This window comes from Oreochromis aureus, linkage group 3, assembly GCF_013358895.1.
Source record: "Oreochromis aureus strain Israel breed Guangdong linkage group 3, ZZ_aureus, whole genome shotgun sequence".
NCBI lineage: Eukaryota > Metazoa > Chordata > Actinopteri > Cichliformes > Cichlidae > Oreochromis > Oreochromis aureus.
Window position 1 is genome coordinate 52,992,597 of NC_052944.1, and position 55,591 is coordinate 53,048,187.

The 55,591-nt window shown below is 39.1% G+C and overlaps 2 protein-coding genes across 5 annotated transcripts; one reads left to right on the forward strand and one right to left on the reverse strand.

Moving 5' to 3' along the window:
- Positions 1 to 15,241: 15,241 nt before the first annotated feature.
- On the reverse strand, positions 15,242 to 43,374 carry LOC116334467 (ribosome-binding protein 1-like). The gene is made up of 7 exons (XM_039601016.1): positions 43,329 to 43,374; positions 37,007 to 37,118; positions 35,112 to 35,456; positions 34,770 to 35,027; positions 34,532 to 34,651; positions 31,671 to 33,706; positions 15,242 to 15,325 (listed from the first exon to the last, which is right to left on the reverse strand). Exons 2-7 carry the CDS (start codon positions 37,110 to 37,112, stop codon positions 15,242 to 15,244), a joined length of 2,949 nt encoding a protein of 982 aa, XP_039456950.1. The 5' UTR covers positions 37,113 to 37,118; positions 43,329 to 43,374.
- A 591-nt stretch (positions 43,375 to 43,965) lies between these two features.
- Positions 43,966 to 52,246, forward strand: LOC120434170. Of its 4 annotated transcripts, none has more exons than XM_039601738.1 (11): positions 43,966 to 44,185; positions 44,620 to 44,670; positions 44,828 to 45,076; positions 45,172 to 45,444; positions 45,676 to 45,726; positions 47,134 to 47,271; positions 47,356 to 47,424; positions 48,302 to 48,370; positions 48,571 to 48,642; positions 49,758 to 49,859; positions 51,693 to 52,246. In XM_039601738.1, exons 1-10 carry the CDS (start codon positions 44,122 to 44,124, stop codon positions 49,856 to 49,858), a joined length of 1,137 nt encoding a protein of 378 aa, XP_039457672.1. In that variant the 5' UTR covers positions 43,966 to 44,121; the 3' UTR covers position 49,859; positions 51,693 to 52,246. The 4 variants fall into 4 exon arrangements, with proteins under 4 accessions (XP_039457672.1, XP_039457684.1, XP_039457680.1 ...); XM_039601750.1 differs by having other exon boundaries at positions 47,164 to 47,271; XM_039601746.1 differs by having other exon boundaries at positions 45,682 to 45,726.
- The last annotated feature ends 3,345 nt before the right edge of the window (positions 52,247 to 55,591 follow it).

Below are 55,591 nucleotides of genomic sequence, written 5' to 3' on the forward strand. Positions count from 1 at the left end.
GGGAAGAGGGGGGAGGGGCGGTAATTACACTCGCAGTAGCACAGGAACAGAGCAGGAGGGAAAGAGAGAGAAAGAGAGCCAGGGACAACAACATCACATTAGAAAGGTATAGTAATCATCCACAACTATTTTCAGTTGCGGATGATAAAGGATTCAGAAAGTTTATTCATGCAGGCCCATATGACAGAGAATGTGCATCTTCTTTTTGTTTTCATATTTTAATTTATATTTAATTGTGTTGTGGTTTGCAGTGTTTTGTGTTGTTTCACTTTAAATTTGTTTAAAAGGAAAAATCTGAAAATTTAAATATTTAAAAGTTGAAATGTGAATAGTTGATGTCACGGCCTTTTATGTTCCAAACACCAAAAAAGTCCAAGAAAAGGCCGTGGGTGGCAACGGGAGGTTTGTTTTAGAACGCACTTCTGACTCCATTGTTTAAAAATCATATGCCGTTTATTTCGTGGAAAATTATAAACAAAAATCAGCCAAATAACTTCTTAAAACTTAAAATTAAACGAAAGTTAACTTAATTTGCTTTAACAACCTCAAAAGTGGTCAAAAAATCATTTTCTAACCCTCCCGTCCTCCCATCTGACATTTGGCAAACAAAAAACAAAACATTTACCACACCCCTCCAGGGTGCTCTTAATCCCCTGATTAATGGGAGGGTCCATAAGCTAATAAACCAATCACTTTCCAAAAAACTTTCTCCAAGAAAATTGATTACAAATCGATTAAGAATTTACATAACAAAACTAGGTCAGTATATTCTTACAACTGCAAAGAAAAAACAAAAATGAATACAAATTGCATTTTATAAACGGTCAACATAAATGGCCACAACAGTTGGTTTTTGTATTATATGATTTATTTATTACATTTTATGTGGAGTGAATAAATAAAAGTATATTTACGGTGGTCGCTAGAGACAAAGCACGTACAAACTACAAAACACAACATAAGTGCTCCAGGATGCTAGGCGCAGTGTTGAGCTTTTGTTACCTTTTGGCTACACAAGCCAGGAAGTACCAACGACCGGATTTGGTGTGTGGTAGTAACAGGTAAATGAACATTTTTTGGAATTATTTGAATATATATGAGTGCTTGTGTATAAATACACAAACAATACACATATGCTTTCAATTGTGTAATTTAAGTGATCTAGGTAGCTCTGTTTTGGAAGTTCAGTTAACGCTAGAAATGTGTTTTGGAGTTTGTACGTGTTTTGTCTCTAGGGGCCACCATATATATTTATATATAAACATATATAAATAAAACCACATTTCTTTTTTTACATTAGTAATTCCTTTTGTGCATAATTTTATATTGTTGTTAATAATAAATTAATTAAAGCAACAAAACAACCTGAAGATCCGTTTGGGAGCCGAAAGAGCCGGCTCCTTTTAGTGAGCCGAGCCGAAAGAGCCGGTTCTCTAAAAAGAGCCGGAAATCCCATCACTAGTTGTGTAATATGCTGGTACTGATATGATCAAAAATGAACTGAGTTGTTTCCTATTCTATAAAAATTGTACATCTAGTTAATAACAAGGCTTTCTGCTGATGTTATAAATTAAAAATTTATTGTTTTATTTTTAAGCAACAACTTTTTAGCATGCAATCAGTCCATGCCGTACAGGACAGATTTGTATACTGTGCATACAAAAATAGTCTATTTTACAAAATTGTCACAACGAGAAATGTTGTGGGAACTCCTCAAAATTGAAGGCAGAACAGGAAAATACATGGAAGTAACAATTTTGTGGTTTTTGTGTCACAAGGCCTATAATATGTGTAAAAATCTGGCCAGGGACCATCACATCACACTGCTATCATATTTTTCTGTTGCTATCATGTTTCTTTTCTGAGATGTTGTTACTTTTATGACAGATGTAACGAGAAGTCTTCCAGAAAGTTAAATTTTTTATTCTAATCAAATATTTGATTCTGTAACGGATAAAGATTTTTTTTACTTTTGTTCTGCTATGATAGTTTATACAAATTTTGGCCAATTCCTATTTATTTTAATAGGCTTTAGCCCCCCAAAAGTCGCCAGTGACAGGTTTTTTCAAATCTGTCCCGTCAAACCTGAGCTCTACCAGGGGCCAAACACGCCTGGACTTTTAGAAGAAAAGAGATATCCGAAAATAAACCACAGGGTCAAATACTTGATTTTGTTCAGTGTTTTAGAGTTATTAATTCGAATTGACTAATTTAAATAATTTATTCATGTACATTTTGATCGCCTTTTTCAGTAAAAACGGCAAAATTTGAATTTCTTGTTTTTTTTCTGTTATTAATCCTTGATTACACTCATGGTATACAGTAGAGGAAACAACCTACCAGATGTGTAAAGTAGTAGTAATACTGAAAAAAGGGACAAAAGCACACACTCTCACAGCTGATTTTATGACACTTTTACAGCTAAAACAATATATAATTCCGGTTATCCTGCGTAACATTATTGGGGATAAAGGGTTAAGGAACCGCAATTATTTTTTTTAGTTTAGCTTGTGTTTACTACCATATTTTTTTATCACCACACAGTGAACATTAAGTAATATGTAAAGTGTCCATTTATCCTCCATTCCTGGTCTATTATCTTAAGCTTAGGCTGCTGCCCCCCGCAACCCAATCCTGTACTAAGTAGAGAGGCCCAGACTTCGCTCTCTCCAGGCACTTGGCCCAGCTCCTCTGGGGGAATCCCAAGGCATTCCCAGGCCAGCCGAAAAACATAGTCCCTCCAGCATGTCCTGGGTGTTCTGGGTCTCTTCCTGGTGGGACATGCCCAAAACCCCTCACCAGGGAGGCATCCTAACCAGATGCCAGTATCTAATCTGTCCTTTTTGAATGTTCCCCTCAGGTTGCCATGGTAGCAGATACAGGGGGAACAAGTGTGGACGATGCCACAAGAAGTATGATGAAATTCCTCATATCACCTGAGCTGGCTGTGGAGTATAACATGCTTGGCCGACATGGGAAAAAAAAGTTCAGAGCTTTGTGTCTTTTTAATGTTGTCTATGGTAAGTTCGTTTCACTTGAGACATTTGAACTTTAGAAAACTAAACTTTTTTAATAAAGTCTTTGAAAGTGTAACTGAGATTGGTTATCATGCAATTTGTATATATTTTTTGAGGCAGTAAAGTGAAATAAACATTGTTCTTTGCTAATTCATCACCAAATGAAGTAAGCTAAGATTAACTTTACTTTGGCTTGCCCATTTTTCTTCTTCATTTGCAGAGGCACTGAAGAAGAATTCTTTAACAGCAAAAGTCAACCTTCACGAAGCAGAGAAGGCTCTGTCCAAGTGGTTCACTGGAGCTAAAGACAGAGGAGGACTGAGGGCTGCAAGGGTACACAATAGACTTACGGCTCTGTAAAAAAACAAAAAGAGAAACCCTGCTGATTCAAGATAAGCTTTTGAGTTATCCATCTGACATTTTCCCCATGTTGCTACAGTTCCAAATATCTAAGGAATTTTGCTGTAGTTTGACATTTCTAGTTTTTTAAAAGTTTACGCACTTTGGAATACAGTTACGTAAAATCACAGTTGTTGGACAAAATAAATGTGAAAAATGTTGTTTTGTGTACCCTCGTGATTTTTGAAATGGTTTTATTTACAAACTAGTTTTTGTTTGCGGTCAGCTTTAATATATTTGGTGTCTTTCTGTCACAGAACCCGTATTGGCCATCTGATAAATTGATTTTGTGACTTTTTTACTACATGGGGCCCACCCAGTGCCAGAAATTAGCCAATTCAAACTAGAAGTAAGATGCAACTACAGAACCCACTGATAATGCCATTCCAACTTTTTAGCTCATGTTTTCCTCATGTTGTACCCACAGAAAACTTGCAAGATGGGGCCCAGATGGGTTTCTGTGTACTTTGCTCAGTTGGGGCCCATTTAGTTCCCAGATTTTACCAATATAACACCGAGATGGGCTTATAAAATGGGGCCATTATGGAACGCGTGGACAATCCCACTTAAAACCCACTTTTTAGCCTTTGTGGTACCCACATGGTACCCACAAAAAACTTGAAAGATGGGGCCCAGGTGGGTTTCTGTGTACTTTGCCCAGTTGGGGCCCATTTAGTTCCCAGATTTTACCAATATAACACCGAGATGGGCTTACAAAATGGGGCCATTATGGAACCCGCGGACAATCCCAGTTAAAACCCACTTTTTAGCCTATGTGGTGCCCACATGGTACCCACAAAAAACTTGAAAGATGGGGCCCAGGTGGGTTTCTCTGTACTTTGCCCAGTTGGGGTCCATTTAGTTCCCAAATTTTCCTAACATAACACCTATATGGGCATTACGGAACCCGCGGACAATCCTATATGGGGCCCATTTCCAAACCATATGGGCCCCACATATAAATGTTGGCTGGGGATCAGCCTGATATTATTTGTATCCCACTATAACTTTACTGTATAAAGAGCAAAATGTCAGGAGCAGTTAGTCATTACAAGAAGTGTTTGTGAACTAAAAATCAAGAATGTGGGATACTGTTTCTCCGTGATTTGGATAGCCCAGCCCGTGCTCCCGACGCAGGGAAAACTAATTCTGCAGGGGAGACCTACCTTGGCTCTTGTGCACGTGAAGCCAAAGGGAAGATATGCTTCACCATATTTTCTAGTCTTTGGCTTGGAAGGAAGTTGGTTTGGAAACATATTCGGCGATGCTTCATCTCCTGCTTTGCGTTTGTGTGGGAGCCCCGTCAAAAACCTGTCCATTATGCTAGCAGTGTCCAAGCGTTCTTTTTTTCTTTTTTCTTTTTGTGGCCGGATGGGTTGCGCGTGTCTCTCTAGCTCGCTCGCTTCACGTTCCCTCTCTCTTTCTGCTGCACTCGCTCCTTGTATCACGTGATTGAACTAATTAGGAACCCACCTGCACACTGATTACAGGGTGGTGTCTGTTTGTACAAAGGGAAGCCGGTTTTTTATTGGTTCATTCCTCCCGAGCTTCTGGCGCAACACAGCAGTAAATGCTGGCCTATTGTTTACAGACTAATTTAACGAGACAATCGGATTGTGTGACAGCTACAGGTAGGCTTTCGTTTGACCTCTGATTTCTCTTAGAAGTAGTGGAACTAGTAGTAATATTTCTGCGGCCCGTTGTAGCGCGGCCGTTTCTCTTTTTCCTTTACTCCAGCCGTGGTGGAGAGAAGTGTTTGAATTATGTCCACCGTGCAGTAAAGCGCCTCCGGTCTTGGGGTAAGCCGCTTATATTATAGCTACTAGTATTTGTAAATTAAAGGAGATTAAGGTTATATTTGCCCTTTTGATGTAGGGTTTGATTGCTGCCGCACCTTCTCAGTGACCAATCACCTGATTCTGAGTGAAGAGTTGAGACGCCGCCTAGTTGCTGTTTCAGGGCTCTTCAGCAGTGGAGCTGCTGTCTTGTGTTTTGTTTTGTTGGCTGTCTTGTTTTGCTCCTGCTGTTTTGCCTCGCCTCGTTGGGGCTTTGCATTTTATTTTGAGCCCCTTCTGGACCATTGTTCGCACTCCAACCTCCATGGCTGGCTAGGGCGATCTTCAGGTGCATATCGGGCTGGTGCTAAGAAACTGATACTGCCTCCGCTGGTTGCTCCCGGTTTGTGGGGAGCTGCCCGAGACTGAGCGAGGCTGCGGACAATCGTAACCAGCACCAGCTGTGGGTTGACTCGCGGAGTGCAAGTATTTCCAGTCTGTGCTCTTTTGTGTGTGTGGGTGTGTTTTATTAAAGATCTAAGTTTTTCTTTTATTTCTTTTTATCACATAGAGAGAGCCTGTGATTTGATGTCCCATGTTTTATTCTTTTACTGTGTATGTCTTGTGCTTTTATTTCAGTGAACTGAGGACCTACCAGCAGCCATGGGACCTCAGGTGGCGGGTTGTTTTCCACACTTCCTTTGTTGTACTTCACCGCGTCAATAGACTGTAGTGGGGTTTTTTTGTGGGGTTTTCTTTTTGGTCCACTGCTGCTGGTAAGTCCCAGTTCTATGGTTATTCTTATTGTAATTTGGGACACAGTTTTAGATGATGTTTTATCCAGTGCTCTGTCATTGTTGATGTTTGATCTTATTTTATACTAATAAATAAAATTGTATTCATATTTGAGCCGGCCTCACTGTTTATCCCTGGACCTGTGCAAACCTCGTTTAAAAAATAAAATAAAATAAAATATTTTATTACATTTTATTTCCTGGGGTGAAATTTCCCTAGGTGGCGTGGTCATTTTATTACTTTTTTATAACCCCACCAACCACTTGGTCGCATACTCATACTGTGCCCCCCCTGCAATGGGGGCGGGCCCCACACTTTGGGAACCTCTGCATTAGGATGATGAGCATTAAAGTCATCCATCAAACTCTGATTTGGAATTTCATCCTTTCTTCTGTCAGTGTTATTGTGAAATTGTTCAGGTTGTTCTTGTCTCCCAATTGAAGAGACCCAATTACCTAATTGGGTCTCTTCATTTCTGCACAGATCATTTCCAGTCTCTCTTCCTGGTTGGTTACTATTTTGTTGTGTGCCGCTTTTTGTTGTCTGGGGAAGATTTTTTTTGGGGGGGGGATATCGAACTCATTTTCCATCTTGTTTTGACACAAAGATTGAGGTTCTGTAATGACATGTGCAGTGTCTCTTACTTCTACTGTTTCTTCATCACAGATTCATTTTCTGGCTCTTCAGCAAAAAAGAAACAGATGCTAGTAGTTTACAATTTTTTATTATTTTGCATATTTTGCTACACCAAAGCTATCGAAGTGAAAATGTACTGTCAAGAAAAAGTTCTTAATAAACAAATAAATACATAATAATAACAAGTTTCTGGCCCAGCTGAAACAAACTCAATAACAGCTTCTAAGATTAACAACATAAAAGAAAGGCAGAAAAATATTTAAAATGTTCATTTTAAAACAGTAAATCAAAAATGGCTCTATAGGCATAAATCAGATGTATGTATTATGCAATAATAACATACACACAATGCATTCTAACAATAACGTGACATGGGAATAATGACATGTTATTGGTATGATGTTTGCATATGTTTAGATTTTACCTTGAATAAATCAGCAACATATGACAGCACATGTAAACATCCAACAGCTAGACTTTGACATAAACTGGTCTGGGCAAGACCAGCATTCAATGTTTTCAGCACTAGTGGTAACCCAGTGATGCATTTTGCAACAAAATTATGCTTTTCTTCAAGAAAAATAATTGCTGTGATTTTTGCCAGTTTTATCTGACAAAAGAGGAGATCAAGCACTATTTTTTAAAATATTGTCTGATTCCAGTTGCATTTGGTGCTGCTGAACTGTGGACTAGCAGTGATGCACAAAATATTGCCAGAGCCATCGATCATGTGATAATTAGAGAGACCTAATCTTAAAGTAATGGTATAACATGGTTAAAATAAATTGGAATATAACTTCCACTAAACAAACAAAACTCATTATAAGTGTCCATCAGTACATTGAGATTAGGACAACAGTATCAGTCAAGGGGTTTTGAAATGGATTACAGTCTCACCCATGTTGTTTTTTTCTGCATTTCCAAACAAGAAAAGCAACGAAAGTTTAAAAAAACAAAAACGTAATGCCAGCAATCAATACAGCAATGGTAGATGTATCTAACTCAACAGAAAAATCATCTGAAATGATGAAGCACATAAGATATGACAACTCTTAATAAGCTTACATAGGCTTTGTCAAGTTTGCTAGTTTGTAGCTTAAATATGGATCACATCATTGATAAATAACTTAACCTGAAACATGGATCTTGGCTTCTCTGTGCTGGTTGTTTTGTTGGATTCTACAGGTGATGTTGTTGCTGTGTCGTTTTTCCAGAGACAGTCTGCTGCTGAGGACATAAAGGTCATCAGGACCTCTGAGCTGTAAACCCAGCAGAAATTATCTTTCTCTTGCTCTCCAGCCAAAAAACCTCTGGCTTTGGATTTACAATGTCAATGGAAAATTGTACTTAGTAGTCAGTATAATCTTTTAATAATATAAGTTTACTTATGGTAGAATACTGCATGTAATCATTTGTGTTTAGAAGTATATAGTTGATGGCATATTGAAAGAATGTCTCATCTTAGGAGGTCTGTGTAGCTTGAAGAGGGGGGTGCGTTCACTCCTCTTCAGAGTGTTCTGGCATAGATCACACACCTCCTAGGAGAGGTCGTATCTTCTCTCTGTTATATATGGTATAGCAAACACACGTATATCTGTTTTACTCTAAGTGCCTTTTGTTTAGATGAACTGCTGGACTTCCAGACCAGCAGGTTTAGGGAAGTCTTCACGGGGTCACACTGACCCCACACACAGACACACACACACATTCACATTCCAATGTAATGAACAAACGCGCTCACTGATGTATATAATAAAGACCAGGGCAATGGGAGAGCGGACTCTTGGAGCCCTCGCTTCCGTGCGAGCGCTCTGGGAGCTCCCCTTGCTTGCAAGTAAATTCTGCAGTGTGTGTCTCCACTCTCTGACTCTCAGCTGAAGAAGTGTTATTTAGAATAAATCTCCTGACAATTGTTTTGGTCCTTCGAAAGCCGGATCAGAAATATCAGAACTGTTATCTGTGACTCTGTTCCAAGATCTAACACTGATTCCTGACGCTGTGGGGAGCCAGCACCGAAGTCTATGCACAGCCCTCTTAGACGAGGAGGAAAGCCCCGTTACGTGGATTCGAGTCCGGGCCGGTCTGGTCCACGGCGGTGGGATTCAGTCTGACGATCCGAACCACCAGTGAGACGTCCGAGGGTGAGAAACACTATTTTGGTATATAAAACCGCCGCAAAGGTTTAATGAAACGCGTAAAATAGGTTAGAAGTAGCCGCAATTACTTCGTGAAACAAATTAAAATAGGTTAGGATTCGCCGAAATGAACTGAATTAGACTTCGTAACAAATTGTAAAAGCGCACAAATGTCTATGTGTGTATGTGTCTGGAAGTAAGTTGATTTTACAGCACAATACGCTGCTGAACTACTTCCATTTTTATTTTTATTTTTTTATTTTTTTCTGCTTGAGGCTCACGTGACACAGGAGAACGGTTGAGCTTCGTTTCATAAAACTGATACCGCTTCACCTTTAGGATGAAGTCGAAGGCCGTATCAGTAAACCACTCTGAAATCAAGCGTGCCAGTGACGGCCCAGCAAAATCTTTGAAAATGGGGAATAAACAAGTAAAATTAACACCTGATGAGGAATGGTTAGAAAAACAATAAGCCGGAGCAGGTAAAATAAGTGCAAATAGGTGGAGAAATCCACGAAAAGCTAAAAACCGCAGCTGGGAAAGGAAATGCAATCCCTCAGCTGTTACCCAGCTGAGAGCTGCCCTGAAACAAGAAATTACATTAACAAAAGATCCAAAGTAAAAATTAAAACGTAAGGAAGAGTATAGACTTTTCCAAACATGGGAAAATGAAACTGAAAAGAGAGCGACGGCTCCTTAGCTGCGCGGGTTCACGCGAGCACGGTCGCACGGATTTCACGCGGACCTGAGCCGTGCGGTTAATCGCAGGCTTATAAATGGAAGAGATTCAAATGTTATAAGTTTTCAGGAAACACAGCAGCCTTGAAGAGCGTGTGGAGAAGGCCAGCCCACATCAGCAGCAGTTAAGATATGCTCTGGTGAATGGCTTCCCCCACCCCTTGCTGAAACAAAATGTTTAGATGATTCTTTAGATTGCAATCTGCATTAAGCTTAGGGTTGCTCAAATTCAGCACAATGACATATGAGATGAAGTAAAATAGGTAAATATTTAAACTAATGACGTGCAGAGAGGCACTTGACCTGTTTGAAAGACTGCCATCCTAATATGAGCCATTGTTGAGATATAGAGCACACCTATGAAGACAACTAATATGCTGAACCCTGTATGAAACGGCTGAAAACTACATGATGGAGAAGCTGAACTGATTGTGAAAGTGTAAGTCTTTGCCACTGTGGGCAAAGCACGCAACCACTGTGTGAGGTTGCGTTGCTGTCTCTTCTGAGCTGATGAGCAAACTACAATTATCAGATCAGGAGCTGGCTGAGAACTCATCAAAGAGAGAGAAACAGAACTATGATAACTCGAGTATGTAACGTATCCGTGAGCAGTTTTTCTGTATCTTGACTCGTGTGTTGGGTGTTCATAGCATCAGCATCATGTTTTGTTTATTTGTTTTGTTGGGTTGAAAAATAACTATATAAACTTGTGCTCATACTTATGGATCACCATGACACATGTCATTGGCCATATGATTTATTTATGAAGATGAAAAAAGTGAGTGTGAATGTGTCTGATGTCACAGTGTGTGTGTGCGTTGTGTAAAAGTAATTGCCTCCAATTGTGAGAGCGGTAATTCTGCAGGTCACCAGTTGCAAGTTAAAAAAAAAAAAAAAAGAGTAAAAAAGAGACAAAATTTACATTGTAGATGGAAAATAATTATAGGAAAAAGGTTTTGTGTCTATCAGCCAAGAACAACTACAATCTCATTTTCTGCTTTTAAGAAAGGAGAGTTCAAAAAACAGAGAGAGATGTGTGTTGGTTAAGCAGTGATAATAATACTGAAAATGTCTTAGTTTGTCACTTTCAGGTGAAAAGCCTGGATCAATTGTCCACATGCAGCGGTCGGAAGAAAGTTATAGTTTAACACCATTGGAAACGTTCAGGCCAATTTCTGGCTAACGTATTTACAGCACCATGTGTCCCTCAACCTCACAAGCGAGCTCTCACTCCTCCCTGAAGACAAGGAATGCAGCTCCAAAGAGCAATAACATGGCAGATAAAGAGACAGCAGCAAAGTCCTGAGAGACCCAGCAAGCAGCAGCAGTGTGGACAAACTGCATCGGAGAAGAAGAGCAAACCCATCATCCTGACTGATTGGATGAATGACACTGTGTTTCCAACAAGCTGCAACTTCACTGTGCATGTGAAAAGAACGTTTGAGGAGAACTGAGGAGACTGTTGGAAGTTGACATTTGTCACTTTTGGAGTAAAATGGCAGGAAGAGAAAGTGGAACACAGGACAAAGCTGAAGAAGAACTGCCGGCTGTTGGACTGTTGAAGTGGGAGAGGACAACAGAGTGAGTAGGTGAGAACACAGAGGAATGCTCTTGTTTACAGTTTTTTCTGAATGCTTAAACCCTAACTGTGATTCTCATAGCACAATTTCTAAAACTATTAATACTTATAGCAAAACCACTCACTGAGTTTGCAAAACTAAAAGCACAAACACTGCTTTGCACTCAGTTTGCCATTTTGTAACACACACTTTGCAAAACTGTAGGCACAATCCACTGCACAGCACTCTTTTTGCAGAACTGTAAACACAACTCACTGCTTACACTGAATTACCAAATTTCCAACACACTCCTAGCAAAATCATACACATGTATGGCTATCATTAACACTATTTTGCCAACTGTCTGGCACACTGTCACATGTGAAAACTGTCTTAGATAATTAGTCTACTTTGCAATCAGCCTAAGCACTATAAACAGGCCACAGGTAAGCTGTCTATGTGGAGTACAATGGAAGGAGCAGCAAGAGTGAGAAGAGTGAGAATCAGAGGAGGCCGAGGGAGAGGACGTGGAGGTGAAGAAGTTGGAGGAAGAGGACGTGGAGGAGCAAGAAGAGGACGAGGAGGGGAAAGAGGAAGGGTAAGAAGAGTAAGAAACAGAATAACTGATGACATCAGAGCTACAATAGTGGACCATGTCATCAACCATGGGATGACCCTGAGGGAAGCTGGCCAACGGGTTCAGCCTAAACTGAGCTGCTACACTGTGGCAGGCATCATTAGGACATTTCGAAATGAGAATCGGTAAGTACTTTGTAGCACTGCCATACTCTAATGAGAAACACAACAGTACCATACATGCAAAAATACTGAAATTGTTACTTTACAGAATTGCTAGACGTCCAGATGTTGGGGGCAGAGGCAGAATTTTCACTCCAGAGCAAGAGACCCATATAGTGAACATGGTGATTGCCAATAATGCAATAAGACTGCGCGAAATACAGCAGCGCATAATTGATAATGACACCATCTTTCAAAATATACACAGTGCAAGCATTTCTGCACTAAGTCGTACTTGCGCGCCACAGAATAAGAATGAAGCAAATTTACAGAGTTCCTTTCGAGAGAAACACAGAACGTAAAGCAACTGCGATATGACTATGTGCAGGTAAGCTAGTGTCATTGGTTCTGAATTTGGAAGTGCATACTGTAGTGCTGTGCATGGGCCTGATGTGTTGCATTTGTTTTGTCTTGTCCAGAGAGTGATGGAACTAGAAGCAGATGCAATGGGACATGAGCTACTTTTTGTGGATGAGGCCGGTTTTAACCTCAGTAAAACCAGGAGACGTGGCAGGAACATTATTGGACACCATGCCATCATCAATGTCCCAGGACAACGTGGTGGTAACATAACCATGTGTGCAGCTATAAGCCAAAATGGTGTTTTTCACCATCATGCAACCATAGGCCCATACAACACTGCACACATTATTGCATTCCTGGACATCTTGCATGACATGCTCACTGTTCAGAGACCAGAGCAGACCCGATATGTCATCATATGGGACAATGTTAGTTTCCATAGGGCTGCTTTGGTCCGCAACTGGTTTACAGACCACCCATCCTTCATGGCACTCAACCTCCCTCCATACTCCCCATTCTTAAATCCCATCGAGGAGTTCTTCTCTGCCTGGCGCTGGAAAGTGTACGACCGTCATCCTCATCAACAGGTAGCCCTTTTACAGGCAATGGAGGAGGCATGTGGAGATATTGACCAGGCATCATGTCAGGCCTGGATACGCCATTCAAGGAGATATTTTCCCTGGTGCCTTGGACTGGAGGATATCGCATGCGATGTGGACGAAATTTTGTGGCCGGACCCAGAAAGACGACATGATGTAGGCTGATTGTCTTTTTTTTCCCTTTCTTTTGTGAAATTCCTATTTTGTGTTCTGACTTTGTCTTGGTTTTGATGAGTGTGAATAAACACCAATACTTGAAGTTTGGATCCTTGTATGTTTACATGACACTATGACAAAAGTGTGACCTCAAATTGACCTCTGTACACAGAGAAAGCAAAAGCCAGATGTGTTTTGTATTCATACCATCAGTGTGCAGGTGGCGCATTGTGTGCTTAGTAGATGATGGCTTGTGTGTACTGTTTGATACGAAAACACCATTTTTACGAAGGTGTGAAGAGTTAATCTAGCTGTGTTCGCTTTTGCAAGAGAACTACAATGTTTTGATAATTGGGTGACAGGTTTTCTTATTTGTGTGTAGAGTTTTGCCAAAATAGCCACTAGTTACAAAAAATGTGCTTAAGCAATCAGAAAAAACTGTAATGTGGGAAATCAAAATTGGGTTAGCAAACCTGGGAAAAAGAAAACTGACTGCTTAAGTTGGAAAACTGTGAAGGAGTCTGAAACACTGCAAAAAGTAACATATACAAAATCACACACACAAGCAGAACATGCATTAACCCTACTAACACAAACACAAGAGAGCTCATGAAGATTAGACAACATCTTACAGTTTTTTCTGAATGCTTAAACCCTAACTGTGATTCTCATAGCACAATTTCTAAAACTATTAATACTTATAGCACAGCATCATTTGGAGACCCTGCAGGCTTAAGACGACCAACAGTCTCCTTTAGAAAGGACAGAGTCACAGGCTCAAACCTGTCAAAGACAGCAGAGCAGGAAACAGAGACTGAGGGGTCATGAGCACAAGGACAGATTTGAGCCCTTGTGGAGGAGACCTTCTCAATAAAAAAGTGTAAAAAGTTTTCACAGGCTTCTGATGAGGGCTCGATACAGTCAGTATATGGTGCACTAAGATCTAAGATGGATCCCTCCATGTTTACAGACCTATGACAAAAGTATGAGCTCAAACTGACATAGCCTACCTTGTGCACAGAGAAAGCAAAAGCCAGATGTGTTTTTTATTCATACCATCAGTGTGTAGTTGGTGCATTGTGTGCTTATTAATATGATGGCTTGTGTTAACTGTCTGATACAAAAATACCATTTTTACAAAGGTGTGGTGAGTTAAGCAAAGGTTATTCACTTTTACAAGAAAACTACAATGTTTTGCTGATTGGGTGAAGGGTTTTCTTATTTGTGTGTACAGTTTTGCAAAAATAGCCAATAGTTACAAAAAATGTGCTTAAGCCATCAGAAAAAACTGTAATAAGAAACAGAGCTAACTTCACTCAGAGATGGAGAAAGACAATGAAGACAAGACAGGAGAGGAAGAAGAGATGTTAGATTTAAAGGTAAGAAATGCTCAGTGGTGTCTGATGAACTGGAAATGTAAAGTTTACGTGTAACTCCACACATTTTTAAATCAGATATTTGATCTGCACACCTGACTTTATGTTTTTTCATATTGTAAAATGTGCTGAAAAACAAAGTGAGGTAGAATAATTGTGGTTTTTAAAAGTTGGATATTAGTGCAGGATAAACAGGTTAGTTTGCTGCACTGTGGATTTAAAGTAAAGAACAGCATGTGATTGCTGCACAGTGGCTGTGCTCATGTTAGGTTACATAAAGGGCAGCAGAGACTAATATGATTATTACCTGATGGTGCTCAGATTAATTCACTGAATTCAACCTTCATACCATCTAGAAAAAAAAAGAGAGCATGAACAGTGTTCTGTCAGTTTGGATTAAATCAGCCAGGGCAACTCATGAAAGTTTTGCTGACATCTTGTTGAATTCAGTTGTGTACATCCACAAAGAGCTGTGAACCTCAGAGCAGCAGTAGTAGCCCAGGTCAGCTGATCACAGCCTGCACACCCATAAAATCTACTGGAGCTCTCAGTGGAAACTATTTTGAGTTATGATTGTTCTTCCCACACTGACAATTCATTTTAGAGTTCCTCCATCTGATGACGTCATCAGAGAGAGACCGGGGATCAGCATCGCAGAGCACGACGTCCGAGCGGCGCTGAGGAGAGTGAGCACAAAGAAAGCGGCGGGGCCAGACGGCATCATCGGCCGTCTGCTGCGCTGCTGTGCTAACCAGCTAGCAGGTGTGTTCACTTCAATTTTCAACGAGTCCCTGGCGAAGTCTGTGGTCCCCACATGTTTCAAGAGATCCACCATCATCCCTGTCCCCAGAACAACAAGCCCTCATGCCTGAATGACTACCGGCCAATTTCACTGACCTCGGTGGTTATGAAGGTGTTCAAGAGGCTGTTGAAGAAAACCATCTCCTCCTCCATCTCAGACACCACAGATCCGCTCCAGTTCACCTACTGACCCAACAGATCCACGGAGGACGCCATCGTCCACGTCCTGCACACCACCCTTAGCCACGTGGACAAGAAACAGGGTAACTATGTGAGAATGCTGTTTTTTGATTACAGCTCAGCGTTCAACACAATAGTGCCCAGCAGACTGTTCACAAAGCTGAGGGATCTGGGACTTAACAGTCGTCTGTGTGCGTGGGTGTTGGACTTCCTCACTGGCAGAACTCAGGTGGTGAGGGTTTGGTAGATGCATCTCCAACAGCATCACCATCAACACGGGAGCTCCACAGGGGTGTGTCCGCTCTCCACTGCTCTACTCCCTCTACACTTCAGACTGTGTGGCCACCCACGGCTCCAACACCATTGTGAAGTTCGCTGACGACACAGTGGTGTTGGGCGCCATCTCCAACAACGATAAGGCGGCCTACATGGACGAAGTGAAGACTCTGGTATCGTGGTGCTGGGACAACCACCTCCAGCTGAACGTCAGCAAGACCAAGGAGCTGGTGGTGGACTTCAGAAGGAGTCAGCACAGAGACTACAAGCCCATTATCCATCATCCATAAGTGACTGAGACAGGACTCATTACCACATTCTCACATCATCCTGACCCTTCTGGCCTCACTACAGCACAAGACACTATAATGCAATGTACACAAGCTGTAAATTTCCAGATTGTTTTATTTTATTTTATTTTATTTCTATTTATATAATGTACATAACTCACCCACTTGCTGCACATAATGTCCTCTTTGTATATACTCATTCACTGTATATAAAGTTCTGTCTGTCTCTCTCTTTCTTTCTTTGCACAGTCGAGGAGCGTATCAGGTCACATTTCACTGCATGTTATACCTGTATAACCATGCACGTGACAAATAAAGAATCTTGAATCTTGAATCCTGCTTTAACTTGATCCTTACTTATTTTCCAGTTTATAGGCAAAGTCAACCTCAACAATGTGGACATAAAAAAATAAAGATATTATTTCATTTTCCTTCTTTTTCTCTATTCATGTTCTACGTAACCGATTAAAACTGAATACAATTAAAATAAAATTAGAGTAAATTTTGAATTCCCATTTATTAATTAATTTTGTTATTAAATTAATATAGCATAAGGTTCAGTTATCCTTGTCCAAAAATAGCTGGTAGAAATGTTCTCCAAAGAGCTACTTTTTACGTTCATACTTTGAGTAAATTTTTAAGGAAAATGAATCCGTACTTAAACTTTTACGGAAGTAGTTTTTACCAGTAGTATCTGCACTATTGCCACCTCTGCTGATCAGTTTTTGTTGACAGTGTCACAGACATGATAGTGCTAATTACGCAACATGTGTTAAACAGAGGTGTTAATAATACTTTGCACACACTGTGACATTGTGTGCATCCTAAGTGCACATATCAAAAGTATACTGGCTGTTTTCATCAATTATGAGGATGCATTACCTCCAGTGATGTGTGTCAGTTGAAGAATGATTACCGTGTAGAAAAACAGTGAGTCGAGAGTCCTTGTGTTGAGGCATGTTCTAGAGAAAGTGTTGGCTCACTTTGCAATCAGTACGTTACCAGTTGAACACGCTCGCCAAGTCCTTAATTCAAATAACTTGAACAGCGCCTGCTCAGATCTTATCTAACTGTCAGACTATTAAAATCTACTCTGTTCAATGTTGTGTACAGAGCTGTAAAAAGCGGTACTCCACACTTGTATTCTGGTCTAAAATGTTTTCAGGGACACACTTCTGCAGTATGTGTTGCCCCCCCCGGTGTGACAGGTGCCTGGGAGGGGTGCGATCCTAGATCCCGCAGCTGTGTATTGAAATAAAGAGGCACAGATCATGAACTGCAGGATTTATTCTGCTCATCAACAAGGAAAGAAATCATTAATCGCCTCTCATCAGAACCAGCAACTCTTTGTAAGGTGTGGCATAACAGCTGTCAATACATAGTCAAAAGTATAACCTTAGCAAGTATACATTGACCATCATAAATATATATAACATTGGCTCGCAGTGGCCAGGGTACCTCAGCCTTTGTTCAGGTTACACATACATATCACTTCCATCACTAAACACAATGTACTATAACTCACAGCCAGTGAATAGCAAAATAACCATTCATACATTAGCGGGCTATGTAAGCATTGATAACAGCCTTTGCATCTCCTCTTACCTCAACAAGACATATAGAAAACACACTACCACTGAAAACGTTCATTAGCATCGCTACGGTACTTGTAGCTCACTTTCCCTGCTTTTTTTCTCTTTAGTTTTTGTTCTTAGCTCCTTCTATAATGGATTACATATAAATAAGAGACTGTACTTTCATCATGTAACCACCACAATTATAAAATACTGCAGCCATGCACCAGTGAGCTGCTTTATTAAACTCTGGCCTCATATAAACTGAAAATGTGACAGTATTTGCAGAGGGTCATCAACACAGCCCAGAAGATCACTGGCTGCTCTCTGCCCAGCCTGGAGGTCATTGCAAACTCTCGGTACCTCAGCAGAGCTGGCAATATCATCAAGGACCATTCTCACCCCAGTAATCAACTGTTTGAACTATTACCGTCAGGCCGACGATACAGGTCACATAAAACCAGGACAAACAGATTCAGGGATAGCTTCTTTCCCAGAGCTATCACCGTTGTAAATAAGCACAAAAACAATTGAACCTGCTTAGCCATACCATACTGTCACTGTCATTATATTATGCTGCTATTCATACTGTCATACTGTCATTATATTAATGCTGCTATCCTGTAAATATCATACTTACTTTTGTTGAGTACTTACGTTTGTTTTATTGTACCTTTTATATTTTACATTTATATTTATTATTGCATTTTGCACCAAGGGAGTGGCACTCCAATTTCGTTGTACCCTGTACAATGACAATAAAGGCTATTCTATTCTATTCTATTCTATTCTATTCTATTTACTAGTCAGAAGGGGGCACCATAGGACCTGTTACTGTTAATTCTTTCCTACCTGTCAGCACATGGAGTTTTCCCACCTATAACTATATAAGTAAATACTGCAGGCACTTATTTGCATGACATTTAACAGCTTTTTGATATGTGTCCAATTCACAGTGCAAAACTTTTGAACCAGAGTATTAAAATAAATCGTAAAGGTGATATACTGTACCAAGATTAGCGCCAGATAAGAGACAGGGGACACACCCTCCTGTAGGCCCACCACCCACAGGAGGCAGTCGAGTGCAAGGTGTGCTAGGCTAGATGACCAGTAAAAAAAGGGCTTCAACCACCCACAGAAGGCCAATGACTTCAAAATCCTGGCCCAACTATTACTGTCTATGCCGAGCTGTGACTTTAATGTAGTACAGTGTCCTCTTTTAGGGAATCATTAACAGGAAGTATTTACAGAACAATGCTGTAAAAATAATCATCTTTATATTATTTTATATTTATATTTTCACAAACTTTAGGACAACTTATTTTAGTGCTTGTTGTCAGCTATTGTGCATAATTTGCATTACACTGAAACTGTCTTCACCTCTTAATAATAAAATCTACAGACAATCAGCAACACCCATCTCTGCCTGCCTGTAACACTTTCTTAGTGAATGCTATTGATGTGTTTCATCCTTTAATAAAATTATTAACAGAATTCAATTCAATTCAATTCAATTTTATTTATATAGCGCCAAATCACAACAAAAGTCGCCTCAAGGCGCTTTATATTGTACAGTAGATAGCACAATAATAAATACAGAGAAAACCCAACAATCATATGACCCCTATGAGCAAGCACTTTGGCGACAGTGGGAAGGAAAAACTCCCTTTTAACAGGAAGAAACCTCCGGCAGAACCAGGCTCAGGGAGGGGCGGGGCCATCTGCTGCGACCGGTTGGGGTGAAGAAGGAAGACAGGATAAAGACATGCTGTGGAAGAGAGACAGAGATTAATAACAGATATGATTCGATGCAGAGAGGTCTATTAACACATACTGAATGAGAAAGGTGACTGGAAAGGAAAAACTCAATGCATCATGGGAATCCCCGGCAGCTCACGCCTATTGCAGCATAACTAAGGGAGGATTCAGGGTCACCTGATCCAGCCCTAACTATATGCTTTAGCAAAAGGAAAGTTTTAAGCCTAATCTTGAAAGTAGAGATAGTGTCTGTCTCCCGAATCCAAACTGGAAGCTGGTTCCACAGAAGAGGGGCCTGAAAACTGAAGGCTCTGCCTCCCATTCTACTTTTAAATACTCTAGGAACAACAAGTAAGCCTGCAGTCTGAGAGCGAAGTGCTCTAATAGGGTGATATGGTACTACAAGGTCATTAAGATAAGATGGGGCCTGATTATTTAAGACCTTGTATGTGAGGAGAAGGATTTTGAATTCAATTCTGGATTTAACAGGAAGCCAATGAAGGGAAGCCAAAACAGGAGAAATATGCTCTCTCTTTCTAGTCCCTGTCAGGACTCTTGCTGCAGCATTTTGGATCAGCTGAAGACTTTTCAGGGAGTTTTTAGGACATCCTGATAATAAAGAATTACAGTACTCCAGCCTGGAAGTAATGAATGCATGAACTAGTTTTTCAGCATCACTCTGAGACAGGATATTTCTAACTTTAGAGATGTTGCGCAAATGGAAGAAAGCAGTCTTACATATTTGTTTAATATGTGCATTGAAGGACATGTCCTGGTCAAAAATGACTCCAAGGTTCCTCACAGCATTACTGGAGGCCAAGGTAATGCCATCCAGAGTAAGAATCTGCTTAGATACCATATTTCTAAGATTTTCAGGGCCGAGTACAATAACCTCAGTTTTATCTGAATTAAGAAGCAGAAAGTTAGCGGCCATCCAGGTCTTTATGTCTTTAAGACATTCCTGCAGTTGAAGAGTTGTCTTTTCAGATTATTGTAAAAATTTTAAAAGATTTTAAAAGTATGCAGACTATATTAATAAAACTGCTGTTGAGACATTAGCAAACTTCGTGACGTAATGTTGAACTATTTAAATTTTCCTTTAAAGTGTGTTGCATATGTTGTATTTAAATGTTCATGGTTTCCAGGATTTGCTCTAAATGAGGTTTCTCTGGATCGTGTCTTTCTGTTTGTGTATCTCAGCCACGTGCAAACTGATTTTTCCCTCTGTTCCTCTACTTTGGTTTTCCTGCCTGTCATTTTGACATTTACCTGCTAAGTATAAAGCAAAAGTTCTTCAGTGGCCATTCGAAGGTTTGCATATGTATGTCTTTTCCCTGAGAATTTGTTTCTGCTTTTCATTATTATGTTTTCCAGATCCATGTATCCCATTGGTCTTTGCACTTTGTGTTCTTATCTAGTGACTTAAGCTCACTGTCAGCATCCTCCATCTCTATCCTCTTTCTTCTGTAATTCTTCAGACTTCTTGCTTTCTGTAATGAGCTGTTCTTTCTCTTTTTTTCAGACTCATCCTTCATATGCTTCTTTCTCTCCATGTAAATGGAAAAATAGCTATTTTGGTGAAATTGTCAGAAAAAATAATGAAATACCTTAAAAATGTCTAATATGGTCTTAAGAAGGGTTATAGACATTAAAAATATACAACCTATTTCGTAACACAAACCTGACACAATTCTTTCTTTTTTTTTGTCTTTATTTTTCTTTACTGTGCCTCCAGGATCAGAGGGCTTTTTTGAACAAGTCTCAGTGTATCATGATAAGTACACTGGAAATGTTACTAATGCTTAGTTTCTGTAGTTAATGTAAATGCCTACACAAACGACTAAAGCTGCAGTATCAAAAACAGGTGTTATTGAAAAGGAGGTCCAACAGCAGGTAACTCATGCAACACAAACAAACATTTTGCTTTTTATTCAGATGGTTCTGTGATCCTAGAGAGTCCAGTTTTCCCTGTTTTTGAGGGACACAATGTGACTCTGCGTTGCATAAGCAAGACCACTCACACCAACCAAAGAGTGAATTTCTACAAAGACTGTGAAGGTTCTCAGTCATCCAGGTCATCGTAGTCAAAGGAGTTTGCAAAGAAAAGCGTCTGGACTTCTTTAAGTTGCTTGAAGACGTTTCACCTCTCATCCGAGAAGCTTCTTCAGTTCTAAGGTCAAATGGCCGAGAGTCCCAGATTTAAACCCAGTGGGAGTATCCCCCAAGGAGGGACAAAGGACCCCTGGTGATCCTCTAATCACATGCGCCAAGGTGTGAAAGCGGGTGTGGGACCCAATCAGCCAGGGTTTCGGGTGAGCTCATTGTGAAACCTGGCCCCACCCTATCATGTGAATTCCTGAGGTCAGATGGCCCAGGATGTGAGTGGGCGTTATATGCCTGGGGAGGGAACTCAAAACTGGATTATAGATGGCAGACAGTTGGTGTCGTAAACCACCGCCTCTGTTCAAAGATGGTCGCCACAGTGGACATAGATGGCCTCTTTCACTCCTCTTTCAAACCATCTGTCCTCTCTGTCCAATATGTGAACATTGCCATCCTCGAAAGAGTGACCTTTATCCTTAAGATGCAGATGGACTGCTGAGTCTTGTCCTGTGGAGGTGGCTCTTCTATGTTGTGCCATACGTTTGTGAAGTGGCTGTTTGGTCTCTCCAATATAGAGGTCCGGGCATTCCTCGCTGCACTGTACAGCATACACCACGTTGTTCAGTCTGTGTTTTGGAGTTTTGTCTTCGGGTGAACCAGTTTGTGTCTGAGTGTGTTGCTGGGTCTGAAGTACACTGGGATGTCGTGCTTGGAGAAAACTCTCCTGAGTTTCTCTGATACACCGGCTACATAGGGGATGACAATGTTGTTGCGTCTGTCTTTCTTATCCTCCCTCGCTGGTGTCTGATCTTCTTTTCTGTGCCTCTTTGCTGACTTTATGAATGCCCAGTTAGGATAACCACATGTTTTCAGTGCTTCCTTTACATGTGTGTGTTCCTTCTTTTTCCCTTCAGGCTTAGAGGGAACATGTTCTGCCCGGTGGTGTAGGGTCCTAATTACTCCAAGTTTGTGTTCCAGAGGGTGATGGGAGTCAAAGAGGAGATACTGGTCCGTGTGTGTGGGCTTCCGGTAAACTTCAAAGTTGAGGTTGCCATTCTCTTCAATGTGCACAACGCAGTCCAGGAAAGGCAAACAGTTATCCTTAGTGTCTTCCCTGGTGAACTTGATGTTTTTATCCACAGCGTTAATGTGCGCAGTGAAGGATTCCACTTCTTGTGTCTTGATTTTGACCCAGGTGTCGTCTACATATCTGTACCAGTGACTGGGTACTCTCCCTTTAAAAGAGCCAAGAGCCTTCCTTTCCACTTCCTCCATGTAAAGGTTGGCTACAATAGGTGACACAGGGGAGCCCATGGCACAGCCATGTTTTTGTCTGTAGAAGCCTTCATTGTATTTGAAGTATGTTGTGGTGAGGCAGAGGTCTAACAGTGTGCAGATCTGATCGGGTGTGAAGTTGGTCCTGTCTTCCAAGGAGCTGTCTTCTTGTAGTCGTTTTCTGACAGTCTCCACTGCTTCCGTGGTGGGTATGCAAGTGAAGAGAGAGACTACGTCAAAGGACACCATGGTTTCATCTGGATCCAGGGTAAGTTTCTGGACCTTGTGGGTGAAGTCGGTGGAGTTCTTGATGTGGTGTGGGGTGTTCCCCACGAGAGGTGCCAGGATGGTAGCAAGGTGTTTCGCAATGTTATAAGTGGCTGAGTTTATGCTACTGACTATGGGTCTGAGTGGGACCCCTTCCTTGTGGATCTTAGGAAGTCCATAAATGCAGGGTATGGCATCCCCTGGATAAAGGCGGTGATATTTGAGGCGGTCAATGATTTTGTCCTTTTCAAGGTCTTGAAGGCAAGCTATAACTTTCTTTTTGTAGCTGCTTGTGGGGTCTCGTTTAAAGCTTTGTAGGTGTTGTTGTCACTGAGGAGAGTAGTGATCTTTGTGTGGTAATCTGTTGTGTTTAGGACCACGGTGCACCTTCCTTATCCGCTGGTAATATAGTGATGTTGTGGTCTTTGCTCAGGGAAGCGACGGCCTTCTTTTCTTGTAGTGTGAGGTTAGACGGAGGGACTTTGGCACTGGAGAGGGTGGCTGAGACTTTCATCCTGATTTGCTCTGCTTCGGTCTGTGATAATTTATTAATCCGTATGGCGGTTTCTGTGGCTGTGATGAGGTCCACTATGGGCAACTGTTGCGGAGAAATGGCGAAATTGAGTCCTTTGGCTAAAACCTTCTTTTCAGGGTCAGTGAGATTCCGGTCTGAAAAGTTCTTTACCCATTTCTCCCGACTGTCTTCAGGTGTGTTTTCTTCTCTGAGTTGTGTGGTTTCAGACTGAGGAGTGTGGGTTTTGAAAGCAAGGTGTGAAATTTCCTGCGTTGTCTTTCTTTTCCTTGAGAGTGTTGGGCCCGCTGAGCCTTGTCCACAAACTTGTGAACCTCTTCTAAGACTGGAGAGGGTAGAAGGGTTTCCAATTCCTGCAGAGTCTGGCTGATCTTGATCTGGAGCGCATCTATAGTGAAATGGACCTGTCTTATCGTTTCACTTAGAAGGTGATTCTGTGCTCTCTGTAGAATCAAGTCTGCTCTGTGTCCCCTGACAGTGGATCCAAGGCGCAAGCTCTTAGGAACAACTCTGCTTTGTCTGCATCTTAGGTTGAAACGAAGGTGGTTCCTATAATCCGCCAGTTTCCTTGATTCCCTTTCATACATACATAATAACAAATATCATTTAGTCATTTAGTCTTGTTGATGCAATTTAATGCATCAACAATGTTAGATCCAAATGACACACCCTTGTACTCTGGTGGTGCCCTCTCAATATCAAGCCTATCTTCTTTTGGATTTCAAAGTAAAAGCCTGGTGAATATTCATTTTCTGGACTACTCTTTCAATTACTTTAGAATGCTCTTAAAGGGAAAATCATGTTTCCACAGACTAATTAAACAATAGGAGGGTTGTTGAATTCTTATGGAAGGGGGTGTTACGAACTTGCATTTTCATGTGTTTGTTCTGTGCAGGTAATGTATCTGTTTATGTTAATTCAGCTGCGCCAGGGCCCTGCTCCGACTGGTGCGTGGATACACCGCCCTGACGTGACTGGTTCCAGCTGGAGGACCCGCTCATTAAAAGGAGGCTGGAATGCCACGGTGGGAGAGGTCCTCGCGTTTCCCCTCACAACCCAGCAGTGTACCTGTGGCAGCCACTGGCTGCAGTGCTGTTTGAAAGTTGTGGAAGTGGAGTGGGTAGGGATGAGCTGCCGTGTCTTTTGATCACCAGTTTTCTCCTTTTTTGAATTAGTTAAGGAGGTCAGACTCTGTCTTTATTTTTGACTTTGTTTTGGTAAGGTCAGGGGTGCGGGATTTGTGTAGATTTGTTTTTGTTTATTATTTTGGCCTTGGCTCACCCTGAAGTGTTGACACTCCCGTTTTGTTGTTCCTCTTTTTTCCACTTTATAAATAAATCACATTACTGAGAACGGATTTGTTTCCTGTGGCTGTTTGGGTCTTGGGGCGGGGCGAGTACCTCACTCATGTTATTGTCTGGCCCTAGACGGGTCGTAATACATGTTTACATAAATCTTCGATCACTATCAGTGTGACTCTGAAGTGCTGTACAGTATGTTTGTCAGTTTTCTCCCCCCAAAAACCAACAATGTTGACGAAACATTTTGCACCGTCAAAGGCACCTGGGGTAGCACTCAGAGGAGGATGCTGACCATCACATAAAAAAGTCAGACTTCTAAAGGAAGGTAGAAGTTATTATCTTTTGGACCATAAGGCGCATAATAAAACGCATTATTTAACCTCCTAGGACCTGGCATCCACATATGTGGACATCACATTTTGGGTTATTTAGACCAAAATATTCAATTTTGCTCTACAAGGGCCTGATATCCACGTACAAGGACATTATACTGCTACTGTTCTATCGAAATATTAAACGAATATCCTCATATGTGGCTCTCATTTTCCTTAGAAACAAAAATCAGGTAAAAAAAAATAAATCTGGTAATTCTTTTTTACATTCATCGGGCCCCAATATGCCCAAATATCAAAGAGAAATTAAAAATGCATGCCGTGGAAGAGTTCGGGTCTTAGGAGGTTAAAACAGGGAGATAAGTCAAACTTTACTCAACTCATTCTTCTTGCTTCCTGTACTTCCGTACCATTGATTCATTAATGTTAAATTCTCTCACAGCTGGTCTATTCCCATGTTCTGGTCCTGAAAACAGGGTTCAATCTTTGGTTCCATTCTATAATACTGGACTTATTTTTCTATGAAGCTTTAAACTTTGATAGTGTTTAAACAAGAGAGAAAAGTGTGAAAATGTTCATGCCTGTCTGAGAAAAGTGTATAAAGTGTGTAGTGAGGGGTTTTACAGCCTTAAAACATCTATAATAATTGTAAAAAATAAAACTGGTTAATACTCTTTCAATGACTTCAGAATGCTCTTAAAAGGAAAATTCATCTTTCCACAGACTAACTGCAGTTTATATTGACAGTATACAAACTCACAGGGATGCTATGTCAATTTCAAGCCGCTTTGATGTTGCCTTTTAAAGTAATGGCCCTTTGCAGACCCCACCCTTCAATTAAAGTGCAACCTGACTTACCTGACTAGCAGCGCTACAGAAAGTGAGAGCATGAGAGAGCAATGGACAGTGGCCCATCTGGCCTGAACAGTTCATGTTTATTTGTGCCTTGTGGTGACTGTTGTTGTAATGTTGAATTGAACAGTGAATTAAATTGAATTAAATATTTTCTTTTAGTATTCTGCTTTTGGTGATTTGGTTTTGTCTTTTGTTATTTTTTCACAGCCTCTTCCGTATTTCCTGTGTACAGCTAAATTAGGTCTTCTCATGTCATGATATGTTATTATTTTGCCAATGTTTCTGTTTCCCCAGCTGTGTCGCTCTTATCTTGTGTGTATATTTAATCACTCAGTTTTCCTCAGTTCCCTGTTGTGTTCTCCCACATATTACATTTTTAATAAAAAGCTATATTTTTGTGTTCCATGGTTTTGGTTTTTGCATTTCTGGCTGAAGCCCAGCTTTGTTTTGCATTCTTCTGTAAATTCCAGTTATAAGGCATTCTTCTTGTGTTTGCCCTTTGTCTCTGCAGTCCTACATTTTGGGTTTAAAATCTGCCTGAAACACAGTTTATCCTGACAAAACCCACTAAAATCCATACTTGATATGTAAAGGAGATTTTAAAAAATTGCTTTCTTAAAATTGTAACATTTTAACAATTTTTATGTTTTTTTTTTTAGTAGAGTGTCTATGCACATTGTCATCCAATTTCAATTTTATTTAAATCAAAGCTCTCACATGTTATAAACGTGTAATTACATGTTGCTTATCTTTGCATGGTTCTGCTCCTATGTCTTTCTACTAAAACAAAGTTAACGCAAAATTAATTCATTACAATTAGGTCTTAAAAAGTAAACAGTAACACAACTTTCACATTTTGTCTCTGTAGCTACACTGAAAAAATGAAATTGGGTAGTTGTTACATTTTCAAAAGTCTAACTTGTAATTTGAACAAAATCATTGCATGCTTCTATGGTGAAAGTAATTAAATCATGTAGGATCTGCATGAAATTCAACAACTTAATTTGTTCTTGTTGAGATGACATGATGGGATCTAGTAAGAGTGGTAAGTTGCCTGGACTCACAAAATTCACAAGATCACATGAGATTACAAGGGGTAATGGGAAAGTGCTTGGAGTGGGGTTTGGTGTGCAAATAAAGAATATGTTTTTTTGTTTGTTTGTTTGTTATTGAAATTAAAAAAGGAAAATAAAAATTGTTGAAAAAAAACCTAATATTTGATTTATTTTCCAAAAAAGGTTTTGAAACTTGTGTAATGCTCATTTTTAGTAGATTTACTACATCACAGAAACATGTAAGAAATAATCAAAATGGGAAGTGGTGAAGTCTAGCGAACACAAAATTTGTTACACATGTAAATCCTTTGCTGCCACTTGAAGTTAAATAATGCATCATTCATTTTAATATTTAAAAAAAAAAAATAAAAATAAACAAAAACAAGAATAAACTTGGTCTGTTCATGGGAAGTGTGGTTTGTGGCTCAGCTGCGGGGGAGGAGTGCAGTAGTGTGGGCAGAGAGCTGACCTGGAGAAGAGCTGGAGCAACATATGTAGCCAAACTGAGCGATCAGCTCTTGAAGTGAAACCCAGGAATCTGTGTGTGCCAGGATCACACTAATGTTTCTCAGGTTTTATTGCTTAACTGGTATTTAGATTTTTTTGAAATGTATGCATTATTTTTGTGCTCAATACAGACGTGTGGATTCTCCATTAACCCTGAATGTCACCCCCACCCCTCACTTTCTCTGCCTTTCACCTAATTGTCACAATCTAATAAAGGCACAAACTTAAAATGAAATTCAAAAAAATCTGTCTATACTTCAGAATACCAGCAGCTAGCATCAAAATATTTCATATATTTTTATTATTAGTAGTAGTAGTAGTATGTGAAAAGACATTAGTATGAGTGTTTGAATATGAAAACAATACTAAGGGATTCAGAGGAATATTTAGATTTATTTCATAAACATGATACAATTAAAATAATGATTCTGAAAAGAATTAAAAAAAAAAAAGAACACTTTCACACACACACACAAAACATTTTGGCACACCATAGAGATGGTGGGTGGGTGTTGTTGTTGGTCCATGAGACCTATGGAGCACAACACATTTCTAACATACAAAGACCTCAGATTGTTCCACTGGATGTCCATCCTGACACAAGACCTAAGGGGTTTGTATCTCCCACTGGGATTTTTGCTTGTTAAGCAAATCTGCAAGACACTACACTATGGACCCAGTAACTGCAACCGTCCACTGAATATACAAAAAACAAAAGAAAAAACCCCAAAACACAATCATTTTTTCTCTCTTTAAATATCTGTAATTTAGCCTTTTGTCCTTCTACTGTTTTTTTACTTTCTTCTTTTGGTAGGTGATATTAAAGTCCTGTTTGTGGCACATTAGTATATGTGAGGGGGCAAACTCCTCAAGATGGGTGGTGACCATGGTGGCCATTTAGAAGTCGGCCATCTTGGATACAACTTTTGTTTTTTCAATAGGAAGAGGGTCATGTGACACATCAAACTTATTGGTAATGTCACAAGAAAAACAATGGTGTGCTTGGTTTCAGCGTAACTTTCTCAGAGAGACAGCAAATGATTTGTGCAGAAATGAAGACACCCAATAATCCCAATTATAAATTATTTTGCATATTTTGCTACACCAAAGGTATCTAAGTGAAGATTGAGTGTCAAGAATTTTCTCAGATTAAGTGAATACATAATAATAATAATAATAATAATAATAATAATAATAATAATGATAATGATAATAATAATAAGAGCCAGAAAATGAAGCTCTGATAAAGCAAGAAAATGTACAGGGTGGGCCATTTTTTCTTCATTTTCTGGCTCTTCAGCAAAAGAGAATATTTTATCCAGGCTTCTATTCTGTGATTCTTCATCTCTAGGGAACTTTTCGATCTCTCTGTGTAGAAACAGATGGTAGTAGTTACAATTATAAATTATTTAGCATATTTTGCTACACCAAAGGTATCTAAGTGAAGATTGAGTGTCAAGAATTTTGTCAGATTAAGTGAATACATAATAATAATAATAATAATAATAATAACAACAACAACAACAATACATTTCTGGCCCAGCTGAAGCAAACTCAATAACAGCTTCTAAGACTAACAACATCAAAGAAAGTAAGCAAAATATTTGAAATGTTAATTTTAAAACAGTGAATACAAAAAGCCCCTATAGCCATAAATCAGATGTATATATAGTGCAAACATACACACGACGCATTGTAACAATTATATTCCATGCGTAATCGGTGCTGTTGAACTGCCGACTAGCCATGGTGTACAAAATATTGCCAGAGCCATCAATCATGTGATTTTTAGAGTCACTTAAACTTAAATTAATGATATAACATGGTGAAATTCAAAGAAAACTCATTATCAGTATCCATCTGTACACTAAGACTAGGACAACAGCATCAGTCAAGGGGTCTTAAAACAGATTTAAAAAGTCTGACCCATGTTGTTTTTCTCCATTTTCAAACAAGAAAAGCAACAAAAGTAATAAACAAAAGCCCAGCAATCAATACAGCAATGCACTAATTGATCTAATAGAGTATTATGGTCTACAGTATTGAGCGTTGCACTGAGGTCTAGCAGAGTTAGCACAGAGATGAGTCCACTGTCAGAGGCCATAAGAAGATCATTTGTGACTTTCACTAAAGCTGTTTCTGTGCTGTGATGAGCTCTGAAACCTGACTGAAACTCTTCAAATAAGCCATTCCTCTGCAGATGATCTGTTAGCTGTTTGACAGCAGAGTTCAGAAGCCTTGGAGCTTTAATGGTAGTTTGATTGGACCATGACTATCTAATAAACACAAAAGTTTAAATTAAAAGAAAATGTATTTGTTCATAGTCTGAAATGCACCTAGAGTGTTTGAACAATAAGACAAGACTAACGAATTTACATGAATCTTTAGATTTATTTCGTAAGCAAGTATGAACCTACAGTTTATATAATGATTTGGCAAATAATTACAAAGAAAAAAGAAAGGATAACACTATTACATAGTCTTCAAAGACACACATACACACACACACACACACACACAAAGAAAAATCCTCTGGCAGTGAATGGCAGACCATAAGGATCTGGTACAACTGTGGGCTTTTGTTGTTGTCGGTCCACATCAGCCGGGGAGAAGAAAAAATTCATAACATACAAAGAGCTGAAGTGACAACAAGGGTTAAAAACAATGAAACGTGTCTACTGCAGTCTGCTGTATTTTGGTTTTTTTTTTTCAATTTTCTGTTTTTTCACAGTTATCCCACTCCCAGTGAACGCAGCACTTGACCTACACACCGCTGGGTTCTTGGAGTACTCTACAGAAGCACATTTATGTAGTTTGAAAGTCAAATATCAACACAAAAAATTACAATATCACAACCATAAATCAAGTATTATTCATGAGGGTCCAACAGCAGGTAGGTAAAGTTTATTTGTCTGATTTCTTCCACTAGATTCCTGTTCTGACACAAATCCTATGGGATTTGTGTCTCCTTCTGAGATCCAACTGGAGGTTTTTGGCTTGTTAGTCAAATTTGTAAAACACTACACTTTAGATCCACTAAATGCAACAGTATACTGGATAGCTAAAAAAAATTATTTTTGTCATCACCTCTTAATTTCCTCAGTTTTATTGGTTCCTTGTTGTCTTTCTTTAAGCACCAGAGATTTGGTCTTGTCTCTTTTCTGCTATATTTTTTTTTACTTCTATTTGGTAGGTGGACTCTGATCTGCTGTTTCCCTTATTTATTTATTTATTTATAGTTGCTCGACATTTTCCACCTGGGCAATATTTTTGACTATCTATCACCCATTAGCTGTTGTTATCCACCTCAGTCCTTTATACTGCTGTTAAATTGTGTGTAGGTTGACTTTCCTGGTCTGAACTTTTTTTTGTAAACATTTAAAGCAGACTCATTTTAGTTTCTGCCTACCCCAACTGAGAGTGAGGTTTTCTTCATGAGTCTTCATCGCCATGAAACTTTGCAATCTCTTTGTGCATATACATATAGAACATTATAAAACATTATAAAATCATTTAAGCATGTGGTAGACTTTCCCCTGCAATCCCTTCGTTTGTGGGTCCTGCCCCTCCAATCCCTTGGTTTGTGGGTCTTCCCCCTGCAATCCCTTCGTTTGTGTGTCCTGCCCCTGCAATCCCTTCGTTTGTGTGTCCTGCCCCTGCAATCCCTTCGTTTGTGTGTCCTGCCCCTCCAATCCCTTCGCTTGTGGGTCTTCCCCTGCAATCCCTTCGCTTTGTGTGTCCTGCCCTCCAATCCCTTCGTTTGTGTGTCCTGCCCCTGCAATCCCTTCGTTTGTGTGTCCTGCCCCTGCAATCCCTTCGTTTGTGTGTCCTGCCCCTCCAATCCCTTTGTTTGTGTGTCCTGCCCCTCCAATCCCTTCGTTTGTGGGTCTTCCCCCTGCAATCCCTTCGTTTGTGTGTCCTGCCCCTGCAATCCCTTGGTTTGTGGGTCTTCCCCCTGCAATCCCTTCGTTTGTGGGTCTTCCCCTGCAATCCCTTCGTTTGTGTGTCCTGCCCCTGCAATCCCTTCGCTTGTGGGTCTTCCTCTGCAATCCCTTCGCTTGTGTGTCCTGCCCTGCAATCCCTTGGTTTGTGGGTCTTCCCCTGCAATCTCGCTGCTTGTGTGTCCTGCCCCTGCAATCCCTTCGCTTTGTGGGTCTTCCCTTGCAATCTCTTCATTTGTGGGTCTTCCCCTCCAATCCCTTCGTTTGTGTGTCCTGCCCTGCAATCCCTTCGCTTTGTGTGTCCTGCCCTCCAATCCCTTCGCTTTGTGTGTCCTGCCCCTGCAATCCCTTCGCTTTGTGTGTCCTGCCCTCCAATCCCTTCGTTTGTGGGTCTTCCCCCTCCAATCCCTTCGTTTGTGTGTCCTGCCCCTGCTATCCCTTCGTTTGTGTGTCCTGCCCCTCCAATCCCTTCGTTTGTGGGTCTTCCCCTTGCAATCTCTTCATTTGTGGGTCTTCCCCCTCCAATCCCTTCGTTTGTGTGTCCTGCCCCTGCAATCCCTTCGTTTGTGTGTCCTGCCCCTGCAATCCCTTCGTTTGTGTGTCCTGCCCCTGCAATCCCTTCGTTTGTGTGTCCTGCCCCTGCAATCCCTTCGTTTGTGGGTCTTCCCCCTCCAATCCCTTCGTTTGTGTGTCCTGCCCCTGCTATCCCTTCGTTTGTGTGTCCTGCCCCTCCAATCCCTTCGTTTGTGGGTCTTCCCCCTGCAATCCCTTCATTTGTGTGTCCTGCCCCTGCAATCCCTTCGTTTGTCTGTCCTGCCCCTGCAATCCCTTCGTTTGTGGGTCTTCCCCCTGCTATCCCTTCATTTGTGTGTCCTGCCCCTCCAATCCCTTCGTTTGTGTGTCCTGCCCCTCCAATCCCTTCGTTTGTGGGTCTTCCCCCTGCAATCCCTTCATTTGTGTGTCCTGCCCCTGCAATCCCTTCGTTTGTGGGTCTTCCCCCTGCAATCTCTTCGTTTGTGTGTCCTGCCCCTGCAATCCCTTCGTTTGTGGGTCTTCCCTCTGCAATCCCTTCGTTTGTGTGTCCTGCCCCTGCAATCCCTTCGTTTGTGGGTCTTCCCCCTCCACTCCCTTTGTTTGTGGGTACTGCCCCTGCAATCCCTTTGTTTGTGTGTCCTGCCCCTGCTATCCCTTCGTTTGTGGGTACTGCCCCTGCAATCCCTTCGTTTGTGTGTCCTGCCCCTGCTATCCCTTCGTTTGTGTGTCCTGCCCCTGCAATCCCTTCGTTTGTGTGTCCTGCCCCTGCTATCCCTTCGTTTGTGGGTACTGCCCCTGCAATCCCTTCGTTTGTGAGTCCTGCCCCTCCAATCCCTTCGTTTGTGAGTCCTGCCCCTGCAATCCCTTCGTTTGTGGGTCTTCTCCCTCCACTCCCTTTGTTTGTGTGTCCTGCCCCTGCAATCCCTTCGTTTGTTGGTCTTCCCCCTGCAATCCCTTCATTTGTTGGTCTTCCCCCTGCAATCCCTTCATTTGTGGGTCTTCCCCTTGCATCCCCTTCATTTGTGTGACCCTCTTCTGCGCTATTATGTTGACCTATGGTTTTGCCAGGTAGATCTGTTGTTTCATTATTTCCGTTCCCATCCATGTTCTGAGCTTGTGGTTGGCTTATTGCTTCTCCAGCTTCCTTGATCTCTTGTTTTTGGCCTCCACTCATTACAATCTGATGTGTGGTTATAGGTTTTTCTGACTGGTTTTCCTTATTGTCATGCTGCATTGGGGATGTTTCTTCTGTGTTTGCAGAAGAAACTTCCTTCGCTCTTTTTTCGCCATCCATATCACCACCAACCTGATTTTGGTTTGCCATATTTCTTTCTGATCCTGTGGGACTGACATTTTCCTTGATATTGTCCTGTTTCTGTTTCATTGTGTCTTCTCCCTCAGAATGAGTAGTTTTTTTCCCTTCTGCTTTAATTAAACTCTGATCTGCTGTTTCATTTATAGTTTGTGTTCTGTTTTTGTTTTCTTCAGTGTTTGCTTCTTCGTGTTGTTTAGGCCGATGTCCTTGTCCACTATTATCAGTCAGATTTGGAATTTCATAATTTCTTCTTTCGCTGTTATTGTCAGATTGTTCAGGTTGTGCTTGTATTCCATCATGTGATTTGCATACATTATTTGTTGTCTCTCTACCTGGGTGGTTATTATTTTGTTGTGTGCCAGTTTTTGTTGTCTGCATGATATTTTTGTTGGAAACATGGTCATTTTTCACCTCTATTTGACACAAACTGACATGTGAAGTGTCATTGACCTTTTCTCCCCTCATCAGAGATTCCTCTTCTTGATCTTTACCAAAAACTTGCATTTTTTCTTTGCTTCCAGTCTCTGTGGGGAGATACAATTAGTAATTTTAAATGCATTACTTTCCCACACCAAAGGTTTAAAAGTGAAGAATTACTGTCATGAAAATATTATTATTATTATTGTTAAAAGTAGCAGTAGTGGTATTATTGAATAATAATAATAATATGTGTTTCTGACTCAATTGAAACAAACTTTTTTTCATGTCATATCTGGCAGTATAAGAATCACAATTGTTGTCTGAAGGACAAACAAAAAAATGCAAAATGCAAAATGAAAACAACACAGTAGAGAAACCACCGCAACAACCAACATAAGCTTAAGTAACGTAAGCTTAACCTTAATGTTTAGAGTCAGCAGCCAACCCAGACATTGTGCGTGTGTGCACCTGTGTTTGTGAGCCTGCACACGCACACTGTCTGGGTCAGCTGTGTTCATGAGGTTTCTCCATCTAAGTATTTAATAATAGGTGTGGGAAACCACAATCCTGCCCCTCTTCCTGCCCTTCTTCTATTGGAGGGGCAATAGCGTCTAATATTATTGACTTTATAAGAAAATAAGTAAAATATGAAAAACACAAATTTTAAAACCGAATGGAAAAAAGCCTCTATAGACATGACTGTGTGCATAATGACATGTTATTGTTAGAGTGTTTGTGTATGTTTGCAGTTGGCCTTAAACAACATATCAGCAACATATGAGGCATTAACAGCAGCATCTAGACTTGAATGTAAGTCTAGCTGGTCTAACCACACATTTTTTGGCAATAATTAATTGGTGCAAATTTAATCAGATTTGTCTGTCAAAGTAGGAGATTACGCAATATTTGGGCATGCATTAGAGTCTCACCCATGTTGTTTTTTCTCCATTTCCAAACAAGAAAAACAAGAAAAACAACAAAAGTAATAAACATAATGCCAACAATCAATGCCGCAATGGTAGATCTAGCTGAATCCACAGAGAAATCATCTGAAATAATAAAGCACATGAGATAAAATAATTATTAATAAGTTAACATATGTTTTGTCAAGTTTGACAGTTTGTAGCTAAAATTTGGATCACATCTTTTATTTAAAAAAAACTTAACCTGGGACATGTATCTTGGCTTCTCTATGCTGTTTGTTTTGTTGGATTCTACAGGTGATGTTGTTGCTGTGTCCTTTTTCCAGAGTCAGTCTGCTGCTGAGGGCATAGAGATCATCAGGATCTCTGAACATCTCTTTAGACCCAGCAGGGATGATCTTGCCCTCACTCTCCAGCCAAAACACATCCGGCTCTGGATACCAGCCTTTGGATTTACATTCTAACACTCCAGGGCTGACTTTGGTTATCTGAATATCAGCTTCTGTAAACACATAAAATTGCGACATAAAAGATAAACAGTAATCCAATTTCTACGTTCAGCAGCATATACATTTTGTTCACTTACCGACAACAAGTTCAACACTCAAATCTGCACTTAGTCCAGGAATGAAGCATCTGTATGTTCCTTCATCTGACAGCCTCACTTTGGTGAGTTTCAGTGATGCATCTCCTGTTTTCAGTTTCTCAATAGACACTGATGTTCTGTTCTTGTAGGATGGGTTTTGGCCAATCAGATGATCTTCACCTGACCGCCACACATGGACAAATCTGGGATTCAGGTCAGATCTTGACCACTCTACCATCTCATCCACAGCATTCATGGGAGGATCCACACTGCATGGCAAGGTGATGTCTTGAGTATGACCAATTACTGCCAGCATGCGAGGCTGACTGTTTGTCAGAGATTCACCTGGGAAAGAAAAATGTGTTTTTGATCTTTATTTAGAATTAGAAAACAGTAAATGTAAACTTTAAAAAAAAATGCTTTAGTCACAGATTTGCATAATCTATATATTGTGTTGTATGTGTTTTTGTTACAATTGTCTTTTTCTTTTCTTTTTCCGATGTCAGGATAATGAAAATAATGTGGTCTATAGGATGTTGTCAAATTAAATGCAATGTCAGATAAACTAAAACAACAAAACAAAAACCATGACATAATAAAGTCATACTAAAGCTAAACAGTGAATAAAAACAAAACTAAAATTCCCACAAATTCAAATGTGAAACTCATGCGTGTCTCATAATTTTGAACTGTCGTTCATGTGAGTGACAAAATAACTCAAACTTCTGCTACCATCCATACTTCATAACATGAACCTGTTCACTATTTAAGACTGTTAAAATTCACTTAATTTAAAGTGAATAAAATAATACATGTGTGGTATAATTAGTAATGAAGAATTATATAATAATAATCACAGCAGGATAAGAGAGAACAAAATAAACATAAATTACTTGTCTCACATTTGGGGATATAGGGAAATGTAAAGACGGAAAACTGTTTGGAGGATTTGGAAAAGTAATATATGGCCGTTATTTTAGTAGGTTAAACACATGAAAAAAATTAAACGTTAGTAATAAACTTGGAAACTTCCCTCTTATACAGGACCTTCTTAACCTTAACATGCTATAAAATATGACTAATCTCTAGGGATGCTTTCACTTTCATTCTTAGTAGTGCACTGACCTGTTTATTTGAACAATGGCACCACCAACTATTGTTAAACTGTAACCGTTGATATTATTTCAACATTTGAAAGACCTTGAGCTAAACTACATTTTGTGATGGAAACCAAATGTTCTTAGCAAATCTGGTTGCAATTTCAAATACAGTGTTGTCATTCAAAGAGAATCCAAACACCTAATTTAAACATAAATATTTAGGCAAAGCTGGGGTTTTTTCTATTGTTTACTTATTTATCACATTATTTATCAGAAAAAAAGTGATCACTTAATGGAGAAGTTATTACAAGTTAATAAAATTTCACAATTTTAAAATAGATGAGGAACAATGCAGGAAGCTGATGATGCATTGTTAAGTGTTCCCCCCCAATTGATTCCTCACTTGTTCTCTAGTTAGAGCACACCTTTAAATACATTATTGTAAACTAATATTTGTGTAATGACATTTTGCCATAAAGTATAATGCATACAATGCAATTTAGAAACACCCCTGTTGCTTCAGTAAATCATACAAAACCCTACATTTAAAACATATGTATTTTATAGTTTATAGTATTAATATATAACTACTAATTTCATATTATTTCATTTTTTACTTTTTAATGCAACCCAAGAAAATACCTTACGCCTACTGATAAGTTGAAGTGTTGAAACTTTATTTACACAGAGGTGTTAATAAAACTGTACTTTGTCCACACTATGACATTGTGCGTATCCTGAGTGTTCATATCAAAAGTATATTGGCTGCTGTCACTAATTGTGAGGATACATTACCTGCATTGATCTGTGTCATTTGAAGAATGATAACTGAGTGGAAAAACACTGTAGTCCATACACTGAGTTGAGATTTAGAGGATCGTCTGTCCTTGTGTTGAGGCATTGTGTGCTGCAGAAAATTCAAATACACACAGTTGTAAGACATTTTCTTTTAGACTGGAAATCAAATTATGGTGAGAAAAGTTGAGGATATCTTACTGTTGGCTCACTTTTCAATCAGCACGTTGAAAGTCAAGTCCTTAAATCAAATAACTTGACCTGCACCTGCTCGATCTGTCTTATCTACCTCTCAGTCTATTAAAATCTACTCTGTGCAGCAGAGCTGTAAAAACACACCACACCTATAGTCTGATAATAAAATGTTCAGGGACAGACTTTAGGCATGTCCACTGCGCTCTGAACTAGATACGTTGAGTGTCACATATGAGATAAGAATACATTACTCATTAATGATCAAGTTTACACTAAAGAGAAATCTTACTGTAGTGTTTTAAACCAAGTTAGCAGTTTAACTAAAATCATAAATACATGTGTGTGTTTTATTTCTTTATTTCTTATTTTTAGCTCCTTCTATAATGGGTTACATATAAATAAAAGGCTGTACTTTAACCTGGTTGCCAGGTAGCTGATTACCACGATTATAAAGCTCGGCACCTGTGAGGCAGTGATATGAGCTGCTTTATTGGACTCTGCCCTCATATAACCGAAAAACATGACAGTGTTTACTGGTCAGACGGGGGCACTATGGGACCTGTTATTCATGCTCACACTATCATATAATACTTAATCTTATGTGAAGTTTCACTCCTAGCCAGTAGCGTTTTTTGATACGGGCGACACGGGCAGTTGCCCGGGGCGGCATCATGGTGGGGGGCGGCATCACGGGCTTCGGCAAAAAAAAAAAAATTGCTCGTACTCAAGCTGCCCCGACATCATGTGTTTGCCCGGGGCGCCAAACAGGCTAGGACCGCCACTGCTCCTAGCTCTTTTTCCCTTTTTGTCTCTGCTTTATTATCTGTGAATAAAGCACTGAATCACTGAATCAGCATGTGTCTCTTGTGACATTTTTAGATTCCTGTAAATAACTACAGCACCAATCTTTCCTATTGTGGAAATGCTGCTGTTGTGCTAAGGAACAGCAACTGTAAAAATGTGTCAAAATTCCTAAAACACTGGAATCGAGGTGCTCTCATATGGTCTCAAAGTAGTTGTGTTGTTTAATCAGGCAATAGGTAAATGATTGAAATCTGTAAAATAATTGTGTATCGGGACAACATGTAGCAGGGAATCTTTGCTATATACTGTAAGTAAGCACAAAAGTATAAAAATATAAAGTACAAGTTAGGAATGAAGGTCCAGAAAGAGGACACTGTGTTTGAATTCATCAGCCAGCTGTTTGTTTTTTCTCACTGTCTCTGTGCGGGTTCTCACTTCCTCCAAAGTTGCAAACTTTAGTCCAATAAGGAGAGATCATCAGAAGCAATTGCTTATGGAAATTAATTGTGCTATATGGCGATTATACTCTGATAGTTCATCACAGCTGAATGAAATCAAGTGATGGGAATTAGCCTAAGAAAAATGTTACACTTTTTTTTTTTTTGCTGCCTTTTTGACCCAGTCTGTTCTATACTTATTGTTGAGAAATCCCACTTTAACCTCTTCGATGCTCATCTTCTGTTTAAAGGAAAAGTCTAACCCTCTACAATGGAGGCAACATTTACTGATATTTATTTATTATTTGTTAGCTTTGCACAAAAATAGCTGGTTACTGTGAGTAAATTTCAGAGTCTGTATTTTTTCACTTTTACTTGTGTAAAGAAATTGAATCAGTAGTCCAACTTTTACTAAGTATTTTTTTAACACTAGTGTCTGTATTTCTACAGAATGTCTATACTTTTGTCAACTCTGGTGTCGTAATTAGGATGAAGATTTGTGTCAGTGGATTGTACTCTTGAGGTTTATATTGTTAAATGGTAATTATGTGAGGGTGTATTTCAGGTTCTGTTATGTAGAAAAACAAAACTAATATAACCCATAGTGTAATGGATTACTCACTCCAGATAATAAATAATGTAACACATTACATTAAAGTATAATTTGAATTACAGCATGAGCCCACACTGGTTAAAGCCACAATCAATAAATCTGCTTATATGACATAAAACACAATGATGAGGTAAAAACACTTTTACACTTAGCCTTGTTTATCATGCTGGGGTTTAATTTTTAAAAGCAATATGTTTCTTTTATTTATGAACAAACCTATTGTCTTTGTTAGTGAAGTGTGTTGTCATCACCTAAAGGGCAGTTTCCACCCAGGAAAAGCTTGACTATATAAAATAATTTTTATCAGTGGCAATATTTTAACTAAAACAGAGATTAATGTGACATTATGGTAAAGTAGTGTGTTAATCTAATAATGGTAAAGGGAAAAAAATATTTCTGGTTCATTCCTTTAATATCAAAAGATAATTCTCTCTACTTACACTTGGTAAATACCCTTATGATGTTAAGCACATAATGTCTGTGTGGCAATGTTCAGTATTATTTCAGGTAGTTTTATTGTGAAACCTTGTTTTTTAAAGGAATTATTTAGCTTGTAGTTAAAAGCTTTAACTATTGAATAAAGGACTTAAAGGAGAATGAACATTTTTCATGTAATTGCTGGAAAAATCAAGGTAATACTGTTCTGATATCAAAAGCTAGTTTAAGCTAGAATGTTATCTTAGATTTCTTAGATTTTAAATATCTAGTTGTAACTCACTGGTGTCACCTTAAAATCAGTATAGTCTGTAATAGGAAATGATGTCATAAGTAAACAGGTAGTTAGTCAGTGAATTGAGGAGAACGATTTTCAGGTGCAGCTACACCTCATGTGTCTCCTAACAGACTCCAACATTTTCAATATGAGTCTTTATCTTTTGTTTGTGAGAGCCCTGATGGTTCTACTCAACAGAGAGGAGTCAGAACCACTGAGGAAAAGCATTTTAGTCCAGTATGTAATATTAAAAGAACTTTCTCTTCATGCACAATTTCTCAACCTTATCTAGCAGACAGTGCAGAGTACTGGTGGGATGATAAAGGGGGTCATAGAAGCAACAGTGTCAATATTACCATAAGTGGTAAGTTCATCTTTGTGAAATTAGTACATAGTTGGTTTTTTTTAAAATTATGTGATATTTCTCATCCACTTTGTCTTGTATCGTACAGAATGTATTTGTCAGTTAGCCTTTTTGTTTTATTACTATGTATATATATATATGTATTGTAAAAAGGTATTGTAAAAATATTATATTTAAGCATGCAGCATCAATTCAAGTTAATGTATCACAAGATCTTTTATTATTATTTAATATTCTATTATTATCTTTTATTGAAGGGATTGTAACATTTAGTCCTTTTCCTGAATCAGTGTTGGTATAGTTTGTATAATAAATGTGCTCATTGATAAATTAGATATTGATCTGAAACTTCTTTCACACACACGTCGATATAAATCACTCTTGGGGCTCCCTGGTGGTCACCAGTGATGGGAATAATGGCATTACAAGTAACGGCGTTACTAACAGCATTACTAACGGCGTTACTTTTTTCAGTAACGAGTAATCTAACTAATTACTATTTCTATCGTTACAATGCTGTTACTGTTACTAACAAGAAAATGCAGTGCGGTCGTGTTACTATTTTTTAACAAACAGACGGTTGAAGCTGTGTTCAGCTTACTGCATCTTATATCAGTTGCACGGAAGTAGCTGTCTATGTAAGTAATCTGGACGCTACAGCTTTAAACAGCTGCACGCGCTCCCCCGGGCGGCAATCACTTTTTGGCACAACACCTGGAGCTAGGGGGCAAAACAGTCACATGAGTGCTGCTGCTTGGCTGAGGAAGAATAAAGTAGTCGTGGTAAACCAATCACATGACCACTTAAAGATGACAAAGCAACAAGGTGATATATACCAGTTTTCAAATTGTGTCGATAGGCCACGTAAAACCGGAGTCATGATAAACAATATATACGTGGAGTTTTTTCCTCAATAGCTTCATCACGTTTACTGTCTAAGAATAGCGCTAGCAAGAACTCTCTGCTTATGAACAAGAAATTAAAATAACAAAACAAAACCCAGCCCTTTCGTGTTGGTGGAAAAATGCACCATGTCAACCAATCAAAAATGATATTGCAACATGACATTTGGTTGTTTAGGAAGAGGGGGAAGTTTTAGGAGTGACGGCGAGAGAGAAAGAGAGAAAGAAAGACAGCAGAAAAAGAGAGAGAGCGAGTTTTGAGATGTGAGAGATTTGTGACGTTTAGCGTGTTTGGAGTGTGTAGTTAATGTGTTGTCTTGTGTAGTTAGTGTGTAGTGTTGTGGATAGTTTTGTGTTGTGTGTCAGAACAATGAGGTGACTGCTGTCTCCAGGTAGAGACAGGAGTGATACACCTGCTGCTGTCAGACCTGCAGGTATCAGGTGGTGATGTTCTCCTTTATAGTGGACAGAAATGTTTGGAGTAGCACAAATAATTTGTGTGGCATCTTTTTGAATGCAGAACAGCTGATTGTTATGTAAATAGTTTGAAATGGTTATAAATAAAATGGGTAAAAGGTAAATGGCTGCAAATAACTTTGTTGTTTGCAAAACTTGTGCATATGATTTTAAAATTGACAATTAATATTTGCATTTAAAGTTATAAAATACGATTCATTAAACATGTTTGTGGTTGTTACAGTAATAAATATAACTTTTTCAAAACCGTAAAAATGTCTAAAAACACAACTTTTCTTTAAAGTGAAATGCTGACATTGCAGGATGCATGGCTTAATATGACAACGACAGAGAGATTAAAAAAATGTGGTTTCAATGGAAGTGAATTTTGTATGGAGAGGAACTACACAAAAAATAATGATGCAATCAAACCAATTTTTTTCTGTTATTTGATATGTCCAAGAATCTAATCACCCCCAATGTCCCATCCTCGTTCAAATGTTTAAACTGGCATTTAAAGGCTTAAAATCCTGAAAATGTTCAAAAGTGTTCAATTTGATTAAGCAATTTGTGAAAAAAAGCAGAAAAAAAATATTGTTGGGTTGAGGATTTTATGGCAGATTTTGTACACAAAGATGTTGAAATGGTGCAAATTTCATTAGGCAGAATATGGATGATATGTAAGAGTAAAAGAGTTCAAAAAGAGTTCAAAATTTTAACTAAAAAGAAGATTTCCTGCAAAAAATCATCTCACAAGCTATAACACAGCCAACATAAGGAGGGCATGAGGGTTTTAACAGTGTAGTAAACAGTAGTCACTCCCCTGTGGTTCACTGACAAGAGTAACATTTCTGACATTGTACTAATGCCTGACTATGACACAACTGATCAAGGGTGATATGTTATCATCAGGATAACCGGTTTTGTTTTTGTTTTTTCAGCAAGAAATGTGAGTCTCTTGGCTAGTGCTCCCTCTCCTTGAGCCGCTACTGTATTTTCCTTTGAAAGTAGAAAAGTGAGCTCTCTAGCTTTGACTGACAGAATGCAGAACAAACCTGATGACTTGATGATGAATTTAACCAAACATCTCCAAACATTCAGGATTTTTTCTGAGGAAACTGACTCTGGCCCCAAACAGCTGAAAAGTCGTATTAACTGATGATTGTCACAGTTCAACACAGACAGGTACAAACTCAGTTTAATCTACGTAAATCCAGAAAATGTGCTTCATCTTCAGTCGTTTCAGACAGCTGGGCTCCAGAGTTTGTATCAAACAGTCATTTTCAGAGGAGAAACTGAAACAATTCATTTGAGTTCACTCCACCCACTCTGTAAACAGCAGACCAATCAGCAGCAGTCTGTGGGTATGTAGCTGTCATGACAGTAAGAAAATCTGAGAAAGCTGCTGCTGCAGTCAGCTCTGTGTTTTATCTCTATTTGGCAAATTCATTAAAGAAAAGCACAAAGCCTCAGCCAAGGCTGGAGGTGACACTCACCAAGAACAGAAATCCACTTAGACTATGACCTTTTATTTTAAAATTAACCTACAGTAGCAGAGTTCTTTATAAACATAAACACAGCTTTTCTCACACTTTGCTGCTACATTTGGAGCTGTGTGGGAGCTTTTAATGACTGACAGACATTTGTCATCTTGTATGTGCTCACAGTTTGACAGAGAAACAACAGTCTGACATTATTCAGAGTTTATTCAGTAACATGTAGAAAAAATCCCTTTGTTTTTTACCACAGTTTTGGTGTTTTGGTATAAGGTTCTTGTTTGTTTGTTCTCTGACTCAAAAACAAAACAAAACAAAACAAACAAATAAAAGAGTATCTTACCACAGATAAAGACCCCAGACTCCAGTGATCCAAACTGTCGCTGTCAAACTGAAATGAGTTGCTGGAGGCCAACCAGGAAACAAAAACTGAGACAAGTATTAATGAGTCACTGCAAACTGGACACTCCGGTCGGATCAGTTTCTAACGTTCATTGCTGCACATTCATTGGTCTATTTATCAGATAAACACTGAGCATGATGAACACAGGGACGGTTGGCCTTGATTGCATACAGCATTAGATCAGTACAGATCATGTGTAAACCAAAGAGGAGCTGAAAATGATTTCTGCAGTTTCTTTCACCCACTTCCAATGACATCAGTCCATTCAATCGGCATTATTAGCAGAAATCAGTCGATAGATATGGGCCATTAGGGGCCATCTCTACCTGCCAAAGCGGGTGATTATAAAATACTACAGCCATGCTCCCGTGAGGCAGTGATATGAGCTGCTTTATTGGACTCTGATGTCATATAACCGAAAAACATGACAGTGTTTACTGGTCAGAAGGGGGCACTATCGCACCTGTTATTCATGCTCACACTATCATAAAATACTTAATCTTATGTAAAGTTTCACTCCTAGCTCTTTTTCCCCTTTTTGTCTCTGCTTTGTTGTCAGTGATGGCCTCTGCTGCCTTTTTGCCCTCAGTCTAACATATCCACTGTTCTCTATTTATTATTGTAACACACTTGCAGCAGTCTTCATAAAACTTACTCAATTAAGTCTGCTCAACACAAGAAGTAAAGTAACCTGCACAGGAAGAGGAAGACATGAGCTGCATATTTAGATTTAATGTTGCTTGATACTCTCAGTGAGAAAGACAGAATGGAAGTCATCGCACTCTGTGGTAGACTCTGTGAGTACAGTATTTGTCTCTTGCCTCATGTAATTTGCTTGCATATAGAATCTTTTTTATATTTTATGCAGTAGTCTGTTCCTGTTCTACCCCAACATGTTTTATTTTCAAGATTAATATTAGTTGTCTTATTACATTTAATCTTTTGAGTAGTTATGCAAATAATGAAAATGTAACATTTACTAACACCTCATTTGCAAATTATGTATTACTTTTTAGCACTTGTAATGTGAAATATATTTGTGCAAGTAATGAACTGTCATATGATGATATCAGTTACATTATAATGGAGATGTAAATGTCGATCTCTTGCACATCCAATAAGTCACAAAAAGATGACCAAACATACCTTCATACTGACTGTAGATAAATTCAAATTTAAATTGTAAATGTTGGTGTGAAAACAAAACTGTCCATTGGGACTGTTTCTGCAGGGATGTTGCTACTGATTGCACATGTGCAGAAAAGTTATTCTGAGATCTCTTGTAAGTAGTATTTGTCCTTTTATATTCATGTCATGTTTTCCAATCCTTCTGTCTAAAATCCTTGTTTTCAACCACTTACCCTGAATTAGCATGAACCTTACTTCTTGAATCTCTGGGAACTCAGTCGTTGTTTTATTGCATTGTTCTTCTTTCTCAGATTCACCTTTTTCTATCATTCCATCCAGACTGCAGCTCTTTGAATATGAGTCAGTCTCTTTTACCTGTGAAGGGTTTAACATTTCAGCAGGATGGAAAGTAAGGAGCACTCAGCAAGTCCTTTCGAAATGTTTCAACAGCCCTGTGACAAAGACTTGTGGGATCAAATATGCTTTTGCTACAGATAGTGGAAAATACTGGTGTGAGAGTGGAGCAGAGAGAAGCAACACTGTCAGTATCACTGTTTCAGGTATGTTATAATCAGAATTAAAATCTGAAATGTGAAGGTTATATGACTAAACCATTGCACATTTGTAACATTTATAAATTTCTTTGCATTTTCAGCTGGTGCTGTGATACTGGAGAGTCCTGTCCATCCTGTGATGGAGGGAGATGCTGTTATTCTGCACTGTAGAAACAAGACAGAGAAACAAGACTCGAATTTCACAGCTGATTTCTACAAAGATAGCTTGCCCATGGGTACCAGCTATGATGGAAAGTTAGAAATCCAAAATGCTTCAAAGTCTCATGAAGGATTCTATAAATGCAAAATACATGGAGTTGGGAAATCACCAGAGAGCTGGCTGGCTATCAGAAGGAAATCCAATGCAGAGGATGGTATGTAACATTTTTGTTGTTTTTGTTATCATAATCCTGAGTCAGTAAATCCCAGCAATACTGACTAGCATAGACTTAAATTTTAAGAAAAAATAGCCAGATAGTTGTTAAAAATTTGAAGTAAAGACAGTTTAAAGGGCTTATTTGGCAGATGTGAATGTTTCAGCAGTGTTTCCTGAACTTTGGAATTGAAAATAATTGCATATGTGGGTTCAAATTATTTTTTGTCAGTTGCAGGCGGCGCTGTGACCCTAAAGAATTCTGCTGATTCAGCGACTGAAGGTAAGGCTTTTACTCTTTACTATCTTTATTAACTTCATATCTGATATATTCTTTATAGGCAAGTTGGTCAATGCATGCATGTTGCAATGCATGAAAATACAGAAGGCCTCACATTTACATGTACAATGTTTTTTCATATTTATCATCAAAGTTCCAATCCAATCCAACTTTATTTATATAGCACTTTAAAAAAAACCAAAGTTGACCAAAGTGCTTTCCAATAATAAAACCATACATTAAGCAGACAAAGAAAAACATATAAATAACAATAAAAGGCAATTCAGCTTGCCACAGAGAAACTGGTAAGGACTAGTGTTGATGGACACGACTTTTTTCCACCTCCACGATTGGATCAGTCACTGCAAAGTGCTCAGATCCTGTGATTGCAATACAAGCCCATAATTGCACCCCTCTATCTCAATGCATGACAGCTGTTAAACGTGGTTGTTTTTGCCAACTCCTGTGTTGTGCATTATTGCAAGATATTTTCACTTTGGCCTTTCCACATGTTTTCTGGATTCTTCAGGTGCAATTTTATACAGCTAATCTATACTGCCATATACTTTTTAGACAGAAGAGGCTTTCTTCTGGCAACCCTTTCAAACAAGCTGTTTTTTTTCTAATTGCATTCTCATGATCTTTAAGATTTAACATGGTAACTGAGGCCTGTAGTCTTTGAGATGCAGTTATTGGAATTTTTAGAATTTCTCTGACCATTACAAGGTCTGACCTTGGGGTGAATTTGCTCAGATGTTCACTCACAGGAAGACAATGGCATTGTATTAATATACATCTGAATGCTCTAGACCAGGAGTGTCAAACTCAAATACACAGTGGGCCAAATTTCAAAACTGGGACAAAGTCGCTGGCTAACATTAATATTTATTGAAAAAAAATCTTCCTCCAGATATAAGAATGAATCTTTTCTTATGGACTCGAACAAGTTTTGCTGAAAAACTGAATATGGAATAAGCAAAGCTTAATACTAAACGATATATATATTAGCTGTATAATACCAGTAGGCCAGCTCTAATAGTAATTTGGTATGGCTTCGTGGGCCAAATGTAATTAGGCTGGGGCCAGAGTTTGACACCTATGCTCTAGACCAACACACAATCAAAACTCCTTTTATAGAGTTGGCTACAGAGATCAACTAATCAAGGGAATTATCACCTGTCTGCTACTTACCTTATAATGAAAGCAGTGACTGTGTACTTAGTTTTTCACAGGATTGCAGAGTCTTCTCAATTGTTTTCTTTTTCCTTTGTAATATATGTATAGTTTATTGTAACAGTATTGTGAACATTAGTCAAATAGTTTGCTTTCCTGTTCTTGTCCAGTTTTCTAGCAAAGCTATAATAACTTAAACACCATCTGTAAAGAACTTCTTTGTTTCTGCATTTCCAGTATTATCTGTATTTCCACTATCTCATAAAGAAATTTCTTCATCACACATTTACTACACCCTGCTCTGGGTTGTTCTCGCTGCTGTGTTGGCTCTGCAATTTCTGGTGTTGGGACTACTTTACTGGAAGATGAAGCTAGGTATAACATGTTATGATTTTTTTTTTAAATATATATGTAAAATACACAACATGTTGATAATGAAAATTCTCTTTAATGTTTTAGTGTTATTACAGATCAAAATGAATGATCAAAACAAAGAGCAGTGTGGTGTTGCCCCGAATCTGAAGAGAGGTACTGTAGGATCTGAGCCACTTTTTTTCCTCTTACTATTTTCATTATTGTATACATGTATACAGATACAAACATACACACATACATATATATTTAAAAGCAATGGAAGTATGTGTATAAGCCATTGGTTCCCAAAGTGCGGGGCACACCCCCTGGAGCACATTCTGGGCTGTCCAAATCACTGACAAACAGTATCCAACATTCTTGATTTTCATTTCAAACACTTCTTATAATGAAATTTTAGCGATGTTAGCTCTTTATACAGTAAAGTTACAGTGGGATGCAAATAATATCAGGCAGAAACCTGCCAAAATTTGTTCCCCCAGTTCAAATCACTCAAGATTTTCTTGTAAAACGAAGGGAGGCCTAGCAAAAAATCTTTGGGAAACAATGGTATAAGACATTATAGAAATATGCGAAAATTTACATGGAGCTTTCGTACGTATTGAAAATCAAGTGGGGGGAAAATGGGAAATTTAAAAATATTAAAACACTTAAAAAGTCCTTTTACCAAGGCACTATCTGTAATGAGACAGAGAGCCTCCTTGCATGTCTTCATCCTTAAGAACACTTTACCTCCCTACCACACATCATTTACCAGCTTATCCATGAGGCCCCGGATTACCAAAACTTAGCAGTTGTCAAAAACTATTGTTGGATTGTTGAGATTCAGTTTTAATTTTCTCTTCTATGCACACCTACATATCATATCACACATGACATAACATCACTGTAATATGGTCAGTAATTGTGTTGAGTGAGATAATTTGTAAATAAGTAATAGTTGTAAAAATACATTGTTGTTTTGTAGTTGTTACAAGAAATGCTTTATAGCTGTTCTGCTTGAAATTCACATCATCTCTGGCATTTTTTTTAGACACTGAAACTGCCGCTGATAATTTCAGCCTCGAGACAAACAAAGTCACAAACCCACAGACACAAAAAGGTAAGATGAGCTCTGTGAACGTGTTAGTCTGCAGTCCTCTGAGGCTGCTGCGTGCGATATTTATACCTAAATAGCAATCTGCTGTTAAACCAAAACTAACTTGTGGTAACAGCTAGATGATAATTTAACTCTTAAAATGCTACTCTACAATATATAATGTGTATATGCTACAATATATGTTCTGTTGGTTTCTTTTCCAGATAAAGGTGAACCCTCGTGTCACACATTACACTCTACTTTCATTGACAACAATACTCTGCAGCCTCTATATGGTGACTATTCATATTTTAATTCTTTACTATATTATATTGTATGAAGTATTTTACACACATTTTCTCACACAAGTTTGAAACATAAATTATAGCTGACTGTTATGAGAAATTGGCAAATACAATTCCTCTGTTGCTTCAGACTATTTACCTGCAAGCAACATCAACCTGCTTAAAAGCCTGTTTTTCACTTTTGTTCAGTGTTGGTTTCACTTGTCCAGATTTTTACATTTTTGTTTTTCAACCGTATATGAGCAGGAACTTGGCTTGTAGTTAGTGCTTCTGCCTCAGTGCATGAGGATGTGCACCTTTGTATCCACTTTATGCAGCTATTTAAAACACATCCTACGCTAATGCTGCATAAACTCCACAACAGTTTTCCTGATTAAGCCAAAACTTTATATATGAATATGTGTTTTAAAAATAGAATCTGGATTTTAGTGTAGAGATTGAAAAAATAACTTACTCTAATACTTAGCCTCGATAATAAAAAACTTGGCATCTCAAGCGTTAAGCATCATATCAATGCTTAGCACAAAGAAAATATTGTAGAGGTTTAAGTACCACAAGTCCTTTCCCATTAGAAATAAAAATGTTTCCATTGTCAACTACCAGTGACTGAAGTGAGCCTGTTCCCGTCAGGGAAGGGGGGGAAAAAAAACATGGTTCAAAAGTCTAAGGGGCTTGGAAAGAAAGGTGTTTCTTTAAGTTACTTGAAGACATTTCTGACACCCGTTTCCACACCTTGGCTCATGTGATTAGGCAGAGCATCACTAGGGGGTCATGACCCTATTAGGGACACTTCCAATAGGGCTTAAACATCTGGGACTCTCCACTAATTGCTCTCAGAACTGAAGAAGCTTCTCGGATGACAGGTGAAACGTCTTCAACAAACTTGAAGAAGTCCAGATGCTTTTCTTTCCAAGCTTAGACTACAATAACCTGGATGACTGAGAACCTTCACAGACATGGTTCAAATGTTAAAAGTGTATATAAAAATGTATGCATGTTCTAAATAATAGGAATCAAATATCAGTTTTAGCCTACGTTTCGTAACATAATTTCAGTTTTTTAAATATTATATATACAAAGGCTTGTAATTTTGGTTATTTCCATAGATTCCGTAGATTCAGGAGAATGCAGCTTCATGGTGCGAACTACTCTGTCAGATCCACCTTTAACTCCTCAGGAATGCCAATATTCTGCAATTAAGTGGTGAAGTATGGGATTCTTTTGTTTTTTGGTTGTTGTTTCTTTTTTAGTCCATTTCATGATTGTAAACCCAAAGAAGTCAGCAGAACTGATTAAGGCAAAACAATTTCCTTATTTTTTTTCTAAATTGATGAAAATGATGTGGTTCTGTTGGCTTCATCGTGTGCTGGCCTACAGCTTGCTATGGAACGGTTTGCAGGCGAGTGTGAAGCGGTGGGAATGAGAATCAGCACCTCCAAATTTGAGGCCATGGTCCTCAGCGGGAAAAGGGTGGATTGCCCACTCTGGGTTAGGGACGAGTTCTTGCCCCAAGTGGAGGAGTTTAAGTATCTCGGGGTCTTGTTGCTCTTAAGTGACGAGAGAAGGGAGCAGGAGATCGACAGAGGGATTGGTGCAGCGGCTGCAGTGATGCAGAGCTGAGTGTTAAAGCGAAACTCTCAGTTTACCAGTCGATCTACATCTCTACCCTCACCTGTGTCTTTTGACCGAAAGAATGAGATCACGGATACAAACAGCAGAAATGAGCTTCCTCTGAAGGGTGGCTAGACTCTCTCTCAGAGATAGGGTGAGTAGTTCAGCCATCCGACAGGGGCTCAGAGTAGAGCCGCTGCTCCTTCACATCGAAAGGAGCCATTTGAGGTCGTTCGGGCATCTGACAAGGATGCCTCGTGGGTGAGGTGTTCCGGGCATATCCCACCAGGAGGAGGCCCCGGGGCAGACCCAGGACACACTGGAGAGATTATATCTCTCGGCTGGCCTGGGAATGCCTTGGTGTTCCTCCGGATAAGATGAAGGAGATGGCTTGGGAGAAGGAGGTCTGGGCTTCTCTGCTTAGGCTGCTTAAGCGGAAGAAGATCGATGGATAGATGGAGATAAATGTTGAAGGCTGTCAGCACTTCAGTATTTTAATTACATTTGACAATGTACCGTCTGACTAAAAAACAGAAATGTTTCATAATTAAATTTAAAAATATTCAGTAAATTGTACTTAAAGTTTTCATTCATATCTCCCATTTAAAGTTGACACAACTTAAAAGGAATGAGTACAACAGAGTCACTTTTTTAGTATAGCAAAACTCAATGTTGTAATCATTTTTAAATAAACAACAGTCAAACATCAAATTTGAAAAACGGAACATGTCACACGAAACGCCAAAAAAAAAAAAAAAAAAAAAAAATAAGGCAACTAATTGCCTCAAGTACATTGAGTACTACTAAATTTAACAGCTTAAGTGCATTTCTTTTAGTTCAACAGTATTTTCTTCGCACAGTAGCGGTTTTAGATACGGGCGACACGGGCGGTTGCCCGGGGCGGCATCATGGTGGGGGGCGGCATCACGGGCATCGGCAAAAAAAAAAAAAAAAAAAAAAATCCTCGTACTCATGCTGCCCCGACATCAGCCAGCGCATATTGGGAATGTCATAGGCACCGATCGGTTTTCTATCGCCCATTTGCTGGGAGTAAGGGCGCCCTCCGTTTGTGAGGTGCGCCTGCTGCTTGCTGCACAGGGAGGAGAGGGCGGGGCGGCGGGGGATTCTCTGGCTGGCTGGAGCAGCATCTAATAACCAACTCGCAAAACAAAATAAAAACAAAACAACAAACACGAAAACACCACTGTCAACTGCTGAAACTCCAAAGTGAAATAAAACAAAAACACAAAGAATAGATGGGTCAAAAGCATATTTGGAAGTAATTTGTCACATGAATCATGTCTTTGTCACCACCTAGTGGTAGGAAACATAGTTGTTGAACACATGAATCTTGTACAACAAAACATGACTTAGTTCTGGTTTAGCTCTGGTTATTAAAAATATTAATCCTCTTTTCTCCCTCTTTACAGATCAGTGAAAGGAGTGCCAGTTCAATCAAGGAGATTGTGCAACCCGTTTACCGTTCTGTTTTATCTGCTAAGATTGGGTCACATTTCTTAAATATTCATCTCAGTCTCCGTTTTCAGTCTGTGTATATTTGGAATAAGACGAGTTGACTTAAATGAGAGTAAAAAAAAAAAAAATGCTTTACATTTTTTTAGCTTGGATGTGTTATTGTCATGGTCCCTGCGGAGGCATAGAGTTTTGTGTGCGAGGGATACCCTGTGAGGAGTGAGGGGAGCGGAGCGTGTGTGGACATTTTGTATTTCCCTGACCCTGTGGACCCCTGGAACCCTGGCATCCCCCCCCCCCCCGTATATATAGTGCACTCGGTGTGGATTAATAAAGAACTGTTTAACTGTATCTCTCAGTGTGTGCCTGAGTCCGTCCTGCCTGCCTTGACAGTTATAGTGAAAATATTGTGTTGTAATGCAAACAAATGAAATTCAAAAAAAACGATGCAATAATTAATTATCATGTAGCCACAAGATAATTCGTTTGATGTAATGTAAATAAATGTGTAATCACTTAACCAATTTGTTGTCAGGATTTCTCATTTGTCATGATTTAATGTTGCAGTCTTTGCTTTGTTTCATGATTTCTACAAAAGAAAATTAAAATTAATGAACTTATAAATTTCATTTCCAGATACAAATTCTGTTTACATATCATACCCCTTCTTTCTCTTGTGAAAAGAGATGTAATTCAATGATAATGAGGACATATTTTTAAAAAAACTAATCTGTGAAAACACAGAAGAAGAATTACTTATGTCATAATGATAATTTTGTCTTCTTTTCACCATTTATGTGAAGCAATTATATTGCTCCTTTTAGAAAAAAAGAAGCTACTTGGACCATGTAGGCTAATTGTGTCTATTTGGTCATGTTAATGGTCTTAATCTCCTATACTGAACATAGTTACAGCCACAATAAAAATCAAACAGTAGATTTTTTTGACCGACTGAAGTTAGATTTTCTGTTTCTCAAGTAAACAAGCAAAAAATAATAAATTCATGATAAAATATAAAAATACAAGAAAAAATATTGGAAAAAAAAAGGAACGACTGTAACTTTAAGAAATACTGGTAGGAGCAGTACTGCCCCTCAGCATCCTAGTGGATGTACCGATGGTATTTCCAGTTCCATTTCACCAGGACTGGAACTCATCTGAGATTTTTAGTACATGCAACTATGATATGAATTTGTCTCTTCATTCTCAAGATTCTTAGAAAACTTGACCTCTAAACTTGGCCTTGAGGTCAAGGTCATCAGGATTCAAACTGGTTTAAGACTTTTAGTAGCCAAAAAGGTTACCATCAGGCTACAAAGGAAACTAGAGAAAAATTAGAGACCTCAGACTTCAGTCTTGCCAAATCTAAAGTAGCACATTTACATTCATAATACTGTCACCTCTAACATGGAAGCTCTTTTCACACAGAAACTATTTAAAAAGTTTAAAAAAAATACAGGAGCACTGACGTGCATACTATGGGTTTAGAACAGTTGTTTGTTTATTTCATAATTCATTTCTGACATGCATGTCATTTATGTTTAAAAACCTTTCTTCTCTGGATAATTAGAAGGGAACAGCAACTGTTAGAAATAAGTTTTTAATAAAGTTTCTTTTCAGCATTGATCGCAGTGTATACTCATAATAGAGTTGATATACTCCTCAATAAAAGGATACAAGCATTAACCCTGCAGTATGAAGTGTTAACTAAGAGAGATAGAAAGAGTTGAGTGTTGAAGGTAAATTGCTACACGCTCACAGAACACAATTTCAGACAGGACAGGCTGCTCAGCCTTGGGTGTATGATAACAGGATGCCCTAGTCAACAAGAAATAGACTTCATTGTGTCAGTCAAAGCTTACTTTAACATGAAAATAAACATCCCTGGTAACAAGACAAGATCCCTGATTGGAAGTTAATGACCGTTGCCATGCAGAAGGACCCTGAGGAGTACAAATCAGGGAGCGCTAAGTCTAAACCACGGCATCTCCCAATCAATAGCCAATCACAATTATTTCCTGTTTTCATGTGTCTAATTACGGAGTCCCTCTGATGACATGGTCCAAAAATTAAATAAATTGTGGCCACAAAATACTACTTCATGCCCTCGAAATAGTATAACGTGCCCACGAAATACTTATTTGTGGCCACGAAATACTATTTCGAGGGCACGAAATAGGTATAACGTGCGCACGAAATGCTAATTTGTGGGCACGAATTGGGTATAACGTGGCAACGAATTATGCATTTGTGGCAACGAAATAGATAACGTGCATAAGAGTAGGCTAAACCTATACACCACAGACAGAGACAGTATGATTGAGGTTTATTTTAGGCTGGGAATGAGCTACAAATGCATTTTGAAAAGCCTGGCAATGCAAGGAACCATTATTACGGAGAGACATTTAAACAGGATATTGAGATCCCAGTTGCTTTACAGACGTAAGTACGACCTGGACACCGGGATACTTTATTGTCAAACAACTGCAAGGGCCTGGGAAGGATCACGGTTATCGGTCAAGTGTTTCGTGCCCACAAATTAGCATTTCGTGCGCATGTTATACCCATTTCGTGCCCACGAAGTAGTCTTTTGTGGGCACAATTTTTTTTTTTTTTGGACCATGTCATCAGAGGGGCTCCGTATCTAATATATACTTTGAATTATGAATTATACTGGATTTCTCTGTGCACAGACTGCCTGACATTGAGAAGGTCACAGCTGTGCAGGCTGAATCTTTAACTGCCTGATAATAAAATAGTGTGAACGGCTAGATTGTCTCCTGAACTTCTCTCAGCAAAAAAGAACATGACATAACCCAGAACTGCTGTCACAGGTCACTCCTCCATTTGCTTTTGGACTTTCGGATTGTATTTTCAGCACACTGTGGTGGTGTACAGACGCGAAAACTACAAAAATGTCATCATTGTCCAAATGCTTTTATATACTGTACACACTGTACAGGTTGCCAGGCTAGTAGAGGTTTGGTTTATCCATGCAAAACATCAGATTAACATTCAGATTAATTAAGAAATTCATTCATGAGGGGGAAATTACAGTGAGAGCATGTGGAGGCTCTGTTGGTTAACATAGTGAGTTCAGTGCATTGATGTGACATTGAAGGATTTAGTCATTCCCTATGGTTAAAGAAACTGCACTAATTAATTCATATTTATTATAAATAATCCTAATTATACATCTTGCTTCCTTGTTTGTGTCCTGTGTCACTAAAAATACATTCTTTTTTGGTTTTATACATTGATTAATGACCTGCAGAATCTCCTTATCATATCAGGTGATCCATAATTGTCACTTAAAGTCAAACTTTATGCTTTCTCCATCTTGAGTGATGGATTACATCCTTGCATTACATACTTTAGCTTCATTTTTTGCTGGCAGGTTTAAAAAACAAAAACAAAAACAAAAGAACAGGCAGATTTAGAATATAACCAGTGGCGATCTATAGATGGATACATAAAAAGAAAACAATTACATGTATGTGCTAACTTTGTTACATTCATGATAAATGGATTTGAAAGTAGATTAAACACATTTATGTCGGCCTTGGCTCATTAAAGTTCTTGTCTTTAGATTAACTTTGTCTGTGTGTGTTTCAGGTGCTGCACTCTCAAAGACTGAATGAACCAGCATTACAGCCATGGGTCACTGTGAGCATCACAGGGAAGGTTGAAGCCGCCCACTGCACCTGTATGGCCGGAGTCGCGGAGACCTGCAGCCATGTCGCTGCTCTTCTGTTTAAATTAGAAGCAACAGAGTTGATCTGTGGCACAAGGTCTGTTACAGATGAACCTGCATACTGGGTTTTGCTGGGTAATATGACCAAGATACAGCCAGTGG

Excerpts from the sequence above, each read along its gene's own strand:
- LOC120434170 (XM_039601738.1), top strand. The coding sequence starts at position 44,122 with ATGTTGCTTGATACTCTCAGTGAGAAAGACAGAATGGAAGTCATCGCA. Across the intron at positions 44,186-44,619 it reads CGCACTCTGTGGTAGACTCT|GGATGTTGCTACTGATTGCA; the intron begins GTGAGTACAGTA and ends CTGTTTCTGCAG. Across the intron at positions 45,727-47,133 it reads TGCTGATTCAGCGACTGAAG|TATTATCTGTATTTCCACTA; the intron begins GTAAGGCTTTTA and ends CTGCATTTCCAG.
- LOC116334467 (XM_039601016.1), bottom strand. The coding sequence starts at position 37,112 with ATGCCTCAACACAAGGACAGACGATCCTCTAAATCTCAACTCAGTGTA. Across the intron at positions 35,457-37,006 it reads AATGACACAGATCAATGCAG|GTGAATCTCTGACAAACAGT; the intron begins GTAATGTATCCT and ends TTTCTTTCCCAG. Across the intron at positions 34,652-34,769 it reads AGCCAAGATACATGTCCCAG|ATGATTTCTCTGTGGATTCA; the intron begins GTTAAGTTTTTT and ends TTATTATTTCAG.